This window comes from Oncorhynchus kisutch, unplaced genomic scaffold (assembly GCF_002021735.2).
Source record: "Oncorhynchus kisutch isolate 150728-3 unplaced genomic scaffold, Okis_V2 scaffold3334, whole genome shotgun sequence".
NCBI classification, from domain to species: domain Eukaryota; kingdom Metazoa; phylum Chordata; class Actinopteri; order Salmoniformes; family Salmonidae; genus Oncorhynchus; species Oncorhynchus kisutch.
In genome coordinates this window covers 467,501-526,461 of record NW_022265279.1, presented here as the reverse complement: position 1 = coordinate 526,461, position 58,961 = coordinate 467,501, and the positions used below count along the sequence as shown (strand labels likewise).

Below are 58,961 nucleotides of genomic sequence, written 5' to 3'. Positions count from 1 at the left end.
GAGATGGGACAGAGACAGTCAGACAGACATAAAACATACCAAGGTATACTCAACTACTGAGTTACAGTTCATAAGGAAATCAGTGTAATAAATTCATTAGGTCCTAATCTATGGATTTCACAGGACTGGGAATACAGATATGCATTGTTGGTCAAAGAGAACAGTTTAAAAACAGATAGGGGTGTGGATCAGAAAACCAGTCAGTATCTGGTGTGACCACCGCTTGCCTCGTGCAGCGCGACACATCTCCTTCACATAGAATTGATCAGGCTTTTTATTTTATTTCACCTTTATTTAACCAGGTAGGCTGGTTGAGAAAACCTTTATTTAACCAGGTAGCCAGTTGAGAACACCTTTATTTAACCAGGTAGCTGGTTGAGAACACCTTTATTTAACCAGGCAGGTAGTTGAGAACACCTTTATTTAACCAGGTAGGCTAGTTGAGAACACCTTTATTTAACCAGGCAGGCTAGTTGAGAACACCTTTATTTAACCAGGTAGGCTGGTTGAGAACAAGTTCTCATTTACAATTGCGACCTGGTCAAGATAAAGCAAAGCAGTCCGATACAAACAACAACACAGAGTTACACATGGAATAAACAAAACATACAGTCAATAATACAGTCGAACAAAAGAAAACAAAAAGTCTATATACAGTGACTACAAATGAGGTAAGTTAAGGAAATAAATAGGCCATGGTGGCGAAGTAATTACAATATAGCAATTAAACACTGGAAGGTTTAGATCGGCAGAAGATGAATGTGCAGGTAGAGATACTGGAGTGCAAAGGAGCAAATAAATAATAGATAAATACCAGTATGGGGATGAGGTAGGTAGACAGATGGGCTGTTTACAGATGGGCTATGAACAGGTGCATTGATCTGTAAGCTGTCTGACAGCTGGGTTAAAGCTAGTGAGGGAGATGTGAGTCTCCAGCTTCAGAGATTTTTGCAATTCGTTCCAGTCATTGGCAGCAGAGAACTGGAAGGAAAGACGACCAAAGGAGGAATTGGCTTTGGGGTGACCAGTGAGATATACCTGCTGGAGTGCGTGCTACAAGGGAGGGTGACCAGTGAGCTGAGATAAGGCGGGGGCTTTACCTAGCAGAGACTTATAGATGACCTGTAGCCAGTGAGTTTGGCGACGAGTATGAAGCGAAGGCCAACCAACGAGAGCGTACAGGTCGCAGTGGTGGGTAGTGTATGGGGCTTTGGTGACAAAACGATGGCACTGTGATAGACTGCATCCAGTTTATTGAGTAGAGTGTTGGAGGCTATTTTATAGATGACATCACCGAAGTCGAGGATCGTAGCATGGTCAGTTTCACGAGGGTATGTTTGGCAGCATGAGTTGATCAGGATCTCGTCATGGTATCTCTGCGCATTCAATTACCTACCATATACCCACCCACCGCCACTATGGGGCACTATACTCCGACGAATACTCCGTCCGCTGTGCCTTAAACCGGCCTCCGTCTGAGCAGACCCCCCCTACCACCCCCGGGCTACTAACTTAAAACGCTGTGTCGCCCACGTGCTAGCGTAGTGGCGGCTTCCCTGTTCCATCTACTGCTGCCCCCTGGACACTATGATCACTTGGCTACATAGCTGATGCCTGCTGGATTGTCCATTAATCACGGTACTCCATTCTGTTATTTATGTTTTGTCTGTCGGTCCCAGGCGCGAACTCAGGCTCTGTGTGTAGTTAATCCGACCCTCTCTGCCTAGTCGTCGCCATTTTACCTGCTGTTGTTGTGCTAGCTGATTAGCTGTTGTTGTCTCACCTGTTGTTTTAGCTAGCTCTCCCAATCAACACCTGCGATTACTGTATGCCTCGCTGTATGTCTCCTCAAATGTCAACATGCCTTGTATACTGTTGTTCAGGTTAGTTATCATGTTTTAGTTTACAATGGAGCCCCTAGTTCCACTCTTCATACCTCTGATACCTCCTTTGTCCCACCTCCCAACATGCGGTGACCTCACCCATTACAACCAGCATGTCCAGAGATACAACCTCTCTCATCATCACCCAGTGCCTGGGCTTACCTCCGCACCCCACCATACCCCTGTCTGCACATTAAGCCCTGAATATATTCTACCACGCCCAGAAATCTGCTCCTTCAATTCTTTGTCCCTAACGCTCTAGGCGACCAGTTTTGATAGCCTTTAGCCGCACCCTATATACTACTCCTCCTGTGTTCCGCGGGTGATGTGGAGGTAAACCCAGGCCCTGCATGTCCCCAGGCACCCATCATTTGTTGACTTCTGTGATCGAAAAAGCCCTGGTTTCATGCATGTCAATATCAGAAGCCTCCTCCCTAAGTTTGTTTTAACTCACTGCTTTAGCACACTCTGCTACCCTGATGTGCTTGCTGTGTCTGAATCCTGGCTCGGGAAGGCCACCAAAAATTGAGATTTCCATACCCAACTATAACACTTTCCCGTCAAGATAGAACTGCCAAAGGGGGAGGGAGTTGCAGTCTACTGCAGAGATTGACATTACTTTGCAGGCTTACTTTCCAGGTCTATACCCAAACAGATCGACTACTTTCGAATAAAAAAATTAATCTCTCCAGAAAATACGTCTCTCACTGTTGCCGCATGCTCCAGAACCCCCTCAGCTCCCCAGCTGTGCCCTGGGACAACCATTTGTGAATTGATCGCCCCCCATCTAGCTTCAGAGTTTGTTCTGTTAGGTGACCTAAACTGGGATATGCTTTAACACCCCGGCAGTCTACAATCTAAGCTAGATTGCCCTCAATCTCACACAAATCATCAAGGAACCCACCAGGTACAACCCTAAAATCTTGAAACATGGGTACCCTCATAGACATTATCCTGACCAACTTGCCCTCCAAATACACCTCCGCTGTCTACAATCAGGATCTCAACGATCACTGCCTCATTGCCTGTATCCGCTACGGGGCCGCGGTCAAACAACCACCCCCTCATCACTGTCAAAACGCTCCCTAAAACACTTCTGCGAGCAGGCCTTTCTAATCGACCTGGCCCGGGTATCCTGGAAGGATATTGACCTCATCCCGTCAGATGAGGATACCTGGTCATTCTTTAAAAGTAACTTCCTCACCATCTTAGATAAGCATGCTCCGTTCAAAAATGCAGAACTAAGAACAGATACAGCCCTTGGTTCACTCCAGACCTGACTGCCCTCAACCAGCACAAAAACATCCTGTGGCGGACTGCAATAGCATCGAATAGTCCCGCAATATGCAACGTTCAGGGGAAGTCAGGAACCAATAGACGCAGTCAGTCAGGAAAGCAAAGGCCAGCTTTTCAGCAGAAATTTGCATCCTGTAGCTCCAACTCCAAAAAGTTCTGGGACACTGTATAGTCCATGGAGAACAAGTGCACCTCCTTCCAGCTGCCCACTGCAGTACAACACGGTCACCACCGATAAATCCATGATAATCGAAAACTTCAACAAGCATTTCTCAACGGCTGGCCATGCCTTCTTCCTGGCTACTCCAACCTCGGCCAACAGCTTCCGACCCATACAAATCAGCTGGGCTTGACAATCTGGACCCTCTATTTCTGAAACTATCCGCTGCCATTGTCGCAACCCCTATTACCAGCCTATTCAACTTCTCTTTCGTATCGTCTGAGATCCCAAGGATTGGAAAGCTGCCGCGGTACATCCCCCTCTTCAAAGGGGGAGACACCCTGGACCCAAACTGTTACAGACCTATATCCATCCTGCCCTGCCTATCTAAGGTCTTCGAAAGCCAGATCAACAAACAGAATCACGGACCATCTCGAATCCCAAAATTCACAAGGCCGCAGGGCCAGACAGATTACCAGGACGTGTACTCCGAGCATGCGTTGACCAACTGGCAAGTGTCTTCACGGACATTTATTCAACCTCTGCCCTGTCGGAGTCCTGCAATACCAACATGTTTCAAGCAGACTACCATAGTCCCTGTGCCCAAGAACACCAAGGTAACCTGCATCAATGACTACCAACCCTTAGCACTCATTTCTGTAGCCATAAAGAGCTTTCAAAGGCTGGTCATGGCTCACATCAACACCATTGTCCAGAAACCCTAGACACACACCAATTTGCATACCACCCCAACAGATCCACAGATGATGCAATCTCGATTGCACTCCACACTGCCTTTCCACCTGGGCAAAAGGAACACCTACTTGAGAATGATATTCATTGACCACAGCTCAGCGTTCAACACCATAGTGCCCTCAAAGCACATCACTAAGCTAAGACCCTGCGACTAAACACCTCCTCTGCACTGGATCTAAAAAAAATGGAGGTGGTGAGGGTCGCACCCAGGTGGTAAGGGTAGGTAACAACACACATCCGCCATGCTGATCCTCAACACACTGGGGCCCTTCAGGGGTGCTGCTCAGCCCCTCCTGTACTCCCTGTTCACCATGAATTGAGTGGCCAGGCACGACTCCAACAGCATCATTAAGTTTTGCTGACGACACAACAGTGGTAGGCCTGATCACCAACTACAAAGAGACAGCCTACAGGGAGGAGGTCAGAGACCTGGCAGTGTGGTGCCAGGTCAACAACCTCTCCCTCAATGTGATCAAGACAAAAGTAGATGATGTGGATGACAGGAAAATGAGGACAGAGCACAACCCCATTCTCATTGACGGGGCTGTAGTGGAGCAGGTTGAGAGTTTTAAGCTCCTTGGTGTCCACATCACCAATAAACTATCATGGTCCAAACACACCAAGACAGTCATGAAGAAGGTAAGACAAAACCTATTCCCCATCAGGAGACTGAAAAGATTTAGCATTGGTCCTCAGATCCTCAAAAGATTACAGAAGGTAGTGCATAACAGAACAGTACCTCACTGGGGCCAAGCTTCCTGTCATCCAGGACCTCTATACCAGGTGGTGTCAGAGGAAGGCCCAAAGAGTTGCCAAAATCTCCAGTCACCCAAGACAGACTGTTCTCCTCTGCTTCCGCATGGCAAGCAGTACCGGAGCGCCAAGTCTAAGTCCACAAGGCTTCTAAACACCTTCCACCCCCAGCCATAAGACTCCTGAACATCTAATCATATGGTTACCCAGACTATTGCATTTGCCCCCCCCCCACCCACAATTCTTACCCTGCTGCTACTCTGTTTATTATCTATGCATAGTCACTTTAACTCTACCTACATGTGCATATTACCTCGACTAACCTGTGCCCCAGCACATTGACTCTATACCCCCTGTAGCCTCGCTACTGTTACTTTATTGTTGCTTTTTAATTGTTATTTTTCATTTATTTTTAATTCAGATTATATTAGTAAATACTTTAACACTTATTTTTCTTAAAACTGCATTTTTTAAGGGCTTGTAAAGAAGCATTTAACTGTCATGTCTACACCTGTTGAACTCGGCGCATGTGACAAATAACATTTGATTTGATGAGCAGCACAACCCAACACCTGTATCGTCTAAGGACTCAGACTAAGGAGAACTGTTGATCCCACAGGTCTGAGTGACAAGTATTGGAGACAGCCATAGCTATATAACAGCCTCTGTCTCCATCTGCTGGACAGTTTGAAGAAGACAAACCCACTCACCTCTTGCTCTTGTTGCGTGTGAATCCAGAAGGACAGTCAGACATGCACTCTCTTCTGTGAATGACGAAGCGGTCGAAGTCAGGCAGGTGGACGCTGGAGCAGAAGTCCAGGGTGACGCAGCGCCAGCCTTCAAACTTATAGGTATCATGGGGGCAGTCTGGAACGCAGCGCCCCTCGTGGTAGTAGTGGAGACAGGCAGCGCAAGACGAATCAGTGTTAGGTTCCGTACAGCTACCCAGACACTGGCCATGACAACACTCACCATCCCATGTACACGCATGACACTTATCAGGACACACTAGAGAGAGAGAGAGAGAGAGAGAGACGGAGAGAGAAGTCAGTTAATGACTTGACATAGGGAATTCGTACCCATTAATACCATTTCCGTCTTTGGATTTAAAAAAAATCATTATTCAGCACAACATCGGTACAGGAGATCCCCATATTGTATGAGACACTGAAATGCACTTTTAGAGGCCATTCAGCACAACATGGGTACAGCAGATCCCCATATTGTATGAGACACTGAAATGTACTTTTAGAGGCCATTCAGCACAACATGGGTACAGCAGATCCCCATATTGTATGGGACACTGAAATGTACTTTTAGAGGCCATTCAGCACAACATGGGTACAGCAGATCCCCATATTGTATGGGACACTGAAATGTACTTTTAGAGGCCATTCAGCACAACATCGGTACAGCAGATCCCCATATTGTATGAGACACTGAAATGTACTTTTAGAGGCCATTCAGCACAACATGGGTACAGCAGATCCCCATATTGTATGAGACACTGAAATGTACTTTTAGAGGCCATTCAGCACAACATGGGTACAGCAGATCCCCATATTGTATGAGACACTGAAATGTACTTTTAGAGGCCATTCAGCACAACATGGGTACAGCAGATCCCCATATTGTATGAGACACTGAAATGTACTTTTAGAGGCCATTCAGCACAACATGGGTACAGCAGATCCCCATATTGTATGAGACACTGAAATGTACTTTTAGAGGCCATTCAGCACAACATGGGTACAGCAGATCCCCATATTGTATGAGACACTGAAATGTACTTTTAGAGGCCATTCAGCACAACATGGGTACAGCAGATCCCCATATTGTATGAGACACTGAAATGTACTTTTAGAGGCCATTCAGCACAACATCGGTACAGCAGATCCCCATATTGTATGAGACACTGAAATGTACTTTTAGAGGCCATTCAATACAACACTCATCATTAAAACAAAAGCAGTTTAGGTCAAAAGAGATGAGATCTATATAAAGGAATAGAGGAAGTTCATGGTAATGGAATAAATATTGAATCTGCAACATAGAAATGTGAAACGAATTGAGAGAAACTCGTTACAAATGATGGAGTCATACATGATTCATCAAACTATATTTTGAAAGAGGAAGCAACATTTAAGCATATGTTGTCTCCTCCATTTCCACTGAATTATGTTAACTAAAGATTTCTTTCCAAATAATAATAATAATAATACTGTAAAATGAATACAGAAAGACCAGTGTGAAGGCCAACTTACAGAAGAGTAACTGAAGCAATACAATATTTTCAGTCTGGAAAATCACCAGGGCTTGATTGTATACCAGTAGAGGTATATCAGACCTTTCATGTATTCAAAAGTTCCATTATTAGCATGTTATAATTACATTTTCAGGTACTCAACCATGACTGATTTCATTACTACTAAAACAGGACCCAGGTGGTAAGTATAAAGATCCAGTCCATTTTTAAAAAACATCACAACTTCAACGCTGTGATGCGAAAATCCTGGTGAAATGCAAAGCACAGAATAAAAAAGGTTTCACCAGATATTATTGTTCATCCTGATCAGACAGGTTTTTTACACAGATGCTGTATTAGAGATAATATAAGACAATTCATTGAAACAATTGAACATTAAAACATCAAAGACAAAAGGCCTGGTCTTCATAGCAGATTTTGAAAGGCGTTTGATAAAGTATGACTAGAATGTATTTACAAATGCCTGGATTAGTTTTATTTCGGTGAATCTCATACAATGGGTTAAAGTTACGTACAGCAACCCCAGATATAAAACAGTAAATAATGGTTTCTTCTCAGAATGTATTGAGCTTTTAAGAGGAGTAAAACAAGGCTGTCCGTTGTCTCCATATCTATTTATTATGGCCATTGAAATTTAAATCAAGGGGTTAGAAATCCAGGGGATAAAAACAAAAGTGTGTTGATGTTGAATGTTGATGACTCAAGTTTTTTTTCTTAAGTCCGCAATCTGGATACCTGCACAGTCTCATTGAAGATCTTGATCAAATTTATAGCCTCTAAGGACTCAAATGTAATTATGAGAAAAGTGTACCATATTATGTATTGGATCATAAAAAATAAAAAATGTATGCTACCTTGTAGTTTACCAATAAAATGGATGGAGAAGTAGACATACTTTGTTTTCACATCTCAAAAAAATAAATGAACTTCGCACAATTAATTTCAATGGAAAGTTAGCAAAAATAGATACGATCATGCAACCATGAAGAGGTAAATGTGTCTATTAATGGAAAAATCACATTGATTAACTTTTTGGTCCTATCACAGTTTACTTACTTACTAACTAATGGCACTGCCTACTCCAGACGACTCGTTTTTTAAATAATTTGAGAAAATAATATTTAATTTTATTTGGAATGCTAAGCCAGACAAAATGAAAAAGTGCCTATTTATATAATGAATATGAGTTTGCGGGGCAAAAATTACTAAATATTAAATCTTTAAACCTCTCACTAAAATATTTACTCATACATAAATTATACTTAAACACAAAATGGTTCTCCAGTAGATTAAGAAAAGCTCATCCTTTATTCAAAAATGTTACAATTTACAACTTCTCATTTCCCACTAATTTAAAATGTTTTTTTTTTTTTTAAGTATCGCCCTTTCTTAAACAAGCCATAGAAAGCTGGTTACAATTTCAGTTTATCCTCCAGAAAAGATAGAACGAACAAATGTTATGTTTACGGGTCGGGTTAGGCATGTATCACGAATTACGTGATCCTAACCGAATGTGTTTTTTTTGTTTCATTTTTGCAACTTATTTTTGAGCTCATCCTGTACATAATGTGTCTGCTACCGTCTCTTAAGACCCAAAATAACTTCTGGGCATCAGAACAGCGATTACTCACCACGAACCGTAGAGGCTTTTTATTTCTTTAACTTCTTGGTGACAGGGGGCAGTATTTTCACGTCCGGATTAAATGCATGCCCAAATTCAACTGCCTGCTACTCATCCCCAGAAGATAAGATATGCATAGAAAACACTCTGAAGTTTCTAAAACTGTTTGAATCATGTCTGTGAGTATAACAGAACTTATTTAGCAGGCGAAACCCCGAGGACAAACCATTCAGATTTTTGTTTTGTTTTTGAGGTCACTCTTTTCAATGGGTTTTCATTGGGAATCCCGATTTCTAAGGGATCTTCTTGCAGTTCCCACCGCTTCCACTGGATGTCAACAGTCTTTAGAAATTGGTTGAGGTTTTTCCTTTGTGTAATAAAGAAGTAGCCCTGTTCAAAACGAGGGTCACATCAAGTGTACTGTTAGAGAAGCGTGACCAGAAAGCTAGCTACAGTTTGTTTTCCACCTGTATTGAACACAGATCATCCCATCTTCAATTTTATCGATTATTTACGTAAAAAATACCTAAAGTACAGGTAACTTTTGAGATATTTTATAGTCACGTTGCGCAAGTTTGAACTGGTGTTTTTCTGGATCAAATGAGACAAAATGGAAATTTCAGATATATATCGACAGATTTATTCGAACAAAAGGACTATTTGTGATGTTTATGGGACATATTGGAGTACCAACAAAAGAAGCACATCAAAGGCAAGGCATGATTTATATTTTTATTTCTGCGTTTTTGTGTCACGCCTGCAGGGTTGAAATATGCTTTCTCTCTTTGTTTACGGAGGTGCTACCCTCAGATAATAGCATCGTTTGCTTTCGCCGAAAAGCCTTTTTGAAATGGGACGTTGGCTGGATTCACAACAAGTGTAGCTTTAATTTGGTATCTTACATGTGTGATTTCATGAAAGTTTGATTTTTATAATAATTTATTTGAATTTGGCACGCTGCATTGTCACTGGCTTTTGGCCAGGTGGGACGCTAGGGTCCCACATATCCCAGAGAGGTTTCTTTAATGAGTTTGACATACTGCTTTCCCGGGAGCAGGCCCAAATCCCTGTCATTTGCGTGAAGAGAAGACGGAGAAAAAGAGGATGGAGACCGGGCTACTTTCTAAGGAAGTCCTGAGGTTTTACTCGCCTGAGGTAGAGTATCTCATGATAAGCTGTAGATCACACTATCTGTATTTTTCATAGCTGTCTACATACCACCACAGGCCGATGCTGGCACTAAGACCACACTCAATGGGCTGTATTCCACACTAAGCAAACAGGAAAATGCTCATCCAGGCAGCACTCCTAGTGGCCGGGGACTTTAATGCAGGGAAACTTAAATCCGTTTTACCAAATTTCTATCAGCATGTTAAAACGTGCAACCAGAGGTAAAACAACTCTAGACCACCTGTACTCCACACACAGAGACACAAACAAAGCTCTCCCTCGCCCTACAGTCAGCAAATCTGACCACAATTCTATCCTCCTGATTCCTGCTTACAAGCAAAAAAACTAAAGCAGGAAGCACCATTGAATCGGTCAATAAAAAAGTGGTCAGATGAAGCAGATGCTACACTACAGGACTGTTTTGCTAGAACAGACTGGATAATGTTCCAAGATTCCTCTGATGGCATTGAGGAGCACACCATGTCAGTCATTGGCTTCATCAATAAGTGCATCGATGACGTCGTCCCCACAGTGACCGTATGTACATACACCAACCAGAAGCCATGGATTACAGGCAACAGATGCACTGAGCTAGAGGCTAGAGCTGCCGCTTTCAAGGAGCAGGACTCTAACCCGGAAGTTCATAAGAAATCCCGCTGCGCCCCCCGACGAACCATCAAACAGGCAAAGCTTCAATACAGGACTAAGATCGAATCGTACTACACCAGTTCCGACGCTCGTCGGATGTGGCAGGGCTTGCAAACCATTACAGACCACAAAGGGAAGCACAGCCGAGAGCTGCCCAGTGACACGAGCTCAACACCTTCTATGCCTGCTTCGAGGAAAATAACAATGAAACATGCATGAGAGCGCCAGTTGTTCCGGACGACTGTGTGATCAAGCTCTCCATAGCCGATGTGAGTAAGACCTTTAAACAGGTCAACATTCACAAAGCCGTGGGGCCAGATGGATTACCAGGACATGTACTCCGACCAACTGGCAAGTGTCTTCACTGACATTTTCAACCTCTCCCTCACGAGTCTGCAATACCAACAAGTTTCAAGCAGAAACCCCCACTCTCGTCGACGGGGCTGTAGTGGAGCAGGTTGAGAGCGTCAAGTTCCTTGGTGTCCACATCACCAACAAACTAACATGGTCCAAGCTAGGGTTGCAAAATTCTGGGAACTTTCAATAAAATGACCTAGTTTTCGAGAAATCCTGGTTGGAGGATGCCGAATTTCCATTTTATTACCTTCTGATTCCGAGATTCCTCCAACCAAGATTTTGGGGAAACCAGGGAATTTATTTGCAACCCCAGTCCAAGCACACCAAGACAGTCGTGATGAGGGCACAACAAAAACCTATTTCCCCTCAGGAGACTGAAAAGACAGATCACTGGGGCCGAGCTTCCTGTCATCCAGGACCTCTATACAGGCGGTGTCAGTGGAAGGCCCTAAAAATGGTCAAAGACTACAGCCACCCTAGTCATAGACTGTTCTCTCTGCTACTGCACGGCAAGCAGTACCGGAGCGCCAAGTCTAGGTCCAAAAGGAATCTAAACAGCTTCTACCCCCAAGACATAGGACTCCTGAACATCTAATGAAATAGCTACCCAGACTATTTGCACTGCCCCCCCCCTCCCCTTTTTCACGTTGCTGGTACTCTGATATTATCTATGCATAGTCACTTTAATAACTCTACCTACATGTACATATTACCTGGACTAACCGGTGCCCCCACACATTGACTCGGTACCCCTCTGTATATAGTCTCGTTATTGTTATTTTACTGCTCCTCTTTAAATTACCTTCAGACAAAGTGGCGTAAATAGAAACCACTTCCATTTGAGGACACAAATGTTGACCCATACAGATTGCAACAAAAAAATGGGAAGAGATTTTCGCCAATTCAACGTGGTTTATGAACTGGTACAAAAAAATACATTTGATTCAACACTTCGAGTTCTTCAATTTAAATTATATAAAATTCTCCGCAAAAAAAGAAACGTCCCTTTTTCAGGACCCTGTCTTTCAAAGATCATTGTAATTTGGATTTTTACAAATTAAGATCCAGAAGTTAAGGGTTTAAACACTGTTTCCCATGCTTGTTCAATGAACCATAAACAATGAATGAACATGCACCTGTGGAACGGTCATTAAGACACTAACAGCTTACAGGCAATTAAGGTCACAGTTATTAAAACTTAGGACACTACAGAGGCCTTTCTACTGACTCTGGAAAAACACCAAAGGAAAGATGCCCAGGGTCCCTGCTCATCTGCGTGAACATGCCTTAGGCATGCTGCAAGGAGGCATGAGGACTGCAGCTGTGGCCAGGAGACAGGATGGACAGCTGATCGTCTTCATAGTGGCTGACCACGTGTAACAACACCTGAACAGGATCAGTACATCCGAACATCACACCTGCGGGACAGGCACAGGATGGCAAGGACCATCCTGTGAGGATGGCAAGGACCATTGCCCCCAGAAATGTCTGGGAACTTGCAGGTGCCTTGGTGGAAGAGTGGGGTAACATCTCACAGCAAGAACTAGCAAATCTGGTGCAATCCATGAGGAGGAGATCCACTGCAGAACTTAATGCAGCTGGTGGCCACACCAGATACTGACTGTTACTTTTGATTAAGACCCCCCCCCTTTGTTCAGGGACACAATATTCAATTTCTGTTAGTCACATGTCTGTGGAACTTGTTCAGTTTATGTCTCAATTGTTGAATCTTGTTGTGTTCATACAAATAGTTACACGTTAACTTTTCTGAAAATAAATGCAGTTGACAGTGAGAGGACATTTGTATGGGGCTGAGTTTATATGGGGCTTACAACAATCGCAGCTCTGTAGATTTTGCCTCGAAGAGACAGAATCACTAGATCATTTATTCTGGTATTGCCCCTATGCAGCTTGTTTCTAGTCACAGGTTCAGGAATGGTTAAAGAAGTAAAAATAAATCACAACGTGCACTTAAAGTTCATGTAGAAAATAGCACAAATAAAAACTACAAATACTTTCATGAGTAGGTGTGTCCAAACGTTGACTGGTACTAATAAAAATATCATTTCTATTTATTTTTGGGGGAGGGTTTCGAAACTTCTCCCACGACCCTGCGTGGACATGCACCTGGCCATGCTGCTGCTCCAGTTTCAACTTCCACCTGACTGTGCTGCTGCTCCAGTTTCAACTGTTCTGCCTTATTATTATTCGACCATGCTGGTCATTTATGAACATTTGAACATCTTGGCCATGTTCTGTTATAATCTCCACCCGGCACAGCCAGAAGAGGACTGGCCACCCCACATAGCCTGGTTCCTCTCTAGGTTTCTTCCTAGGTTTTGTGCTTTCTAGGGAGTTTTTCCTAGCCACCGTGCTTCTACACCTGCATTGCGTGCTGTTTGGGGTTTTAGGCTGGGTTTATGTACAGCACTTTGAGATATCAGCTGATGTACGAAGGGCTATATAAATAAATTTGATTTGATTTGATTTGACCCCATTTTCATATCAGGTGACCCCACATGGGGCCGTGACTCCTAGTTTGAGAACCCCTACGCTAGAGTTTGGACAGTGGCGGGAGATCTAGGAGTTCCAGAGTCTAGTTGAAGTGTGAACTGTGAGTTGGTTGACTGGTTCCTCTGGGGACAGGCAGCACGGTGCTGGTTTCTCTCTGTATGTCATTATCTGCTGTGTCATCTCCCTGGACTGTGGGAACTTACCTGAGGTCATCACTTTCTACCTGCTGGAAACAGTCTGTCATGCTACCTGTCACCTCTACATCAGGGGAGAGAAGGCAGAGAGAGGCCTTACAGCACAGCACTCAGAGGCCAGGTAGAGAGAGAGAAGGAGTGAAGATGGGGTCAGAGAAGGGGTGGTACACTATATATACTGGCAGTGGGATGGCATGGCTCTGGTCCAAACCCTTTGGTCCAAAGTACTGCAGCATTTGGGACTGGGCCAGGGGCCCAGACATGGCAGAGGGGGTCAGGAACACCATTTGGGACTGGGCCAGGGGACCAGACATGGCAGAGGGGGTCAGGAACACCATTTGGAACTGGGCCAGGGGACCAGACATGGCAGAAGGGGTCAGGAACACCATTTGGGACTGGGCCAGGGGACCAGACATGGCAGAAGGGGTCAGGAACACCATTTGGGACTGAGCCAGGGGACCAGACATGGCAGTGGATGGCAGGAACAGGCTCTTCCACAACACCAAGACTGTCACACACACACACAGTCAGAGTAGCACTGCTGCTGTCATGAAGCCTGGGGGATGGCACAGGCTGTACCCACACCCCCTCCACCCAACACAAACACACCAAATAATGCTGCGGAGCAGGGTACTGCCCAGGGAAAGGAGGGTAAAGGGCATCCGTCTAGACATGGTGATGTGACAACACCAGAGAGACGGAGGAGACCAGTCAGTCAGCTACAGATAACAATCTTTACTTTAAGAGCCAACTGCCGAGCTGTTTCTAATGACAACTACTATTCTACTGCCAAGCTGTTTCTAATGACAACTACTATTCTACTGCCGAGCTGTTTCTAATGACAACTACTATTCTACTGCCGAGCTGTTTCTAATGACAACTACTATTCTACTGCCGAGCTGTTTCTAATGACAACTACTGCCGAGCTGTTTCTAATGACAACTACTATTCTACTGCCGAGCTGTTTCTAATGACAACTACTATTCTACTGCCGAGCTGTTTCTAATGACAACTACTGCCGAGCTGTTTCTAATGACAACTACTATTCTACTGCCGAGCTGTTTCTAATGACAACTACTATTCTACTGCCGAGCTGTTTCTAATGACAACTACTGCCGAGCTGTTTCTAATGACAACTACTGCCAAGCTGTTTCTAATGACAACTACTATTCTACTGCCAAGCTGTGTCTAATGACAACTACTGCCGAGCTGTTTCTAATGACAACTACTATTCTACTGCCAAGCTGTGTCTAATGACAACTACTGCCGAGCTGTTTCTAATGACAACTACTATTCTACTGCCAAGCTGTGTCTAATGACAACTACTGCCGAGCTGTTTCTAATGACAACTACTATTCTACTGCCAAGCTGTGTCTAATGACAACTACTGCCGAGCTGTTTCTAATGACAACTACTATTCTACTGCCAAGCTGTGTCTAATGACAACTACTGCCGAGCTGTTTCTAATGACAACTACTATTCTACTGCCAAGCTGTGTCTAATGACAACTACTATTCTACTGCCGAGCTGTTTCTAATGACAACTACTATTCTACTGCCAAGCTGTGTCTAATGACAACTACTGCCGAGCTGTTTCTAATGACAACTACTATTCTACTGCCGAGCTGTTTCTAATGACAACTACTATTCTACTGCCGAGCTGTTTCTAATGACAACTACTATTCTACTGCCAAGCTGTTTCTAATGACAACTACTATTCTACTGCCGAGCTGTTTCTAATGACAACTACTATTCTACTGCCGAGCTGTTTCTAATGACAACTACTATTCTACTGCCAAGCTGTTTCTAATGACAACTACTATTCTACTGCCGAGCTGTTTCTAATGACAACTACTGCCAAGCTGTGTCTAATGACAACTACTATTCTACTGCCAAGCTGTGTCTAATGACAACTACTGCCGAGCTGTTTCTAATGACAACTACTAGCCTACTGCCAAGCTGTGTCTAATGACAACTACTAGCCTACTGCCAAGCTGTGTCTAATGACAACTACTGCCGAGCTGTTTCTAATGACATCTACTATTCTGCTGCCAACTTAATATGAACCTGTAGAGATCCACCTGGAGGTAAATACTATTCAAATATTGATATTATAATAATTACCATAAGATTCATAAGGACAACAGAATCTGAAGGTTGCCAATAAAGGTCCATTGTTCTGGCTACATGTTATGCTCTCTGGTCAAAGGTGAGGTTCAGTATAATTGGATAGCTGCTAAAAGTATCACTAGTTCTTTACCCCTCCCCAGTCAGACTAAACAAACACCACGGAGGCTAGTAGCACCGTCTAGTATCACCAGTCCTTTACCCCTCCCCAGACAGACACCAGAGGCTAGTAGCACCGTCTAGTATCACCAGTCCTTTACCCCTCCCCAGACAGACTAAACAAACACCACGGGGGCTAGTAGCACCATCTAGTATCACTAGTCCTTTACCCCTCCCCAGACAGACACCAGAGGCTAGTAGCACCGTCTAGTATCACCAGTCCTTTACCCTCCCCAGACAGACACCAGAGGCTAGTAGCACCATCTAGTATCACTAGTCCTTTACCCCTCCCCAGACAGACACCAGAGGCTATAGCACCATCTAGTATCACCAGTCCTTTACCCTCCCCAGACAGACTAAACAAACACCACAGAGGCTAGTAGCACCGGTCCTTTACCCCTCCCCAGACAGACACCAGAGGCTAGTAGCACCATCTAGTATCACCAGTCCTTTACCCTCCCCAGACAGACACCAGAGGCTAGTAGCACCAGTCCTTTACCCCTCCCCAGACAGACATGAGGCTAGTAGCACCGTCTATTTTGTCTGTAGAAACAGTGAAAGAGAGCCACAGAGAGCCAGAGTCAGTTAACGCCCTCCCAAACCAACCAGCTGACGCCCTCCCAAACCAACCAGGGGACGCCCTCCCAAACCAACCAGCGGACGCCCTCCCAAACCAACCAGCGGACGCCCTCCCAAACCAACCAGCGGACGCCCTCCCAAACCAACCAGCGGACGCCCTCCCAAACCAACCAGCGGACGCCCTCCCAAACCAACCAGCGGACGCCCTCCCAAACCAACCAGCTGACGCCCTCCCAAACCAACCAGCTGACGCCCTCCCAAACCAACCAGCTGACGCCCTCCCAAACCAACCAGCTGACGCCCTCCCAAACCAACCAGCTGACGCCCTCCCAAACCAACCAGCTGACGCCCTCCCAAACCAACCAGCTGACGCCCTCCCAAACCAACCAGCTGACGCCCTCCCAAACCAACCAGCTGACGCCCTCCCAAACCAACCAGCTGACGCCCTCCCAAACCAACCAGCTGACGCCCTCCCAAACCAACCAGCTGACGCCCTCCCAAACCAACCAGCTGACACCCAGATGCTCAGCATGCTCTGCTCAAACCTAATGGTATGGTCCTAAACCACGCAAACAACACTGGAAACTATGTAAAATATTTGTTTTCCAATCTCATCCTGGAATATACAAGGTCTGAGGTCATCTGTCTGAGACCTAAAGAGCAGGAGCCCAGTCTTCAAAGAAATTGGAAATACAGGCATTGACATTGTCGTGTCTTTGGCTATGCCGGATTAAGTGATATGAAATGCTATTCTATAAGATATTTTCTCTGTAATTAATATTACCTGATTGAGGTAATCATGTAAATGTAATTAACTAGAAAGTCGGGGCACCACAAAATAATATTTATAGAGCTGTTATCTTCCGAATAAACTCTTAAAGACCTAGTAATATTTTACATCAATAGCAGTCAATATAAATCGTCACCTTATTTCAGTCTCATCTGAAAGTTGTAAATTCTTCTTCATGAACCCTGGCTAACAAGTTGAATCAGCAATACAAAATTGGGTTTAATTATTTATTTACTAAATACCTAACTAATCACACAGAATTACATATACAAAGAATGAAATCATACCTGGGTAATGAGTGAGCAGCCCTAACTTATGAAAACCCACATCTCACATTTTAGAAGTTAAAATCACATTTTATCTCATCACGAATCATTTCATATTCAAACATTTAAATTGAACAACAATTCCATGTGAATCCGATAACTCTGATGTGTAGACTTTCCACTGTAGAGTTTATGTCATCTTATCAGTGATGAGAATGTCTCAGATGACAACTGAACTGACATCATATTCATTAAGTACCACTGCACATTGTCAATGGTTCGGATTACCAGAATATAGTTCATTTCCGCCCACATACTGATGTTCCCAGAATCTCTATGTTAACCAAGTTTTTTTTTAATGTAGCCTCAGTAGGTTAGAGAAGGAAAAAGGGGGGAAAGAGGTATTTATGACTGTCATAAACCTATCCCCCAGGCCAACGTCATGACAACTTCCTACAACAAACATGGTATAGAGGAGACAGACCCACTGGTTACCCGCTAGGTTACAGAGAGCTGGTAGTCCCATCCACCACACTACCAGGTGGGTGGTATAGAGGAGATGGACCCACTGGTTACCCGCTAGGTTACAGAGAGCTGGTAGTCCCATCCACCACACTACCAGGTGGGTGATATAGAGGAGATGGACCCACTGGTTACCCGCTAGGTTACAGAGAGCTGGTAGTCCCATCCACCAAACTACCAGGTGTGAAACATGGTATAGAGGAGATGGACCCACTGGTTGACCTCTAGGTTACAGAGAGCTGGTAGTCCCATCCACCATACTACCAGGTGGGTGGTATAGAGGAGATGGACCCACTGGTTGCCCTCTAGGTTACAGAGAGCTGGTAGTCCCATCCACCACACTACCAGGTGGGTGATATAGAGGAGATGGACCCACTGGTTACCCGCTAGGTTACAGAGAGCTGGTAGTCCCATCCACCAAACTACCAGGTGTGAAACATGGTATAGAGGAGATGGACCCACTGGTTGCCCTCTAGGTTACAGAGAGCTGGTAGTCCCATCCACCACACTACCAGGTGGGTGATATAGAGGAGATGGACCCACTGGTTACCCTCTAGGTTACAGAGAGCTGGTAGTCCCATCCACCATCCTACCAGGTGGGTGATATAGAGGAGATGGACCCACTGGTTGCCCTCTAGGATACAAAGAGCTGGTAGTCCCATCCACCAAACTACCAGGTGTGAAACAGGGAAGCGACTCAGTGCTCATTTGGTATAGAGCAGACCTAACTCACTCCATTAAATTAATCCAAACAGGAACATTACAGGAACATTAATAAGGAACTGACCTCAGAGAAAAATGTCCTGTATGCTACCTATATCCCCCACTAGAATCCCCATGCTTTAATGAAGACTGATTTCCCCCTCCAGGATGGAGAAGCTATCATTTCCAGGCCCAGGGACATGTACCAGTCTGTGGAGACCTAAATGCCAGAACTGGACAAGAACCTGACATCCTCAGCACACAGGGGGACAAGCACCTACCTGGATATGACAGCTTTCCCTCCCACATATGCCCCCCTAGACACAACTACGACAAAACAACCAACAAAAACAGGTCACAACTTCTGCAGTTCTGTCGCACGCTGGGTCTGTACATAGTCAATGGTAGGCTTCGAGGGGACTCCTATGGTAGGTAGACCTATAGCTCATCTCTTGGCAATAGTACTGTAGATTACTTTATCACTGACCTCAACCCAGAGTCTCTCAGAGCGTTCAGTCAGCCCACTAACACCCCTATCAGATCACAGCAAAATCACATCTACTTGAAAAGAGCAATACTCAATCATAAGGCGCCAAAGGAACTGAGTAACATTAAGAAATGCTATAGATGGAAGGAAAGTAGTGTGGAAACCTACCAAAAAAACAATTGGGCAACACATTCAATGCCTTTCAGACAACTTCCTGGACAAAAGGTTCCATTGCAATAGTAAGACGTAAACCTGTCAGTAGAAAAGCTAAACAGTATATTTGTTTCAGGAAGCTAGGTGTATGTCACACGTCTACACTTCACAGGAGAGGTATTTGAATGATTTATCAAAATGGGCAGAATGCCTTCTGGAACATATTAACTTTCATTTGCCTTAATAACAAACTTGACCCCATCTGTAAATACAAGTGTTAAATTATAAGCCTAGTTGGTTTAGCCATGGAAAAATACAGGAACCTTCCCACTATCCATGATTGGCTGACATAGCGAGATGAGTTTGGATTGGTCTGCCATGTAGCTTACTTCTGTCTATAGCATGAGCTGCTCAGTATGTGTAGATAATCCTTTCTAATCCCAACTTTGTCTTTTTTTAAGATCTCATGAAGAAGTGAAAAAGTGTTGCATCGCTGCCTTGAAGTAAAAATATCAACAAAGATCAATTGGAAAAGGTTGAGACAAACTACTTTCTAGAGGACGATGGTGCCATGCGGACTCTGAAAATGAATCAGACGATGTGGAAATCCCTTATTTAGGTAAAAACATTTCTCACTGAACCAGACAGTGTAGATTCTTCCCGATCACTTCCATCAGATGAAACGGCCATCAACAGTGTTGATCACGGAAGAAGTTGACCAAGTTTTGAAATCAGTGGAATGCCCAGTTGAAGCAGAGTGATGATTCCCAAATACAGGAGAGAGTGGTGAATATTTGTAGTTTGTAAGTAAAAACTTCCAGTCAACTTGTGCAATACATTAGGAGATAAAGTAGATCACATTCTGCATTTCACCTGTCACATCATGAAGCTTACCGTAGTTCCCCAGGACAGTTGAGCCAGTCACGTGTTTGTTTGTAAATACCCGGAGAAAGCGGTTGCAGGTGAGTGCAGCTGTGTATTGACCAGGGGTTGTGTTTTATACCGTGTATTGACCAGGGGTCGTGTTTTATACCGCGTATTGACCAGGGGTCGTGTTTTATACCGCGTATTGACCAGTCGTCCCCACCCTGGCTAGTCGTCCCCACCCTGGCTAGTCGTCCCCACCCTGGCTAGTCCTCCCCACCCTGGCTAGTCCTCCCCACCCTGGCTAGTCCTCCCCACCCTGGCTAGTCCTCCCCACCCTGGCTAGTCCTCCCCACCCTGGCTAGTCCTCCCCACCCTGGCTAGTCCTCCCCACCCTGGCTAGTCCTCCCCACCCTGGCTAGTCGTCCCCACCCTGGCTAGTCGTCCACTTCCTCTACTTACTCTCTTAGAGACTTACCCAGAAAGACTCAACTGTAATTGCTGCCAAAGGTGATTTGAACATGGGTGTGAATCCTTTAATTGAGATATTTCTGTATTATTTCATATTCAATACATTTGCAACTATTTCTAAAAACATGTTTTCACTGTCACTGTGTGTAGACAGGTAAACACTTTATTTTAAATCTATTTTGAATTCAGGCTGTAACAACAAAATGTGGAATAAGTCGATGGGTTATGAATACCTTCTGAAGACTCTGTATCTGGCTGTGACCTCCCTTCTCTCCCCCCTCTCTGAGAGGAAATATTGTGAATATTTCAGATGGTTCCCGGCAGTTCTATATCCAACAGACAAAACACTGGTCTATAGACATCGTGTGCCAGAAATAATACGATGAGGCAAAGCTAGACGAGCAGACAGACAGTGGTGACATCAGGTCAGTATTTTTTGGCATGTGAAATGTAAACAGCAGTTTAAAGAAAGCTACAAGTGGTTGTTGGATGGGAGGGAGGTGAGGCAGCGTAGCGGAATAGAGATGAGAGGTCAGACTGTGTGTGTGTGTGTGTGTGTGTGTGTGTGTGTGTGTGTGTGTGTGTGTGTGTGTGTGTGTGTGTGTGGGGCACGGTATACAAAAAGGTCCATAATTTTATTCTAAAAAGCGGTTCAGTACTCCTTTAGAGGATCGAGTCTGTATCGGCGATGGGATGGATGGGCATTTGAAATCATTTCACTATTCGAACAACATCATGAAATCTTTTCAGATATCCGGGTTCGTCGAAGTACATGCAAACAAAATAAAACTGTTTAACCTTGAGAACTGGCTTGCTGTGCAGCCGCGAGACTTGGGAACTGGCTTGCTGTGCAGCCGCGAGACTTGGGAACTGGCTTGCTGTGCAGCCGCGAGACTTGGGAACTGGCTTGCTATGCAGCCGCGAGGGAGAAAGAGAGAGAAGCTACCGATTGGTCCATCAATAAGAACAAACGTCTGAAGCCCATTAAGGCTATTACGGTATGTATTTATGGGTTCACAGCAGAAGGCTACTACTGTATGTATTAATGGGTTCACAGCAGAAAGACTACTACTGTATGTATTTATGGGTTCACAGCAGAAAGACTACTACTGTATGTATTTATGGGTTCACAGCAGAAAGACTACATTCAAAGTGTGCTGTCAGTATATCCTTGTGTAGTAATGTTACATACATCATTTCATTTAGACAAAGCCTTTTCACTGTTAAAATAAGCATGAGATTTTTTTCCTTTAAAAAAAATAGATACTCTCACAAGTATTTGAATACTAACGTCCGTTTGGATATTTGAATACTGTACGAACCGTGCCCATCCCTAATCAGCCCCTTTATAGTAGGATGAGCCTTGTCCACTTCCTAGTCCACTTCCTAATTCACTGCTACAGCTGTCTGGCCTGCATTAGCTCCCCTCTCATGCTGCACACAAGTTAACACACTTAAATAACACAACACTGCATGTGGAAATGTTGAACTTTTCACAAAACAAAGTCCTTTATCTCCCTCACCCCCACCTCTTGTCTGGTTTCCACTAGATTCCACAGCCACAAAGTCAGATTCCACAGCCACAAAGTCTGATTCCACAGCCACAAAGTCAGATTCCACAGCCACAAAGTCAGATTCCACAGCCACAAAGCCAGATTCCACAGCCACAAAGCCAGATTCCACAGCCACAAAGTCAGATTCCACAGCCACAAAGTCAGATTCCACAGCCACATTCTGCCTCGCGAAAGACGCCATTAATTTCTTAAAGAGACAGCGCGCACATTTATAAAAAAAGAAGCTCCTTGAATTGAATTGATTGCTTTTTCTATGCTCCTGCTCTCCCTCTGTTTCCGATTCAACTAGATGTTTGCTCCCTGCAGTGGCGCCGAGGTGTCAAGTGGATGGGATCACTTCATTAGTTACTGTGTCCACAGAGAGGAAGCTTTCCTCCTCACACCGACACTACAGACACGACAGCGAGTCTAGCAGGAGTGGGAACTATGGACGGGATTCTTCAATTAAGTGTTTGTCATTTAACGAGAAACATCTTAGTTAGATGTAAAATTGCAAGACTAAGACCTGAGGCAGTGTTACTGGCTGTTGTTGCTACAGCGTCTCGAGAGGGGCAAACCGTAATATTGCCACCATCTGTTTTTTCAAGCCAAGCTCTTTTAAAGGAGTAGACAAGCAGACGCTGGTTTGGCTGCTAGGAGCAGTAGAACCTAGTCTGAGGGTACCTTTAGGCTCCTGTCAGGAGAAGACAAGCAGACGCTGGTTTGGCTGCTAGCAGCAGTAGAACCTAGTCTGAGGGTACCTTTAGGCTCCTGTCAGGAGAAGACAAGCAGACGCTGGTTTGGCTGCTAGGAGCAGTAGAACCTAGTCTGAGGGTACCTTTAGGCTCCTGTTAGGAGAAGACAAGCAGACGCTGGTTTGGCTGCTAGGAGCAGTAGAACCTAGTCTGAGGGTACCTTTAAGCTCCTGTTAGGAGAAGACAAGCAGACGCTGGTTTGACTGCTAGGAGCAGTAGAACCTAGTCTGAGGGTACCTTTAGGCTCCTGTCAGGAGAAGACAAGAAGACGCTGGTTTGGCTGCTAGCGGCAGTAGAACCTAGTCTGAGGGTATCTTTAGGCTCCTGTTAGGAGAAGACAAGCAGACGCTGGTTTGGCTGCTAGGAGCAGTAGAACCTAGTCTGAGGGTACCTTTAGGCTCATGACAGGTTGCAGTTAGCTGGAGGACAGACACCCTGTCAGGCAGGCCGTGGTTTGTTTAGTGGATGCAGGGATGGAGTTGAGAAGTGACTAGTTTAAGTTGTTTTTCCTACCTTGTCAGGACATTGTTGTAAATTGTTAGGACATTGGCAGAACAGAGCGGGTGTCTGTGATAGGGCGGCAGAACAGAGCGGGTGACTGTGCTAGGGCGGCAGAACAGAGCGGGTGACTGTGATAGGGCGGCAGAACAGAGCGGGTGACTGTGATAGGGCGGCAGAACAGAGCGGGTGACTGTGATAGGGCGGCAGAACAGAGCGGGTGACTGTGATAGGGCGGCAGAACAGAGCGGGTGACTGTGCTAGGGCGGCAGAACAGAGCGGGTGACTGTGATAGGGCGGCAGAACAGAGCGGGTGTCTGTGATAGGGCGGCAGAACAGAGCGGGTGTCTGTGATAGGGCGGCAGAACAGAGCGGGTGACTGTGATAGGGCGGCAGAACAGAGCGGGTGACTGGAAGACAGTAACAGCCTACCAGTAGTTATGTGAGAGAGAGACATAAGGGGAGAAAGAGGCTTGTTTCCAATACTACTTTGGTGCCTGTAATTGATAATGGTGATATCTTGTACTTTATGCCTGTGGTGTCATATCATATTACATATGAGATTCGTTACGAACTCCAAAGCTCTCACACATCACCTTCTACATGGGAGTGGCCTTCCTTACCTCCTCAGAGGTTAAATCATTGGTATCTTTTTATTTGTAAGGCCATATTGAGACAGCTCCCATTTTACTAGTGGAACTAAACAGCAATATATAAACACAACATGTAAAGTGTTGGTCCCATGTGTCACGAGCTGAAATAAAAGATCACAGAAATGTTCCATACTCACAAAAAGCTTATTCTTCTCAAATTCTGTGCACAAATTTGTTTATATCCCTGTTAGTGAGCATTTTTCCTTTGCCAAGATAATCCATCCACCTGACAGGTGTGGCATATCAAGAAGCTGATTAAACAGCATGATCATTACACAGGTGCACCTTGCGCTGATGACCATAAAAGGCCACTCTAAAATGTGCAGTTTTGTCACACAACACAATGCCACAAATGTCTCAAGTTAAGGGAGCATTGCAATTGGCATGCTGACTGCAGGAATGTCCATCGGAGCAGTTGCCAGAGAATGTCATGTTAATTTCTCAACCATAAGGCAGTACATCCAACTGGCCTCTCAACCATAAGGCAGTACATCCAACTGGCCTCACAACCATAAGGCAGTACATCCAACTGGCCTCTCAACCATAAGGCAGTACATCCAACTGGCCTCTCAACCATAAGGCAGTACATCCAACTGGCCTCTCAACCATAAGGCAGTACATCCAACTGGCCTCTCAACCATAAGGCAGTACATCCAACTGGCCTCTCAACCATAAGGCAGTACATCCAACTGGCCTCTCAACCATAAGGCAGTACATCCAACTGGCCTCTCAACCATAAGGCAGTACATCCAACTGGCCTCTCAACCATAAGGCAGTACATCCAACTGGCCTCTCAACCATAAGGCAGTACATCCAACTGGCCTCTCAACCATAAGGCAGTACATCCAACTGGCCTCTCAACCATAAGGCAGTACATCCAACTGGCCTCTCAACCATAAGGCAGTACATCCAACTGGCCTCTCAACCATAAGGCAGTACATCCAACTGGCCTCTCAACCATAAGGCAGTACATCCAACTGGCCTCTCAACCATAAGGCAGTACATCCAACTGGCCTCACAACCATAAGGCAGTACATCCAACTGGCCTCTCAACCACAGACCATGTGACCACACCAGCCCAGGACCTCCACATCTGGCCTTACAACCACAGATCATGTGACCACGCCAGCCCAGGACCTTCTCATCTGGTCTCACAACCACAGACCATGTGATCACGCCAGCCCAGGACCTTCTCATCTGGCCTCACAACCACAGACCATGTGACCACGCCAGCCCAGGACCTTCTCATCTGGCCTCACAACCACAGACCATGTGACCACGCCAGCCCAGGACCTTCTCATCTGGCCTCACAACCACAGACCATGTGACCACGCCAGCCCAGGACCTTCTCATCTGGCCTCACAACCACAGACCATGTGACCACGCCAGCCCAGGACCTCCACATCTGGCCTCACAACCACAGACCATGTGACCACGCCAGCCCAGGACCTCCACATCTGGCCTCACAACCACAGACCATGTGACCACGCCAGCCCAGGACCTCCACACCTTCTCATCTTATTCACCTGAGACCAGCCACCCAGACTGCTAATGAAACTCTGGGTTTGCACAACTGAAAAACCTCTGCACAAACTGTCAAAAACAGTCTCAGGGAAGCTCATCTGCGTGCTCGTCGCCCTCACCAGGATCTTAACCTGACTACAGTTTGGCATCGTAACTAGTGACGCACCGATAAAACTCTTTGGCCGATATCGAGTTCTTCCTTGCCCAAGAAAAACTATACCGATGGAACGCCGGTTGGGTCTCTGCCTATGGAACGCCGGTTGGGTCTCTGCCTATGGAACGCCGGTTGGGTCTCTGCCTATGGAACGCCGGTTGGGTCTCTGCCTATGGAACGCCGGTTGGGTCTCTGCCTATGGAACGCCGGTTGGGTCTCTGCCTATGGAACGCCGGTTGGGTCTCTGCCTATGGAACGCCGGTTGGGTCTCTGCCTATGGAACGCCGGTTGGGTCTCTGCCTATGGAACGCCGGTTGGGTCTCTGCCTATGGAACGCCGGTTGGGTCTCTGCCTATGGAACGCCGGTTGGGTCTCTGCCTATGGAACGCCGGTTGGGTCTCTGCCTATGGAACGCCGGTTGGGTCTTTGCGTGTCAAAAAAGATACACGTCAAATAACACGACAGCCGTTTCAGTAGCAATCGTTACGTATAGCTAGGTGACTATATAGCTAGATGACTATATAGCTAGGTGTCATCATCTGAAATAACCCTAATTTATAAGACAGTTCTTATTTGATTAAACGGTGGTCGGACCCATCTATGGGAAGCTAGCCACAATAAGGATTAGCCACAACAGCGGACTTTGACGTTAGCCTTCAAAATAAAAGTATGTAATAATTCTTATTTGGATTAATTTGCATCACTGTTAATGACATTTCTATTTTGAAGGCAAACCGCAAATGCCACTATTGTGCCTAATCCATATTGTGACTAGCTTCACAACACATAACCCGGTCCGGTCGAGCCTCATTAGCCAGCTAGCTAGCTGGCTGCTTATAACTTTAGCTTTGGGCAACAGGGTTAAGAAGCTGGCTAGCAATTTATTTTCATGAACCGAAGTTCAATTTCAATAGGCAAACAACAAGTGGCAACCTAGCTAATACTTACAAGGATTCCTAAATCATTGCTAAAAATAATGAACATGACTGCGGTTTCAACTGGTCATTGTTTTCAGCCTGGTTGTATTGGTGCTAGCTAGGTACCCAGCTAAAGCTAGCTACCCCAGAAGTTGCGGTCGAACAAATTATGCTTTTTTGTACAGCTTTGACAGTGCTACTGTATCTTCTTTGACATGTAAAGACCCAAACGGAGTTCCATAGTATGTATGTCGTGAAGTTAATAGCAGTGAAGCTATTACTGTGTAACTCCGGTAGGGCAACATCTGAAAAATAGTGCACTTGGTAGTGTGTACCAGTGCTCGACCTGTCAGCGAAAGCCAACATCACCCACAACAGAGAACGGTTGATTGTCAAGGGCAATGAATTCCATTATCTTGGCTTTAATGGATTTCGCCTTTGAGTTGTCTTGCTGAAATGTTCTTACTCTTTGAAATAACTGCTCGTCTTATTGACTGCTCGATCCACACAGCAGACATTGTGGGCGGGGTTAGGAATGCTGTGTTGCAGGTGTAGGGTGACATGTTACGTGGCGTCATTACGTCATGTACCCATGTTATATAGGTATGCATGGTAGCTAACATCGGTTTTTAACATTGGCGTTAAACTAGACATTGACCGATACCAATGTTGGCATTTTTAGCAAATAATCGTCCGATTCCCATATGTTCACCGATATATAGTCGTAACAAACTTCAGGGGGCAAATGATCACCTTCGATGGCCACTGGAGAAGCTCTTCACGGATGAATCCTGGTTGTAACTGTACCTGGCAGTTGGCGTCGTGTGGGCAAGCCCCATGGTGGCGGTGGGGTTATGGCATAAGCTATGGACAACGAAACACAATTGCATTTAAATCGATGGCAAATTTAATGCACAGAGATACTGTGACGAGATCCTGAGGCCCATTTACGTGCCACACATCTGCAACAATCCCCTCATGTTTCAGTATTATAATGCACAGCCCCATGTCACAAGGGTCTGTACACAATTCCTGGAAGCTGAAAATGTCTGAATGGCCTGAATCCTCACCAGACACGTCACCCATTGAGCATGTTTGGGATGCTCTGGATCGACGTGTACAACAGCGTGTTCCAGTTCCCGCCAATATCCAGCAACTCAGCAGTCATTGAAGAGGAGTGGGACAACACAGGCCACGATCAACAGCCTGATCAACTCTATGTGAAGGAGATGTGTCGCGGTGCACGAGGCAAGCGGTGATCACACCAGATACTGACTGGTTTTCTGATCCACACCCCTATCTGTTTTAAACTGTTCTCTTTGACCAACAGATGCATATCTGTATTCCCAGTCCTGTGAAATCCATAGATTAGGACCTAATGAATTTATTACACTGATTTCCTTATGAACTGTAACTCAGTAGAATCTTTGAAATTATTGCATGTAGTGTTTATATTTTTTGATCAGTGTACATTGTCCAGCAGACAAATTAAAACGTATCCCCTGTGCTGACATGACTGTTCTGTTGACCCACTCGGCCCATACAGAGTGAGGTAAAAAAGCTATTCAGTTCTCTGCTTGGAACAAACTTCCAAAAGGTCCTGAAATGACAGGATCCCTTTCAATAAGATTAAACAATATGATAGAAAATTAAGTTGGGGGATGTCAATGTTTTGACCTCTAGTTGCACCACACTTTCCCAAACCATTTTCCTGTTAAATGTTTTCTGTGCTTGATGTTGCAACTGTGTCTTAAATTGCTGCTATTCTGGCCAGGACTCTCTTTATTAGAATCTCAAATGATACTAATCAAATAACAGTTAGATTTGATCGATAGAGAGGGGGGAGGGGGGAACCACCTGTTCCAATCGATCGATCAAGTTTATTTGCATTGTATTTTTCCATATATACACACACCCTATGTATTTTAATAAAATCACCTGCAAGCATTGAGCTTGTCTGATGCTTTAAGCTGATGGTTTGATGAAATAAGACAAATGCCTCAAGAGGGTGTCAGCGATCTAGATAGAGAAATTTAAAATAAATATATATTCAACTTTACCTGACCCAACTAGTCTCCTCCCGCTCCTGCTGGAATTTGCATATTCTGCCATTACTCGCCTGAAGTTGCCGGTAATAGGCTACACGAGGAGTCGGCAACCTTTCATGTTGAATGCCAATTTATCTTACCATTTCTACCGATCAGTGGGCGTGCCAGTTATGGTTTTCATATTACAATTGTGAAACATGTATTTAATTCATAATAACATCTTCCTCACTGTCATGTGGTTAATCAAAATTCTATACAAATCTGAATTAAAATGATACAAATCTAAAAGGTCATTTTATTGCCATGTCCAACTATGTCAAAATAGCCTTCATAAAGCCAACACATAAAAACATTGCATCCTGCATGTAGAAAATATACTGACACAAATGAATATCCTAGAAATCACATTGGTTACATATGGCCTGTCTGCAACCAACTTAAAACATTGTATCAACTATGAACTTGGGTCCGGCCCGAAGCTTGTGTTAGCGAACTTGCAACATGTATAAAATATTCTGGGCCCTCAGAGTTTCCGGTGTACCCGAGACGCAGCGATCAGGCCGGTTCCACCAAGCTACCACAATACTATCCTAGTGGACCCGAGATGCAGCGATCAGGCCGGTTCCACCAAGCTACCACAATACTATCCTAGTGGACCCGAGACGCAGCGATCAGGCCGGTTCCACCAAGCTACCACAATACTATCCTGGTGGACCCAAGACGCAGCGATCAGGCCGGTTCCACCAAGCTACCACAATACTATCCTAGTGGACCCGAGACGCAGCGATCAGGCCGGTTCCACCAAGCTACCACAATACTATCCTAGTGGACCCGAGATGCAGCGATCAGGCCGGTTCCACCAAGCTACCACAATACTATCCTAGTGGACCCGAGACGCAGCGATCAGGCCGGTTCCACCAAGCTACCACAATACTATCCTAGTGGACCCGAGACGCAGCGATCAGGCCGGTTCCACCAAGCTACCACAATACTATCCTAGTGGACCCGAGACGCAGCGATCAGGCCGGTTCCACCAAGCTACCACAATACTATCCTGGTGGACCCAAGACGCAGCGATCAGGCCGGTTCCACCAAGCTACCACAATACTATCCTAGTGGACCCGACACGCAGCGATCAGGTCGGTTCCACCAAGCTACCACAATACTATCCTAGTGGACCTGAGATGCAGCGATCAGGCCGGTTCCACCAAGCTACCACAATACTATCCTAGTGGACCCGAGACGCAGCGATCAGGCCGGTTCCACCAAGCTACCACAATACTATCCTAGTGGACCCGAGACGCAGCGATCAGGCCGGTTCCACCAAGCTACCACAATACTATCCTGGTGGACCCAAGACGCAGCGATCAGGCCGGTTCCACCAAGCTACCACAATACTATCCTAGTGGACCCAAGACGCAGCGATCAGGCCGGTTCCACCAAGCTACCACAATACTATCCTGGTGGACCCAAGACGCAGCGATCAGGCCGGTTCCACCAAGCTACCACAATACTATCCTAGTGGACCCAAGACGCAGCGATCAGGCCAGTTCCACCAAGCTACCACAATACTATCCTGGTGGACCCAAGACGCAGCGATCAGGCCGGTTCCACCAAGCTACCACAATACTATCCTGGTGGACCCAAGACGAAGCGTTGCCTCAGTGAACGGTCCTTGCTATCCAGGATCTTTGGGACGACCCTACCCAATTGAAATTGACATTTAAAATGGTTAAGGTTAGGTAAAGGTTAAGGTTTAGGATGGTGACGTCCCAAGGATCCCAGGATAGCACTAAACCTCAGTAAACAGTGTCAAGTACTTTCACACAGCTAGTTAGCCAGCTAGCAAACACACTTCCGTTCAGAAGTTTGGGGTCACTTACAAATGTCCTTGTTTTTGAAGGAAAAGCAAATTTGTCCATTAAAATAACCTCACATTGATCAGAAATACAGTGTAGACATTGTTAATGTTGTAAATGACTATTGTAGCTGGAAACGGATGATTTTTTATGGAATATCTACATATCAAATCAAATCAAATTTATTTATATAGCCCTTCGTACATCAGCTGATATCTCAAAGTGCTGTACAGAAACCCAGCCTAAAACCCCAAACAGCAAGCAATGCAGGTGTAGAAGCACGGCCATTAGGGTTCCAGTACATAGACGTACAGAGGCTCATTATCAGCAACCATCACTCCTGTGTTCCAATGGCACGTTGTGTTAGATAATCCAAGTTTATCATTTTAAAAGGCTAATTGATCATTAGAAAACCCTTTTGCAATTGTTAGCACAGCGGATAAACTGTTTGTCTGATTAAAGAAGCAACAAGTTGAGTATCCGGAGCATCAGCATTTGTGGGTTCGATTACAGGCTCAAAATGGCCAGAAACCAAGCACTTTCTTCTGAAACTCATCAGTCTATTCTTGTTCTGAGAAATGAAGGCTATTCCATGCGAGAAATTGCCAAGAAACTGAAGATATCGTACAACGCTGTGTACTACTCCCTTCACAAAACAGCGCAAACTGGCCCTAACCAGAATAGAATGTTCTCTGTTGTGTCTCGGTTTTTCCACATGGCATCTTGTAGTCTGGTTTTAGATATGCCATTAGGGTACTGAAGCAGACATCCTCTACCAGTGACAATGGCTGAATATCAACTGCAATCGTTTCTGTAATCAGCGCTGTGATTTTCTCCATTATCACACTGCTGTCAGCAACAGGTTGAGTCTCACGGTGCCTCTCTCATCACTGCCCCTGTACGGTCCCTGTAGCTCAGTTCCACCTCATCACCTTCTCATTTAACGTCTCAGTCCACATCTCTTCACTGCCCCTGTACGGTCCCTGTAGCTCAGTTCCACCTCATCACCTTCTCATTTAACGTCTCAGTCCACATCTCTTCACTGCCCCTGTACGGTCCCTGTAGCTCAGTTCCATCTCATCACCTTCTCATTGAACGTCTCAGTCCACATCTCATCACCTTCTCATTTAACGTCTCAGTCCACATCTCATCACCTTCTCATTGAACGTCTCAGAGTATTGTCACAACAGGCTTAGCTGCTGTCATTTCCAGTCTCACTCTGCCATTGTAGACGATGGCGTTCGGAGGGCATTATATCAAAGCATTTAAGAGATGCATATGTCCTCTGATTAACATTACAGCATTGTTGCATTTTATTTTTTAAATGTACCGTTTATTTAACCAGACAAGTCAGTTAAGAACAAACTGTCATTTACACTGACGACCTACGACCTGCATTAGGATGTTTATTTTCTCCTTTATGTCGATCGGGGCTTGATAGTTTTGTGATAACTGCACTGTGAATTACATTTTGTTACAATTACACCTCGTTTTTCATTTATGGATTTTTTTTTCCCCCGTAATTTTAAAGATCCCAATGTCTTATTAACGTTGACAGCCCTAATGGCCAGGGCCCATTTGTGCCAGGGCCCATTTGTGCCAGGGCCCATTTGTGCCAGGGCCCATTTGTGCCAGGGCCCGTTTCTGTCACTTCATTGAGCTGACAAGCTTCAATCTGCTCAGCACCCACCGTAGAAGCAGTAACAGTCAGTTCACTCTCCTCTCTGACTGGTGTACTGTCATTGGAGATGTGTTCAGGTATGCTCTACCACGCCAAGGCAAGATATGTTTACAGCCATGTAAAGTGCGCCCTCTTCAGGACAAATATAAATTATTGAGCATTTTCTCAGAAATCTTATAATCGGTCCTTATAAATCGGACGATAATATCAGCTTTATATAAACATACACATGGCAAGTTCCTCTCAAAAACGTCCCACTTAGCATGTTGAAATAAACAAGCAACAAGCCGTTTCACTAGAGAAAATATCGAGCTCATTGTGAACCAAACCATCAGCTAGCCACACTCATTCAAACAGAGGACGAGGATGGATTGAAACCCTGAGACTGTTCCTACCTTTCTGGCAGTGGTTAGAGGTCCAGCAGCGACAGTTGAAGTTGTCATTGAAGTTGGTCTTGATGCATCGACGGCTGTCCTCCATGATGCCTGGACACACGTCCCCACACTCCTTACTCTGTTTATTCCCCGCTATGAAGTTATTAAACTCAGCATCCATGATAAGAGACCAGTCAATAGAGTCCAGATAGCAGAGCTCAGGGTTCTTCTCGATCCGGATGGCTCCTCTAGTGATGTTCTGGAGGCTGTAGAGGCCGATGTCCTTCAGAGAAGTCATCTCAAAGATCACCAGGGCGTAATTATAAAAGAGATTTCTCCCTCGGATCACCGTGAGGTTAGGGAACAGGGTGGACAGGGAGTCCAGGCCCGAGACTCTGAATAAAAATTAAATCAAAACTTTGTTTAAAGTGCATTTAAAAAGCAGCAACACACTTCTACATGAAAACAACATAAAAGAGATAAAATAAAAACAAGCAGGAATTATCAAAAAGATGAATAAAATAATAGTGAAATCATTGAGAGGTGGAAGCTGTGTATCTGACCCGCTAACCTGAACAGCAGCAAGTAGTCAGTGATCATGGTGAGTTTGGGGAAGGAGAGCGAGCGGAACACTTCCTGGTTGAGGTTGTAGTTCTTGTCTCCTATTAGGAGAATCTGGAGGTAACCCTCGACGATCGTACAGTTCTCCAGGCGACGGAACTCACTGATGTCGTTACCAATGTCAATGCTGGGACCACAAACTGGAGAGAGAAAGACAATGGAAGAGACTTAAATGTACTTTTCAATTTCATCTAAAACCCAATAAAAGCCTTGTAGAGAGCTAGAGAAACAGACTTAGCCTAACATAATGGTTGCTTTCATGCAATGGGACGAGGGTTTGAAATCATTTCACTACTCTAATAATATCATGCATTTATCAGTTTTCCAGATATTGTTAATACATGTTAGGTAAAGGTAAAAGGTAAATAAATAAAAATGTTGTTTTTTACATAAGAGAAGGTTACTACTTAAGGCAACAAATGTAAGGAGAGCGGTTGGTCGGGATGAACGTATAATGCGAACGTCTAGCAACCCAGAGGTTGGTGGTTCGAATCTCATCACAGACAACTTTACAACTACTTACTGTGTTAGTTAACCCTTCCCCTAACCTGACTCATAACCAACGTTAGCCACATAGCTAACGCTAGCCACAACTAATTGGAATTCGTAACTTAAGACATTCAAGAAAATGGATAACATATTGTACTTTTTGCAAATGTGTAACATCATACGAAATGTAATTCGTTACTTCCACAAATGAATACGAAACGTAACACATTATACTAAACAGAAACTCGGTTTTCCAGAATAATAGGACATGTGGAGAGAGCAGGTTGTCCCTGTAGGTACATTACATTCAGCTAACAACGGTTGTCTAAAGGTAGAACAAGATCAACTATTGGGAGCAAAGAGGAGCATTAAGACAACGTAGCAAATATATATATATACAGTATTGCATTTATCAATTTAGTTAGCTAGTCGTTACCTGGAAAACGGTGATAAAACCACTTACTTTCTCCATGTGCGGGCCGAGGGCAGGTCGCGGAGACACACAGCAGCAGACCACAGAACAAGGTCAACGGATCCGTTTCTGTGCCAGACTTCATTCCGGTAAAAGAAACTTCCTCCCAGCGTCAGAAACAAACAACGGGAATGACCCCAATTAATTAATGCTCACAATATGGTCGCTTCTCAGGCCACACAAATAAAGGCCAAGAACGTGGACCAAAATGAACACGTCCCTGACTTGTATTCCTAAATGTTGACTTCTCGGTACCGTCGGTGTTAGTACCGTCAGTATCGGTACCGTCGGCAGCCAGCCGATGCGATCTCCCGGACTAACAGACGTCGTCTTCTCCTGTGTTGAGGAATGTCTGGAGTCCACTGCGGGGTGGGTTGAATCCAGCAGGAAAACAAGGCTGTCTGGTCTCTCTATCATATAATTACCCGTCGACGTCGGGTTGAGACAGACAACCTCCCAGGGATGTATGAAATGTTACAGAGAAACAGCCATGTCGAGCAGTTGACAATCCGCATCTTCCGACTCCATTTCTTCAAAACCAAAATGCCACTTTGTTCGCTTGAATGCGCTCTTCACCAGGCGGGGAGAAAGTCCTCCAACGTGGACGGGAGAGCAGGCTTGGTTCGGGGTTTGGTGGAGGTATACTTTAGTTAGCACATGAATGGGAAAAAGAGCCCTCCCGGAGTGAGACACATGAGGTTTGATCCAAAATATCCGTCAGGACGAAAAAGGATTCAACAACTGCAGCCCCCGGTGTCTCCCTCCTCCGTCTTCACCCGCCGCTCATACAGACACACTAACAACTGAATCCATTTTCAGCACGCAGAAACGGGATTATTTCAATATCGTCAGTGTTCGTTCAGATTCAGACCCTTGTAGTATCCATTAGAACCCGTTTTCTTGTCTCTTACAACGTCAGTCAGCGGCTCCGGTTGTGGGATCACGGCTCAGTGGGATGGATTCAGCGCTGTAAACAAGGCTGGATGTTTCTTTCAGCCACACACGGTAGACTGCTACGTCCTACTAGGCTGGAAGGAAAACCTGGACATAATCCAGGAGTGGCTTTGTTTTTCCTCTCACAGATGCTCACCAGCTTGGAGTCCTAAAAAACGGAAATGACTTACCTCTGGATTGTTCAGTCATTGCTATGGAGAAAGTTCATTGGGAAACAGAGTTTTGGGATAAACGTCAAAAGGAAGGTCTGAGGGTAACACAGGCTTAGGAGATATTATACGTATTTTTCTATGAGATAATATCATACCACTTTATATAATGTTTTCATACCCTATATTACTCATCTCATATGTATATACTGTACTCTATACCATCTACTGCATCTTGCCTATGCCGTTCGGCCATCGCTCATTCATATGTATATACTGTACTCTATACCATCTACTGCATCTTGCCTATGCCGTTCGGCCATCGCTCATCCATATGTATATACTGTACTCTATACCATCTACTGCATCTTGCCTATGCCGTTCGGCCATCGCTCATCCATATGTATATACTGTACTCTATACCATCTACTGCATCTTGCCTATGCCGTTCGGCCATCGCTCATCCATATGTATATACTGTACTCTATACCATCTACTGCATCTTGCCTATGCCGTTCGGCCATCGCTCATCCATATGTATATACTGTACTCTATACCATCTACTGCATCTTGCCTATGCCGTTCGGCCATCGCTCATCCATATGTATATACTGTACTCTATACCATCTACTGCATCTTGCCTATGCCGTTCGGCCATCGCTCATCCATATGTATATACTGTACTCTCTACCATCTACTGCATCTTGCCTATGCCGTTCGGCCATCGCTCATCCATATGTATATACTGTACTCTATACCATCTACTGCATCTTGCCTATGCCGTTCGGCCATCGCTCATCCATATGTATATACTGTACTCTATACCATCTACTGCATCTTGCCTATGCCGTTCGGCCGTCGCTCATCCATATGTATATACTGTACTCTATACCATCTACTGCATCTTGCCTATGCCGTTCGGCCATCGCTCATCCATATGTATATACTGTACTCTATACCATCTACTGCATCTTGCCTATGCCGTTCGGCCATCGCTCATCCATATGTATATACTGTACTCTATACCATCTACTGCATCTTGCCTATGCCGCTCGGCCATCGCTCATCCATATGTATATACTGTACTCTATACCATCTACTGCATCTTGCCTATGCCGTTCGGCCATCGCTCATCCATATGTATATACTGTACTCTATACCATCTACTGCATCTTGCCTATGCCGTTCGGCCATCGCTCATCCATATGTATATACTGTACTCTATACCATCTACTGCATCTTGCCTATGCCGTTCGGCCATCGCTCATCCATATGTATATACTGTACTCTATACCATCTACTGCATCTTGCCTATGCCGTTCGGCCATCGCTCATCCATATGTATATACTGTACTCTATACCATCTACTGCATCTTGCCTATGCCGTTCGGCCATCGCTCATCCATATGTATATACTGTACTCTATACCATCTACTGCATCTTGCCTATGCCGCTCGGCCATCGCTCATCCATATGTATATACTGTACTCTATACCATCTACTGCATCTTGCCTATGCCGTTCGGCCATCGCTCATCCATATGTATATACTGTACTCTATACCATCTACTGCATCTTGCCTATGCCGTTCGGCCATCGCTCATCCATATGTATATACTGTACTCTATACCATCTACTGCATCTTGCCTATGCCGTTCGGCCATCGCTCATCCATATGTATATACTGTACTCTATACCATCTACTGCATCTTGCCTATGCCGTTCGGCCGTCGCTCATCCATATGTATATACTGTACTCTATACCATCTACTGCATCTTGCCTATGCCGTTCGGCCGTCGCTCATCCATATGTATATACTGTACTCTATACCATCTACTGCATCGTGCCTATGCCGTTCGGCCATCGCTCATCCATATGTATATACTGTACTCTATACCATCTACTGCATCTTGCCTATGCCGTTCGGCCATCGCTCATCCATATGTATATACTGTACTCTATACCATCTACTGCATCTTGCCTATGCCGTTCGGCCATCGCTCATCCATATGTATATACTGTACTCTATACCATCTACTGCATCTTGCCTATGCCGTTCGGCCATCGCTCATCCATATGTATATACTGTACTCTGTACCATCTACTGCATCTTGCCTATGCCGTTCGGCCATCGCTCATCCATATGTATATACTGTACTCTATACCATCTACTGCATCTTGCCTATGCCGTTCGGCCATCGCTCATCCATATGTATATACTGTACTCTATACCATCTACTGCATCTTGCCTATGCCGTTCGGCCGTCGCTCATCCATATGTATATACTGTACTCTCTACCATCTACTGCATCTTGCCTATGCCGTTCGGCCATCGCTCATCCATATGTATATACTGTACTCTATACCATCTACTGCATCTTGCCTATGCCGTTCGGCCATCGCTCATCCATATGTATATACTGTACTCTATACCATCTACTGCATCTTGCCTATGCCGTTCGGCCGTCGCTCATCCATATGTATATACTGTACTCTATACCATCTAGTGCATCTTGCCTATGCCGTTCGGCCATCGCTCATCCATATGTATATACTGTACTCTATACCATCTACTGCATCTTGCCTATGCCGTTCGGCCATCGCTCATCCATATGTATATACTGTACTCTATACCATCTACTGCATCTTGCCTATGCCGTTCGGCCATCGCTCATCCATATGTATATACTGTACTCTGTACCATCTACTGCATCTTGCCTATGCCGTTCGGCCGTCGCTCATCCATATGTATATACTGTACTCTATACCATCTACTGCATCTTGCCTATGCCGTTCGGCCATCGCTCATCCATATGTATATACTGTACTCTATACCATCTACTGCATCTTGCCTATGCCGTTCGGCCGTCGCTCATCCATATGTATATACTGTACTCTATACCATCTAGTGCATCTTGCCTATGCCGTTCGGCCATCGCTCATCCATATGTATATACTGTACTCTATACCATCTACTGCATCTTGCCTATGCCGTTCGGCCATCGCTCATCCATATGTATATACTGTACTCTATACCATCTACTGCATCTTGCCTATGCCGTTCGGCCATCGCTCATCCATATGTATATACTGTACTCTATACCATCTACTGCATCTTGCCTATGCCGTTCGGCCATCGCTCATCCATATGTATATACTGTACTCTATACCATCTACTGCATCTTGCCTATGCCGTTCGGCCATCGCTCATCCATATGTATATACTGTACTCTATACCATCTACTGCATCTTGCCTATGCCGTTCGGCCATCGCTCATCCATATGTATATACTGTACTCTATACCATCTACTGCATCTTGCCTATGCCGTTCGGCCATCGCTCATCCATATGTATTTACTGTACTCTATACCATCTACTGCATCTTGCCTATGCCGTTCGGCCATCGCTCATCCATATGTATATACTGTACTCTATACCATCTACTGCATCTTGCCTATGCCGTTCGGCCATCGCTCATCCATATGTATATACTGTACTCTATACCATCTACTGCATCTTGCCTATGCCGTTCGGCCATCGCTCATCCATATGTATATACTGTACTCTCTACCATCTACTGCATCTTGCCTATGCCGTTCGGCCATCGCTCATCCATATGTATATACTGTACTCTATACCATCTACTGCATCTTGCCTATGCCGTTCGGCCATCGCTCATCCATATGTATATACTGTACTCTATACCATCTACTGTATCTTGCCTATGCCGCTCGGCCATCGCTCATCCATATGTATATACTGTACTCTATACCATCTACTGCATCTTGCCTATGCCGTTCGGCCATCGCTCATCCATATGTATATACTGTACTCTATACCATCTACTGCATCTTGCCTATGCCGTTCGGCCATCGCTCATCCATATGTATATACTGTACTCTATACCATCTACTGCATCTTGCCTATGCCGCTCGGCCATCGCTCATCCATATGTATATACTGTACTCTATACCATCTACTGCATCTTGCCTATGCCGTTCGGCCATCGCTCATCCATATGTATATACTGTACTCTATACCATCTACTGCATCTTGCCTATGCCGTTCGGCCATCGCTCATCCATATGTATATACTGTACTCTATACCATCTACTGCATCTTGCCTATGCCGTTCGGCCGTCGCTCATCCATATGTATATACTGTACTCTATACCATCTACTGCATCGTGCCTATGCCGTTCGGCCATCGCTCATCCATATGTATATACTGTACTCTATACCATCTACTGCATCTTGCCTATGCCGTTCGGCCATCGCTCATCCATATGTATATACTGTACTCTATACCATCTACTGCATCTTGCCTATGCCGTTCGGCCATCGCTCATCCATATGTATATACTGTACTCTATACCATCTACTGCATCTTGCCTATGCCGTTCGGCCGTCGCTCATCCATATGTATATACTGTACTCTATACCATCTACTGCATCTTGCCTATGCCGTTCGGCCATCGCTCATCCATATGTATATACTGTACTCTATACCATCTACTGCATCTTGCCTATGCCGTTCGGCCATCGCTCATCCATATGTATATACTGTACTCTATACCATCTACTGCATCTTGCCTATGCCGTTCGGCCATCGCTCATCCATATGTATATACTGTACTCTATACCATCTACTGCATCTTGCCTATGCCGTTCGGCCATCGCTCATCCATATGTATATACTGTACTCTATACCATCTACTGCATCTTGCCTATGCCGTTCGGCCATCGCTCATCCATATGTATATACTGTACTCTATACCATCTACTGCATCGTGCCTATGCCGTTCGGCCATCGCTCATCCATATGTATATACTGTACTCTATACCATCTACTGCATCGTGCCTATGCCGTTCGGCCATCGCTCATCCATATGTATATACTGTACTCTATACCATCTACTGCATCGTGCCTATGCCGTTCGGCCATCGCTCATCCATATGTATATACTGTACTCTATACCATCTACTGCATCGTGCCTATGCCGTTCGGCCATCGCTCATCCATATGTATATACTGTACTCTATACCATCTACTGCATCTTGCCTATGCCGTTCGGCCATCGCTCATCCATATGTATATACTGTACTCTATACCATCTACTGCATCTTGCCTATGCCGTTCGGCCATCGCTCATCCATATGTATATACTGTACTCTATACCATCTACTGCATCTTGCCTATGCCGTTCGGCCGTCGCTCATCCATTTATTTATATGTACATATTCTTCAATCATTCCTTTACACTTTTGTGTATAAAGTAGTATAAAGTAGTTGTGAAATTGTTAGGTTAGATTACTCGTTGGTTATTACTGCACGGTCGGAAACAAGAAGCACAAATATTTCGCTACACTCGCATTAACATCTGCTAACCATGTGTATGTGACCAATCAAATTAGATTAAATTTGATTTGTACGACCTTTATGAATTAAGAAGACTTGATGTGCTTTTTTTATTACATAAATGCTTAAAAATGAACAAAAAGTGAATTCTCATTGAACAAGATTCTCATTGAACAAAACATATAAGATATCCTAAGCCTGTGCTTAGCTTACCATACATCTTGTTTTCAGCTTTTAGCCAAAATCACTACAAAAACGAACCCTGGCGGAGTTAGTGCCTGTTTCTCTCTGGGCTCAGCACCATACATTATGATAAAATACTAACCCTGGCGGAGTTAGTGCCTGTTTCTCTCTGGGCTCAGCACCATACATTATGATAAAATACTAACCCTGGCGGAGTTAGTGCCTGTTTCTCTCTGGGCTCAGCACCATACATTATGATAAAATACTAACCCTGGCGGAGTTAGTGCCTGTTTCTCTCTGGGCTCAGCACCATACATTATGATAAAATACTAACCCTGGCGGAGTTAGTGCCTGTTTCTCTCTGGGCTCAGCACCATACATTATGATAAAATACTAACCCTGGCGGAGTTAGTGCCTGTTTCTCTCTGGGCTCAGCACCATACATTATGATAAAATACTAACCCTGGCGGAGTTAGTGCCTGTTTCTCTCTGGGCTCAGCACCATACATTATGATAAAATACTAACCCTGGCGGAGTTAGTGCCTGTTTCTCTCTGGGCTCAGCACCATACATTATGATAAAATACTAACCCTGGCGGAGTTAGTGCCTGTTTCTCTCTGGGCTCAGCACCATACATTATGATAAAATACTAACCCTGGCGGAGTTAGTGCCTGTTTCTCTCTGGGCTCAGCACCATACATTATGATAAAATACTAACCCTGGCGGAGTTAGTGCCTGTTTCTCTCTGGGCTCAGCACCATACATTATGATAAAATACTAACCCTGGCGGAGTTAGTGCCTGTTTCTCTCTGGGCTCAGCACCATACATTATGATAAAATACTAACCCTGGCGGAGTTAGTGCCTGTTTCTCTCTGGGCTCAGCACCATACATTATGATAAAATACTAACCCTGGCGGAGTTAGTGCCTGTTTCTCTCTGGGCTCAGCACCATACATTATGATAAAATACTAACCCTGGCGGAGTTAGTGCCTGTTTCTCTCTGGGCTCAGCACCATACATTATGATAAAATACTAACCCTGGCGGAGTTAGTGCCTGTTTCTCTCTGGGCTCAGCACCATACATTATGATAAAATACTAACCCTGGCGGAGTTAGTGCCTGTTTCTCTCTGGGCTCAGCACCATACATTATGATAAAATACTAACCCTGGCGGAGTTAGTGCCTGTTTCTCTCTGGGCTCAGCACCATACATTATGATAAAATACTAACCCTGGCGGAGTTAGTGCCTGTTTCTCTCTGGGCTCAGCACCATACATTATGATAAAATACTAACCCTGGCGGAGTTAGTGCCTGTTTCTCTCTGGGCTCAGCACCATACATTATGGTACAAACTTATTTCGTTTCAAATGTCACGTTTCTCTAGTAGCCTAGAGGCTACTCGTCATAATGAACGATATCAGCAAAATGCCTGCGATAAGTGATCGGTATGGTCGGTGTCGATCATTTTCAACTGCATTCCACATTTTCCAACACGGTAGTTAGTATCCATTCAGTCATACATTCAGTCCTTGGGTTGTCTTGCCCATCCAAGGACTGAATTGGATTCTTAGTATTGACCGTGGCATGGCCTAGGGATGAGCATGAGTAATGGAGTACTCAAACGGACGCCAGAACTCACTCTTTAACCAGACTAGAGATCAGTTGGGTTTGTTCGACTGGTAAACTATTTTGTGGAATGTGGTTTGTGGCTGCCTGAACAGGCAACTTATATTTTGTCTGGAATTGTTACATTTGCTTTGACTCTAGTGTTCCATTAGTACATGTGCATTTGCAGGGAACAAGGAAAAATAAACCAGGCCAAGCATTAGTTCTTCTCCTTAAATTCATTTTCTCCTCCTGGTCTCGCTCACTGAATTGCGTTGAAGCCGCTCCCTCTACACACGTGTTCTTAATGCCACACAAGCTCCTGCTGGGCCGACAGAAATAAAGGCCCATAAAACACGGCTATAAAATGTATCTAACTGACAGGATAAACAAGCTGCATTCCTTGCCAAATCACCACAGTCTTATCACAGATAAATGTAAACAATGGACTGGTTGATTGAAGTAAGGAAATAAGTGTTCCGTCAATAAGCTGCTGTTTTGGAGTAATTGAAGTAAGGAAATAAGTGTTCCGTCAATAAGCTGCTGTTTTGGAGTAATTGCGTCCCATCTATTTTTCCTCCTAGGCTACTATGAGAACTGCTAGTATCACTTACAACAGGCTAGCCTCGGCTATAACCCCCCTAAACATAGACTATAACCCCCTACACATAGACTATAACCCCCCTAAACATAGACTATAACCCCCCTAAACATAGACTATAACCCCCCCTAAACATAGACTATAACCCCCCTAAACATAGACTATAACCCCCTACACATAGACTATAACCCCCCTAAACATAGACTATAACCTCCTAAACATAGACTATAACCCCCCCTAAACATAGACTATAACCCCCCTAAACATAGACTATAACCCCCCTAAACATAGACTATAACCCCCTACACATAGACTATAACCCCCCTAAACATAGACTATAACCCCCCTAAACATAGACTATAACCCCCCTAAACATCGACTATAACCCCCCCCTAAACATAGACTATAACCCCCCTAAACATAGACTATAACCCCCCCCCTAAACATAGACTATAACCCCCCCCCTAAACATAGACTATAACCCCCCCTAAACATAGACTATAACCCCCCTAAACATAGACTATAACCCCCCTAAACATAGACTATAACCCCCCTAAACATAGACTATAACCCCCCTAAACATAGACTATAACCCCCCCTAAACATAGACTATAACCCCCCTAAACATGGACTATAACCCCCTAAACATAGACTATAATCCCCCCTATACATAGACTACAACCCCCCTAAACATAGACTATAACCCCCCTAAAATATAGACTATAACCTCCTAAACATAGACTACAACCCCCCTAAACATAGACTATAACCCCCCTAAAATATAGACTATAACCTCCTAAACATAGACTACAACCCCCCTAAACATAGACTATAACCCCCCTAAACATAGACTATAACCCCCGTAAACATAGACTACAACCCCCCTAAACATAGACTATAACCCCCCTAAAATATAGACTATAACCTCCTAAACATAGACTACAACCCCCCCTAAACATAGACTATAACCCCCCTAAACATAGACTATAACCCCCGTAAACATAGACTACAACCCCCCTAAACATAGACTATAACCCCCCTAAAATATAGACTATAACCTCCTAAACATAGACTATAACCCCCCTAAACATAGACTATAACCCCCGTAAACATAGACTACAACCCCCCTAAACATAGACTATAACCCCCCTAAACATAGACTATAACCTCCTAAACATAGACTATAACCCCCCTAAACATAGACTATAACCCTCCTAAACATAGACTATAACCTCCTAAACATAGACTATAACCTCCCTAAACATAGACTATAACCCCCCTAAACATAGACTATAACCTCCTAAACATAGACTATAACCTCCTAAACATAGACTATAACCTCCTAAACATAGACTATAACCCCCCTAAACATAGACTATAACCTCCTAAATATAGACTATAACCTCCTAAACATAGACTATAACCTCCTAAATATAGACTATAACCTCCTAAACATAGACTATAACCTCCTAAACATAGACTATAACCCCCCTAAACATAGACTATAACCTCCTAAACATAGACTATAACCCCCTCCTAAACATAGACTATAACCCCCCTAAAATATAGACTATAACCTCCTAAACATAGACTATAACCCCCCTAAACATAGACTATAACCTCCTAAACATAGACTATAACCTCCTAAACATAGACTATAACCTCCTAAACATAGACTATAACCTCCTAAACATAGACTATAACCTCCTAAACATAGACTATAACCTCCTAAACATAGACTATAACCTCCTAAACATAGACTATAACCTCCTAAACATAGACTATAACCTCCTAAACATAGACTATAACCTCCCCTAAACATAGACTATAACCTCCTAAACATAGACTATAACCTCCTAAACATAGACTATAACCTCCTAAACATAGACTATAACCTCCCCTAAACATAGACTATAACCTCCTAAACATAGACTATAACCTCCTAAACATAGACTATAACCTCCTAAACATAGACTATAACCTCCTAAACATAGACTATAACCTCCCCTAAACATAGACTATAACCTCCTAAACATAGACTATAACCTCCTAAACATAGACTATAACCTCCTAAACATAGACTATAACCCCCCTAAACATAGACTATAACCTCCTAAACATAGACTATAACCTCCTAAACATAGACTATAACCTCCTAAACATAGACTATAACCTCCTAAACATAGACTATAACCTCCTAAACATAGACTATAACCTCCTAAACATAGACTATAACCTCCTAAACATAGACTATAACCCCCTAAACATAGACAGGTTCCACACTGAAAACAAACACTAGTTAGATGAAGACAGAGCATGTGTTCATGAGAATCAAGGCCTACTCACCAGACAGATGTCCTGGCCATAATTCATCACCATGCAGTGTTCAATGTGGAATTGTTCATACATTTAGACAATTCAGAAAAACAGACAGAATAAACTAAATTGAACATCTCGAAAAGAAGACAGATTTTGGTTAGTTTGAGATTCTTCAAAGGAGCCACCCTTTGCCTTGATGACAGCTTTTCACTCTCTTGGCATTCTCTCAACCAGCTTCATGAGGTAGTCACCTGGAATGCATTTCAATTTAAAAGAAAATATACGTGGAATTTATTTTCTTCTTAATGTGTTTGAGCCAATCAGTTGTGTTGTGACAAGGTAAGGTTGGTATACAGAAGATAACCCTATTTGGTAAAAGACCAAGTACATATTATGGCAAGAACACCTCAAATAAGCAAAGAGAAACGACACTCCATCATTACATTAAGACATGAAGGTCAGTCAATCCGGGAACATTTCAAGAATGTTGAACATTTCTTCAAGTGCAATTGCAAAAACCCTCAAGCGCTATGATGAAACTGGCTCTCATGAGGACCACCACAGGAAAGGAAGACCCAGAGTTACCTCTGCTGCAGAGGATAAGTTCATTAGAGTTAAGTGCACCTCAGATTGCAGCCCAAAGAAATGCTTCACAGAGTTCAAGTAACAGACACATCTAAACATCAACTAATTCAGAGGAGACTGTGTGAATCAGGCCTTGATGGTGACACTGTCTGTGATTTATTTAGAATTCAAGGGACACTTAACCAGCATGGCTACCACAGCATTCTGCAGCGATATGCCATCCCATCTGGTTTGGGCTAAGTGGGACTAGCATTTGTTTTGCAACAGGACAATGACCCAACACACCTCCAGGCTGTGTAAGGACTATTTGACCAAGAAGGAGAGTGATGGAGTGCTGCATCAGATGACCTGGCCTCCACAATCACCCGACCTCAACCCAATTGAGATGGTTTGGGATCAGTTGGACCGCAGAGTGAAGGAAAAGCAGCCAACAAGTGCTCAGCATATGTGGAAACTCCTTCAAGGCCATTGGAAAAGTATTCCAGGTGAAGCTGGTTGAGAGAATGCCAAGAGTGTGCAAAGCTGTCATCAAGGCAATGGGTGGCTTTGAAGAATCTCAAAAATAAAATACATTTTGATTTGTTTAACACTTTTTTGGTTACTACATGATTCCATATGTGTTATTTCCTAGTTTTGATGTCTTCAATATTATTCCACAATGTAGAACATAGTCAACATAAAGAAAAAGCCTTGAATGAGTAGGTGTGTCCAGACTGTTGACTGGTGCTGTTTATGGGATGATTTGTTGTCTGTGATGTTTATGATACATTAGGGATTCATTCATTGTTGTCTGTAATGATTATGATAAATTAGGCGTTGTTGTGCGCTGTTGCCATATATAGATGAATGCATCCATATTTGTTTCCATTGCAGGCCTTTTTGAAGTTGTGTTTTAGTTTCCCCATTGGAGTACTCGAACAGTCAAAACATTTAAATTGCCCATCATTAGCATGGACAACCACAGAGACTTCTAACAGAAATCAATGATGGATGCTAGAAACTGCAACCAGAAACCAACCAGAATCCAACCAGAAACGGAGGGGTGAATTGACCTCAAACCAGACTAATAAATTAGAACAACCTCTGTTTATTTCTAAATCTATATTTGTGTGTATTTCTGAATCCAACTCCTTTATTTCCAGTCTTATCAGAGCGTATAGCCTGATCCTTTCCATGGGTTCTGATAGAGACTGGGTTTAAGGATGGGTCCAGGACTCTTCACTAGATGTGTTCTAGCTTCATTCTATCAGATATACTCATCAGAATCACTTTGAATATTAGCCTGTAGTTGTTTGGTAGATCTTTACACCAGAACAATGTTGCTGCAATGATCACAAGGTTCTAATGAAATGACTACCCAGACTATTTGCATTGACCCCCCCCTCCCCTTTTACACCGCTGCTACTCTCTGTTGTCATCATCTATGCATAGTCACTTTAATAACTCTACCTACATGTACATATTACCTCAACTAACCGGTGCCTCCACATTGACTCTGTACCGGTACACCCTGTATATAGTCTCCACACTGACTCTGTACCGGTACACCCTGTATATAGCCTCCACAATGACTCTGTACCGGTACACCCTGTATATAGCCTCCACAATGACTCTGTACCGGTACCCCCTGTATATAGCCTCCACACTGACTCTGTACTGGTACCCCCTGTGTATAGCCTCCACACTGACTCTGTACCAGTACCCCCTGTATATAGCCTCCACATTGACTCTGTACCGGTACCCCCTGTATATAGCCTCCACATTGACTCTGTACCGGTACCCCCTGTATATAGCCTCCACATTGACTCTGTACCGGTACCCCCTGTATATAGCCTCCACATTGACTCTGTACCAGTACCCCCTGTATATAGTCTCACTATTGTTATTTCACTGCTGCTCTTTAACTACTTGTAACTTTTATTTCTTATTCTTATCCGTATTTTTGAAAACTGTATTGTTGGTTAGGGGCTCGTGAGTCAGCATTTCACTGTAAAGTCAACACCTGTTGTAATCGGCGCATGCGACTCTATACAGTTTGATTTGATTTGATTTAGTGGTGGTGTTTCTTCAAGTGTAACTAACATCAATGTCGCCACCTAGTGTCATGAGACTGTACTCACCATGCCTGGCTGGCTGCACAGAGTCATGCACCCACGGTGTATAATGCACTTATAGAACACATAGAGTAGACACGCTGTAACTCATGATGAAAACCTATAGATTGAATATATATTTATTTATATTGCATGTTTTTGTGTTTTTAATAGATATACTTTCTCCAAACATGTCAAATTCTGAAAAATCTGAATTTGATTGTTTGAAGAAACATGCAGTGGAGAACAGGGGTTGTTTGTGTTCTCTGAGATGTTTGATACATACGGCCCTCGGACCATTACCAGGAACAAGTTGTATTCTCAGTGGTGACAAAGTGACTGATTAGTCAGATGCTTCCATTCTACTTGATGGTTAAGTAGATTTACAGTCCTCGTAGGTTTAAGACCAACCGATGCAGAACCTTATCCAAACCCAACCCACCTCATTACATTGGGATCTATCTTGTTTAACTACCCTGATATACAGAACCTTATCAAAACCCATCCCACCTCATTACATTGGGATCTATCTTGTTTAATTACCCTGATAAACAGAACCTTATCCAAACCCAACCCAGGTGGTGAGGCGAGGAAGAGAGGAGAGGAGAGGGGTCAGGGTCTGTTGATGGTCTGTTCTAGAACACTGTGAAAGAGGAAGAGAGGAGAGGACAGGGTCAGGGTCTGTTGGTGGTCTGTTCTAGAACACTGTGAAAGAGGAAGAGAGGAGAGTGTCAGGGTCAAGGTCTGTTGAGGGTCTGTTGATGGTCTGTTGATCAAATCAAATCAAATGTATTTATATAGCCCTTCGTACATCAGCTGATATCTCAAAGTGCTGTACAGAAACCCAGCCTAAAACCCCAAACAGCAAGCAATGCAGGTGTAGAAGCACGGTGGCTAGGAATACTCCCTAGAAAGGCCAAAACCTAGGAAGAAACCTAGAGAGGAACCAGGCTATGTGGGGTGGCCAGTCCTCTTCTGGCTGTGCCGGGTGGAGATTATAACAGAACATGGCCAAGATGTTCAAATGTTCATAAATGACCAGCATGGTCGTATAATAATAAGGCAGAACAGTTGAAACTGGGGCAGCAGCACGGTCAGATGGACTGGGGACAGCAAGGAGTCATCATGTCAGGTAGTCCTGGGGCATGGTCATTGGGCTCAGGTCCTCCGAGAGAGAGAAAAAAAGAGAGAATTAGAGAGAGCAAATGTGGGGTTGCCAGTCCTCTTCTGGCTGTGCCGGGTGGAGTTTATAACAGAACATGGCCAAGATGTTCAAATGTTCATAAATGACCAGCATGGTCGTATAATAATAAGGCAGAACAGTTGAAACTGGAGCAGCAGCACGGCCAGGTGGACTGGGGACAGCAAGGAGTCATCATGTCAGGTAATCCTGGGGCATGGTCCTAGGGCTCAGGTCCTCCGAGAGAGAGAAAAAAAGAGAGCATTAGAGAGAGCAAATGTGGGGTTGCCAGTCCTCTTCTGGCTGTGCCGGGTGGAGTTTATAACAGAACATGGCCAAGATGTTCAAATGTTCATAAATGACCAGCATGGTCGTATAATAATAAGGCAGAACAGTTGAAACTGGAGCAGCAGCACGGCCAGGTGGACTGGGGACAGCAAGGAGTCATCATGTCAGGTAATCCTGGGGCATAGTCCTAGGGCTCAGGTCCTCCGAGAGAGAGAAAGAAAGAGAGAAGGAGAGAATTAGAGAACGCACACTTAGATTCACACAGGACACCGAATAGGACAGGAGAAGTACTCCAGATATAACAAACTGAACCTAGCCCCCCGACACATAAACTACTGCAGCATAGATACTGGAGGCTGAGACAGGAGGGGTCAGGAGACACTGTGGACCCATCCGAGGACACCCCCGGACAGGGCCAAACAGAAAGGATATAACCCCACCTACTTTGCCAAAGCACAGCCCCCACACCACTAGAGGGATATCTTCAACCACCAACTTACCATCCTGAGACAGGGCCGAGTATAGCCCACAAAGATCTCCGCCATGGCACAACCCAAGGGGGGGCGCCAACCCAGACAGGATGACCATGGTCTGTTGAGGGTCTGTTGATGGTCTGTTGAGGGTCTGTTGATGGTCTGTTCTAGAACACTGTGAAAGAGGAAGAGAGGAGAGGAGGACAGGGTCAGGGTCTGTTGATGGTCTGTTGATGGTCTGTTCTAGATCACTGTGAAAGAGGAAGCCAGTCAGATGAAACCCAGGATGCGTCCCAAATGCCACCCTATTCCCTACATAGTGCACTACCAGGGGGCAGTGGTAAACGTAGTGCAACACATAGAGAATGGGGTCCCATTAGGGGCACAGTGCCAGTGGACTGTAGAAGAGTCCCTGACAGTTGGAATTACCCTCATCAATGTAACTCTCTTTCATCAGCCCAGAGAGAGAGGAACACAAAGACCTGAACATTACCTCAACTCTGGCAAGCACAGCTCACATTCCTACAATCACCACAGAAACAAACAAACATTAAGGGTGCATCCCAAACAGCACCCCCAGGGCCCACAGGGCTCCTGTCAAAAGGAGTGCACTATAAAGGGTACAAGGTTCCATTGGAACACACCCTAAAACACTCCCACTGACCACCCAAGACTACCCTGTACCGTGTGTCACCAACAATCCTTCAACAGAGTACAGTCTGTACCCGCATGAGGCATTGGTATATACATGTTTGCGAACTTTTAAATTCATGATATTTAGCCATTGATTCTTGAAGAGTAGAACTTACTAATGCCTCATGAGTTTAATTCAACTGTTGTTCACCATCAGAACCTAAAATAGCAGCTTGTTTCACTGGATATGTTAGGCTGTTTACGCTGCATAACATGTAGAAGGTGTTCCCTTCTTATGTTTAGATGAGCTGACTGGTAAATACGCCCATTTGTATAAGTTGGTTTGTTGTTGTTAGAACTGCAGGTTTCTTCAGCTGACTATCAGAGAGACAGTGACCACCCACTAACCAGCATAGTGAGTCACTAAGCGTCTGTACCAGCATGACCCCCTCTGTCCACTGAATGTCATGCCTGTCAACTTGCATTTGTTAAATCCTCATAAAGCGTGTCCATAAAGGCAGCCGGCTGGCCAGGCCCACCTACCTTGACCGTCTCTGATGCTCTCCTTCTCCTGGGCCACTCATGTTGAAGTAACCCTATTTGTGTTCCAAATGGAACCCTATTCCCTATATAGTGCTATCTAGGGAATAGGATGAAGTTTGGAATGCAGACCCTGATTACTACCAGCAGGTCAGACATGGTAATGAGCATCTGTTTGTTGTTAACTATGTGCCCATTCAGGAGGAAGGGCATTTTGAGAGGAAGTAATGGATGATGATGTGTAAAAAGGTCTGGGACTTCGAAAGTGCTAATGATGGACTCTAAATGTTGAAAACAGGAAGAGCTGGAGCTTCTAAAGCACTAATGATGGACTCTAAATGTTGAAAACAGGAAGAGCTGGAGCTTCTAAAGCACTAATGATGGACTCTAAATGTTGAAAACAGGAAGAGCTGGAGCTTCTAAAGCACTAATGATTGACTCTAAATGTTGAAAACAGGAAGAGCTGGAGCTTCTAAAGCACTAATGATGGACTCTAAATGTTGAAAACAGGAAGAGCTGGAGCTTCTAAAGCACTAATGATGGACTCTAAATGTTGAAAACAGGAAGAGCTGGAGCTTCTAAAGCACTAATGATGGACTATAAATGTTGAAAACAGGAAGAGCTGTGGCTTCAAAAGCACTAATGATGGACTCTAAATGTTGAAAACAGGAAGAGCTGGAGCTTCTAAAGCACTAATGATGGACTCTAAATGTTGAAAACAGGAAGTGCTGGGGCTTAAAAAGCGCTAATGATGGACTCTAAATGTTGAAAACAGGAAAGGCTGGAGCTTCCAAAGTGCTGATGATGGACTCTAAATGTTGAAAACAGGAAGAGCTGAAGCTTCTAAAGCACTAATGATGGACTCTAAATGTTGAAATCAGAAAGCGCTGGTGTTTCTAAAGCGCTACAGACCAACCACAGATCTGACTTGCAGTGATGTAACCATGGCTACAGACCAACCACAGATCTGACTTGCAGTGCAGTGACCACAGCTACAGACCTACCACAGATCTGACGTGCAGTGCTGTAACCACGGCTACAGACCAACCACAGATCTGACTTGCAGTGCTGTGACCACAACTACAGACCAACCACCGATCTGACTTGCAGTGCTGTAACCACGGCTACAGACCTACCACAGATCTGACTTGCAGTGCTGTAACCATGGCTACAGACCTACCACAGATCTGACTTGCAGTGCAGTGACCACAGCTACAGACCTACCACAGATCTGACTTGCAGTGCTGTAACCACGGCTACAGACCTATCACAGATCTGACTTGCAGTGATGTAACCATGGCTACAGACCAACCACAGATCTGACTTGCAGTGATATAACCACGGCTACAGAACTACAGCTACAGACACAGCACTGCAAGCTGGGTCCGCGGTTTGTGGGTCCATTTAAAGTCCTAAGGAGACTGAACAAGGTTTGTTATTGGTTACAACTCCCCCCTGATTACCATATTAACCCCTCGTTCCATGTGTCTCTCCTCAGGCTGGTGGTGGCTGGTCCACTCCATCAGACTGAGGTGCGGGAGGTTCCTCCGCCCCCTCTGGACATCGAGGGGGTCCCGGGGTATACCTTACGAGCCATCAAGGACTCAAGGCGTCGGGCGAGGGGCCTTCAGTACCTGGTCATCCTGGTCATCCTGGTCGTCCCCGAGGCCGGTGTCGGCGAGCTGCTGGTGCCGCGAGTCAAGGGTGGAGTAATGTCACGACTTCCGCCGAAGTCGGCCCTTCTCCTTGTTCGGCGGTCGATGTCACCGGCTTTCTAGTCACTACCGACCCGTTTTTCTGTTTCGTTTTGTTTTGTCTGATTACACACACACCTGCTTTACATTCCCTCATTACATTCCATATTTAACCATATGACATACATTTCTGTTCTGTCCGTGATTGTTTATGTCGTTAGTGGTTGTGTTCGTGTTAGAGTTTTGTTGTATGTTCCATTTTGAAATTTAGCTGTTGGTGTGGTGTATTCAGGACAGTAACGTTATATTCCTATATGTTGGTGTGGTGTATTCAGGACAGTAACGTTATATTCCTATATGTTGGTGTGGTGTATTCAGGACAGTAACGTTATATTCCTATATGTTGGTGTATTCAGGACAGTAACGTTATATTCCTATATGTTGGTGTATTCAGGACAATAACATTATATTCCTATATGTTGGTGTGGTGTATTCAGGACAGTAACGTTACAGTATATTCCTATATGTTGTTGTGTTCATGACAGTAACGTTATATTCCTATATGTTGGTGTGGTTATTCATGTGTCTCAATAAACTAGAACCTCAATGCAAACCTTGACTCAGAAAATATAAAAAACTATCGGCCAATATCGAATCTTCCATTCCTCGCAAAATTTTTAGAAAAGGCTGTTGCGCAGCTACTCACTGCTTTCCTGAAGACAAACAATGTATACGAAATGCTTCAGTCTGGTTTTAGACCCCATCGTAGCACTGAGACTGCACTTGTGAAGGTGGTAAATGACCTTTTAATGGCATCAGACCGAGGCTCTGCATCTGTCTTCGTGCTCCTAGACCTTAGTGCTGCTTTTGATACCATCGATCACCACATTATTTTGTAGAGATTGGAAACCCAAATTGGTCTACACGGACATGTTCTGGCCTGGTTTAGATCTTATCTGTCGGAAAGATATCAGTTTGTCTCTGTGAATGGTTTGTCCTCTGACAAATCAACTGTAAATTTCGGTGTTCCTCAAGGTTCTGTTTTAGGACCACTATTGTTTTCACTATATATTTTACCTCTTGGGGATGTCATTCGAAAACATAATGTTAACTTTCACTGCTATGCGGATGACACACAGCTGTACATTTCAATGAAACATGGTGAAGCCCCAAAATTGCCATCTCTAGAAGCATGTGTTTCAGGCATTAGGAAGTGGATGCCTGCAAACTTTCTACTTTTAAACTCGGACAAAACAGAGATGCTTGTTCTAGGCCCCAAGAAACAGAGAGATCTTCTGTTGAATCTGACAAATAATCTTAATGGTTGTACAGTCGTCTCAAATAAAACTGTGAAGGACCTCGGCGTTACTCTGGACCATGATCTCTCTTTTGAAGAACATATCAAGACTGTTTCAAGGACAGCTTTTTTCCATCTACGTAACATTGCAAAAATCAGAAACCTTCTGTCCAAAAATGATGCAGAAAAATGAATTCCTGCTTTTGTCACTTCTAGGTTAGACTACTGCAATGCTCTACTTTCCGGCTACCCAGATAAAGCACTAAATAAACTTCATTTAGTGCTAAATACGGCTGCTAGAATCCTGAATAGAACCCACATTTTTTATCATATTACTCCAGTGCTAGCCTCCCTACACTGGCTTCCTGTCAAGGCAAGGGCTGATTTCAAGGTTTTACTGCTAACCTACAAAGCATTACATGGGCTTGCTCCTACCTATATCTCTCTGATTTGGTCCTGCCGTACATACCTACACGTACGATATGGTCACAAGACGCAGGCCTCCTAATTGTCCCTAGAATTTCTAAGCAAACAGCTGGAGGCAGGGCTTTTTCCTATAGAGCTCCATTTTTATGGAATGGTCTGCCTACCCATGTGAGAGACGCAAACTCGGTCTCAACCTTTAAGTCTTTACTGAAGACTCATCTCTTCAGTAGGTCATATGATTGAGTGTAGTCTGGCCCACGAGTGGGAAGGTGCAATGAACCACCCTTGCTGTCTCTGCCTGGCCGGTTCCCCTCTTTCCACTGGGATTCTCTGCCTCAAACCCTATTACAAGGGCTGGGTCACTGGCTTACTAGGGCTCTTTCATACCGTCCCTAGGAGGGGTGCGTCACTTGAGTGGGTTGAGTCACTGATGTGATCTTCCTGTCTGGGTTGGCGCCCCCCCTTGGGTTGTGCCGTGGCAGAGATCTTTGTGGGCTATACTCGTCCTTGTCTCAGGATGGTAAGTTGGTGGTTGAAGATATCCCTCTAGTGGTGTGGGGGCTGTGCTTTGGCAAAGTGGGTGGGGTTATATCCTTCCTGTTTGGCCCTGTCCGGGGGTGTCATCGGATGGGGCCACAGTGTCTCCTGACCCCTCCTGTCTCAGCCTCCAGTATTTATGCTGCAGAAGTTTATGTGTCGGGGGGCTAGGGTCAGTTTGTTATATCTGGAGTACTTCTCCTGTCCTATCCGGTGTCCTGTGTGAATTTAAGTATGCTCTCTCTAATTCTCTCTTTCTCTCTATCTTTCTCTCTCTCGGAGGACCTGAGCCCTAGGACCATGCCTCAGGACTACCTGACATGATGACTCCTTGCTGTCCTCAGTCCACCTGGCCGTGCTGCTGCTCCAGTTTCAACTGTTCTGCCTGTGATTAGTATTATTTGACCATGCTGGTCATTTATGGACATTTGAACATCTTGGCCATGTTCTGTTATAATCTCCACCTGGCACAGCCAGAAGAGGACTGGCCACCCCACATAGCCTGGTTCCTCTCTAGGTTTCTTCCTAGGTTTTGGCCTTTCCATGCTTCTACACCTGCATTGCTTGCTGTTTGGGGTTTTAGGCTGGGTTTCTGTACAGCATTTTGAGATATCAGCTGATGTACGAAGGGCTATATAAATACATTTGATTTGATTAATTTCCTCCAATTACGCCCAATTCACATTTCCAATTTCCCACCCTGACACAGCATACCCTGATGCAGCCTACCCTGACAGGCCCGGCGTCTCACCCTGACACAGCCTACCCTAATGGGACCGGCGTCCCACCCTGACACAGCCTACCCTAACGGGCCCGGCGTCCCACCCTGACACAGCCTACCCTAACGGGCCCGGCGTCCCACCCTGACACAGCTTACCCTGGCACAGCCTATCCTGACAGGCCCGGCATCCCACCCTGACACAGCCTACCCTAACGGGCCTGGCGTCTCACCCTCACACAGACTACCCTAAAGGGCCCGGCGTCTCAGCCAATTTCCCACCCTGACACAGCCTACCCTAACAGGCCCGGCGTCCCACACTGACACAGCCTACCCTAACGGGCCCGGCATCCCACCCTGACACAGCCTACCCTGACAGGCCCGGCGTCTCACCCTGACACAGCCTACCCTAACGGGCCCGGCGTCCCACCCTGACACAGCTTACCCTGGCACAGCCTACCCTGACAGGCCCGGCGTCCCACCCTGACACAGCCTACCCTAACGGGCCCGGCGTCTCAGCCAATTTCCCACCCTGACACAGCCTACCCTAACGGGCCCGGCGTCCCACCCTGACACAGCCTACCCTAACGGGCCCGGCGTCTCACCCTGACACAGCCTACCCTGACAGGCCCGGCGTCTCACCCTGACACAGCCTACCCTAACGGGCCCGGCGTCCCACCCTGACGCAGCCTACCCTAACGGGCCTGGCATCCCACCCTGATGCAGCCTACCCTAACGGGCCCGGCGTCCCACCCTGACACAGCCTACCCTAACGGGCCCGGCGTCTCACCCTGACACAGCCTACCCTAACGGGCCCGGCGTCCCACCCTGACACAGTCTACCCTGACGGGCCCGGCATCCCACCCTGATACAGCCTACCCTAACGGGCCCGGCGTCCCACCCTGACACAGTCTACCCTGACGGGCCCGGCATCCCACCCTGACACAGCCTACCTTGACACAGCCTGCCCTAACAGGCCTGGCGTCCCACCCTGACACAGCCTACCCTGACACAGCCTACCCTGACACAGCCTACCCTAACTTGCCTGGTGTCCCACCCTGACACAGCCTACCCTAACGGGCCTGGAGTCCCACCCTGACACAGCCTACCCTGACACAGCCTACCCTAACGGGCCTGGCGTCCCACCCTGACACAGCCTACCCTAACGGGCCCGGCGTCTCAGCCAACAGTCACTATAGGCTGAAGATCCCAGGCAGGGCTACAGCAACCTCCAGAGAGGGTCAGGCTCTCGGGCTTTATGGTTGTGTGGTTTGGGTGTCCTCGGCACCCCTGGTGGGACCCCGTGTTGATGGTCAGCATGGCGGCCCGTCAGGAAGTCCAGAATCCAGTTGCGGAGGGAGGTGTTCATTCCCAGGGTCCTGAACTATGTGATGAGCTTGTGGGGCACTATGGTGTTGAACGCTAAACTGTAGTAAATGAGCAGCATTCTCACATAGGTGTTCCTTTTGTCCAGGTGGGTGAGGGCAGTGTGGAGGGTAATAGAGATGTGTCATCTGTGGATCTGTTGGGATGGTATGCGAATTGGATTGGGTCCAGGGTGTTCTGGGTGTTCTGGGATGATGTTGTTGATGTTAGCCATGACCTGCCTTGCTAAGTATTTCATGGCTATACATGTGAGTTCTACCGGGCGATAGTCATTTAGGCAGCTAACCTTGGCGTTCTTGGGCACGAGGACTATGGTGGTGAGCTTGAAACACGTTGGTATGACAGACCAGGTCAGGGATAGGTTGAAATTGTCAGTGAAGACACTTGCCAGCTGGTCAGTGCATTACGTAGAAACACTGGATTTCCATCTGTTCTTTTCCCCAGGTGAAGCTGGTTGAGAGAACGCCAAGATAATGCAAAGCTGTCTTCAAGGCAAAGGGCGGCTAGTTTGAAAAATATAAAATATATGTTGATTTGTTTAACACTTTTTGGTTACTACATGATTCCATATGTGTTCTTTTCATAGTTATTCTATAGTTATTATTATTCTACAATGTAGAAAATAGTAAACATAAAGACAAACCCTGGAATGAGTCCAAACTGTTGACTGGTGTTGTAAGTAGGACACGTGACATCCCTTTGAGGAAAAACACCTTCTATTGGAGGTGTCTTCAGGTTGCTATGTGTAACAGGGTTGAAACAGACATCCCTTTGAGGAAAAATGTACTGTATGTGTATAATGTACTGTATGTGTATATGTACTGTATGTGTATATGTTCTGTATGTGTAGTGTATATGTACTGTGTGTGTATATGTACTGTATGAGTATATGTTCTGTATGTGTAGTGTATATGTACTGTGTGTGTATATGTACTGTATGTGTATATGTACTGTATGTGTAGTGTATATGTACTGTATGTGTATATGTACTGTATGTGTAGTGTATATGTACTGTATGTGTATATGTACTGTATGTGTATATGTACTGTATGTGTAGTGTATATGTACTGTATGTGTATATGTACTGTATGTGTAGTGTATATGTACTGTATGTGTATATGTACTGTATGTGTATATGTACTGTATGTGTAGTGTATATGTTCTGTATGTGTATATGTACTGTATGTGTATATGTACTGTATGTGTATATGTACTGTATGTGTATATGTACTGTATGTGTATATGTACTGTATGTGTAGTGTATATGTTCTGTATGTGTATATGTACTGTATGTGTATATGTACTGTATGTGTATATGTTCTGTATGTGTAGTGTATATGTACTGTATGTGTATATGTACTGTATGTGTATATGTACTGTATGTGTATATGTACTGTATGTGTATATGTTCTGTATGTGTATATGTACTGTATGTGTAGTGTATATGTACTGTGTGTGTAGTGTATATGTACTGTATGTGTATATGTACTGTATGTGTATATGTACTGTATGTGTATATGTACTGTATGTGTATATGTACTGTATGTGTAGTGTATATGTTCTGTATGTGTATATGTACTGTATGTGTAGTGTATATGTACTGTA

General features: G+C 44.8%; 1 protein-coding gene across 1 annotated transcript; it reads right to left on the bottom strand.

Annotated features, from left to right (window-relative positions):
• Positions 1–5,539: 5,539 nt before the first annotated feature.
• On the bottom strand, positions 5,540–35,379 carry LOC109887123 (insulin-like growth factor 1 receptor). Its single transcript, XM_031820400.1, has 4 exons — positions 34,327–35,379; positions 33,325–33,514; positions 32,775–33,148; positions 5,540–5,856 (listed from the first exon to the last, which is right to left on the bottom strand). The coding sequence occupies exons 1-4, from the start codon at positions 34,418–34,420 to the stop codon at positions 5,555–5,557; spliced, it is 960 nt and encodes a 319-aa protein (XP_031676260.1). The 5' UTR covers positions 34,421–35,379; the 3' UTR covers positions 5,540–5,554.
• Positions 35,380–58,961: the final 23,582 nt, after the last annotated feature.

Bases quoted from the DNA above. Each gene is read 5' to 3' on its own strand.
- LOC109887123 (XM_031820400.1), bottom strand. From the start codon at position 34,420: ATGAAGTCTGGCACAGAAACGGATCCGTTGACCTTGTTCTGTGGTCTG. The intron at 33,149-33,324 runs GTTAGCGGGTCA...ATTTTTATTCAG, and splicing joins GACTACTTGCTGCTGTTCAG to AGTCTCGGGCCTGGACTCCC. The intron at 5,857-32,774 runs GTAGGAACAGTC...CTCTCTCTCTAG, and splicing joins CTCTAACCACTGCCAGAAAG to TGTGTCCTGATAAGTGTCAT.